This window comes from Tinamus guttatus, unplaced genomic scaffold, assembly GCF_059628265.1.
Source record: "Tinamus guttatus ecotype Peru unplaced genomic scaffold, ASM5962826v1 Tinamus_guttatus_pri_ptg000602l, whole genome shotgun sequence".
In the NCBI taxonomy this organism is placed as follows: Eukaryota; Metazoa; Chordata; class Aves; order Tinamiformes; family Tinamidae; genus Tinamus; species Tinamus guttatus.
The window spans coordinates 4,262,342-4,334,430 of NW_028289136.1; positions in this window are offsets into that span (position 1 = coordinate 4,262,342).

The window sequence follows — 72,089 nt, forward strand, 5'->3', positions numbered from 1 at the left end:
AGGTGGTGAAATGATGTGAAAGTATTTAACTCTTCCTAGAGAAACTATGCAGAAACTATAAATCTATGAATAATACAATATGTAAGTCACTGTAGAAATACAGCATTTGTCAACATTAAAGTCAGTTCCATAAATATTGGATTCAGGGAAGGTGTCAAACAAGCTACAGACAAAGTATGTCAGTATTTTAATTAATATGTTCATTAATGATCAGTTTGGAAGAATAGGCAGAAACCAGTAAAAAATGGGATTTGCATTTTAGGAGGTAAAATAGATGATGTGTGCAGGGGAATCTGCCCAACAAAAGAAAACAGCAAGGGGAAGGGTTAAGGCACACTGATGTTACCTGAATTTGCAGCCTCATGGTGTTTTATGTTACAGCAATAGCAATAATTTTGAGATTATATTTAATGTAGGTTTTTGTTTTGTTTTGTTTTTGTTTCCCCAAAATATTGTGCTCTTCTGTATTTCCCTTTCCCACAGAGACTAAGAGCGTATCAAGGGGAGCAAAGAGGGACAAGGAGATGTGAAGTCCAGGGAGAAGAGTTTACTGGGAAAGACTAAAGGAGTTAAATTTCATTTATAGATGAGGCTTAAGATATTCCTAAACATTGGCTTCAGTTTACTTACCTTTAGTTATCCAAGCTAGCCACTTGGTTAGTTTTTCTATGTGTTCATTCTATATATTCTCTTAGGTCCTTTCTATAACAGCACAAGTCATTGTTTTCATGCTAGCCCAAGAGAGGCAGGGAGTTGCTGTGGAGGTGCCTCCCTTTCCACTATCTAGTGAAGGAGCCTCGCTGGCCTACTAGGAATAAAACCCTGACTTCTGGACAGGCAAATCGAGGTGAGATGAATACCCACCTTAAAGGTCTGCACTGATTTTGCAACACCGGAATCTCTACTGCACATTATTTTAAGGTAAATTTAGTCTGACAGTGGCAAAACAACTGTGGATGGACTGACGGACTGCATGTATTGATGGGGTTTGCTGGCCCAGGGCTGAGCCCCATGCTCAGGGGGATTTCAGGCACCAGGCAAGAGCCAAGCATGTGGTGAGTAGAGAGGCCAACAGTAGCAACTAGCATATGTCTCTCTCTTTCCCACCTCTGGATGCCTTTCAGACATGAATCTCTCACTGCTATCCTGCTTAGGCAGCAATACTGAGAACATAAGATAGTTATTGATGAACAAGGAAGGAAGCAAATTAGTTTCCAGAGAAAACAAACAATTGTGAGAGAATGTGGGATGCTGCTTTAGCGGCCCTCAGTGTTCTGCAAAACGTATAGAGAGAGTTGTAAGGCTATATATGCAGAATAGGGATCGTTCAATAATAAAAAGAGGTAAAAGAGAATAGCTGCAAGATACTGTGATCTAAATGCCATAGGTTCTACATATCATCCTGAGTGTTTGGTATCTCTTTCTAATTCTGCATCCTATCAGGAAGGTTAGGAGAAGGAGCACTACTTATGTGAGTTTTCTTCACATTGAACAAAAGGGTTATTGTCTAACTTGCGTAGAATGAGATGGATTAGAGGTCAGTCTTAGAAATGCAATGCAATTGAGGGATAATAGTCCCTTTTATTTTGTGCTTTGTTTTTTCTAATGTAAAAAAGTGCATGGAAAACGTACTTGCAGAGAGAATCCATCTGTACTTTGAAAGTTCTTTAAGATTTTCAGATTAGTGGTCCCAACAGCTGTGTATGCTGCTTTGCTATTGCTCCATCACAATCAATTACTGAGTTTTGAACTGTTTCCATTTTTCCTTCTTTCTTTTTGTAAATCTTAAAAAACAGAAAGAGGAGAGAAAGAAAAAAAAATAAAAAGAAAATTCTCTCGAGCATGTTTTTGGGTTTCAGATTAACTGAAACATACAGGCAGATGTTATGTGAGCTTTCAGACACCATCCTGGCACACTGCCTGTGCCGTATAAGTTACAATACACCTCCATTCTGTTCAGCATGTTTGGCAACAGCCATCCACGTTCAGCTCCTGGCTCTCTCCCGAGCAGAGGTTGCCAGCAGAGCAGAAATGTGCCAGCTTGTATGGGCCTGCACTGCAAAGAAGAAAGCTGTACATTTGTACCCATTCCTTTCTCTCTGATGACAATGAATTTAACTGTGGTCATTTCCTACTCTATCAGTCTTTTCTAGGACACTGATGTAACAAAATTGTAATAACTCATCTCTGGGAAAGATAACACTATGAGTTTATCACAGAATCGCAGAATCACAGAATGGTTGAGGTTGGATGGGACCACAAGAGCTCATCTAGTCCAACCCCCCTGCTCAAGCAGGGACACCTAGAGCACGTGGCAGGAGGGTTTGGAAGATCTCCAGAGAAGGAGACTTCACAGCCTCTCTGGGCAGCCTGTTCCAGGGCTCTATCACCCTCACAGGAAAGAAGTTCTTCCTCACATGGAGCTGGAACTTCCTGTATCACTGGCCACCACAGAGAGGAGTTTGGGTCCATCCTCTTTACATTCTCCCTGCAGGTATTTAGACATATTACTAAGATTTCCTCTCAATCTTCTCTTCTCCATACTAAACAGGCCCAGCTCGCTTAGTCTTTCCTCATACGATAGATGCTCCAGTCCCTTAATCATCTTTGTTGCTCTACGCTGGACGCTCCTTCTCTCTAGAAGCTCCATGTCCCTCTTGTCCTGGGGAGCCCAGAACTGCACCCAATACTCCAGATGTGGCCTCACCAGAGCTAAGCAGAGGGGGAGGATTCCCTCCCTCAACCTGCTGGCAACGCTCCTCCTGATGCAGGCGAGGATCCTGTTGGCCTTCTTGGCCTCAAGGGCACACTGCTGGCTCATGGTTAACTTCTTGTCAACCAGGACTCCCAGATCCCAGCATGTCAACCCCTAATCTGTCATAGTGCCTGGGGTTTTTCCTCCTCAGGTGCAGGACCCTAAGGTCCTGTAGCAACCTTCACATTTCCCACTAGACCATCTCTGTTAGTATCAGGTCTAACAGCATCCCTCTACTTGTTGGCTCATCTATCACCTGCATCAAGAAGTTATCTGCCGTGTTCTGCAGGAATCTCTTGAACTGTCTGTTCCTAGCTGGGTGGTCATCCCAGCAGACATCAGGGCGGTTGAAGTCTCCCATAATGACCAGGGCCTGCAGTTGTGAGGCTGCTTGCAGCTGCCTGTAGAAAGCCTCATCCACTTCTTCCTGGACGGGAGGCCTGTACTAAATACCACCGTGTCACTCCTATTGGCTGCCCTTTAATCTTCACTCACAAGCTCTTGACCCCACTGTTGAATCCAGTTTAAAGTCTTATCAAAGAGCCCTGCTAGCTCATCAGCAAGGACCCTTGTCTGCCTTTGGGAAAGATTCATCCCATCACATGCCAACATGCTTGGTACCATGCAAGGCTTCCTATTGCCAAAAACCCCGAAGTTGTGACGACGACACCAGCCACAGAGCCACATGTCAATGGACTGTAGCCTCCTGTTTCTTTCCGTATTTCTGCCAGCACCAAGGAGAATAGAAGAAAAGATGACCTGCACACCCAAGTTCCTGATCATCCAATCAGGAACTAATCATTTAGATTAATGTTCTATATTATAGTCCCCCATGATGAATAAAGACCCCGCTTGGGTCTGTATAAACATTTAGAGAAAGGTTGTATCTGTCTGTTGATAGAGAAGACACACACACACACAAAAGAAAACAAACACACAAATAAACGAACAAACAAAAAGCATATTTCCATTTTTTTTTATTGGGACTGAGACACAGAGAAATATTGATATACAATGAAGCTGCCACCAGGCAAGAGCTTGCTAGGATCATGACTTCTCTCCTTAGATATTTTACTCTTGAATCCTTATGTAATCAGAGAAGAAAAGGGTTCATTTCTAGAATGCATCACATTTTATGGTGCAGTTCATACGTAAAGTTGATCAAGTGAGCTGTCTTGTTTCCCTGCAGTGACTGTGAGTGAATTCTAAATAACTCACTCTAGATATAAACCTCAACACTAAGAGTATCTAAAGCTAGATGAGATAACTCCTGCAGGTATCAGTAGCTTGCTTGTAGCTGTCCAATAATATGCATTTAAATGCACTGTAGCAAATGTGATATAATTTAAGATAATGCAGAAAATGTGATGTAATTTAATATCACTTATAAAGTCAATGCATGCATGACATTGTATTCAGAAGTGGAGATGGGTATGTGCTTGAACAGGAAGCCCACAGCACTGATAATCTTTACACAGTGTTTGCTTATGAAAGAGGAAAAATTGTTTAAAATGACGGCAGAAATAATGTACAGTGAAAAAAAAAAAAGAACTGATTTGTATCACCTCTCTTAAAGAGATAAAATTGATATTGTCATCATTAATAGAAGTAAGACTCAAGGAATAGGACTGGAAACCACTGAAGTAGGGCAACCTTTTTACAGTGGAATCAATTAAGTACATGCTGCACTCTTAAAATGCACCACTTCATTTTAAGGAGCTTAAGGTATGAATAACAAGGCCATAAAATGTTAATAACTATAATAACTGTAGCTTCTACAATATTTTTAACTGTGTGGAACTATAATGTGACAAGTAACAGTAAAAAGAACTTGCTAAAATGGGTTCAGAAGGGCTGAGAGACTTTATGGAGGGAGCTTTGCTCTTTCACTTCTTTGATCTTGAAGTGAAAAAAGGTCAAAACAAATGAAATGACCAGGTAGTGGGTTTTTTTAAAGCCACACCCTATGAATATCCATCATATTTATTTTCCTACTAGTGTTTATATTACCATAGAGCCTAGAGGCCTCGTCATGAACTATTGTGCTAAGTCCTGAAAAATCTGGATTAAAGTGACAGTCTCTGCCTCCGAGAGCTTATATGCAAAGTGTAAGGCAGGAGAAAATAAGTTCATGAAAACAGACAAGACAACATGAGGAAACAAAGAAAATGTCGGTCAGTCTGATAAGCAATGGGCAATCTGACAATCTTTTTTCTCAGCAGATTCAGTGGTAAAGAGCTTTGTAAATGACTTGCAAGAAAATAAATTTTGGTAGGTGATTCTAGAGAGCTCCCATCAGGCAGAGATATAGGGATCCCAGAGAGGTCTTTTAAACATCTACAGGAGGGATGATAGAGACCGGACACTGAGCGCTAAGAGATCTGAGCTGATCCACAGTAAGGAAGTGCCTTCACAGGACATGCAGGAATTACAGAACAAAGAGAATTGGGAAACATGAACACCAAGAAACAGTAAAAGTTTTCAAATGTCCTGAAAATCAATAGCAGACCAGGAACTGAGTATTTTGCCCAAACCAATTTCTGAAAACATGGAAAATGTTTAGTATTATCTTTCTGCCCTGCTAAGAGGACACAGCTGTAAGCCAGGAGAGGCATCTGATCAAACATATCCACTGTTTCATTCAAGGTCTCAGAAAATAGAAGTCTCTGCATTTGAGAACTGCCTGTCCACCACAAAGGAGAAGCACCTGAAAAGTACATTTAAGATGGTATATTTGACCCAACTTGAGCTGCTTAACTGTTAGGGCTGCGAAACTGGTAGTCCCATTTGAAGGAAGATACAACTAGCATTGAGGCTGAGTGTGGGTTCCCAGCAAGCATCCTCATGAACACATGCATACAACATACATATGCATAATGCCATACACATCAATATATCCCATCACACAATGATCAGATGTTCTTCCTCGTGTCCGATAATGAGTCCCACAATGCAGGCAGTGACCTCTCAGGGTGCAGGGTGCCTCTCCCATTACCTGAAGGTGATGGGTATCCCCTGGCCCTGGGGCAAGTGGCTTTGAGTTCTCACCTGTCCTTGTTTCTTTGCGCTTCTTTGTATGTGTAGAGATGGGTCTGTTTTCGTGTAACCAAATATTTACTATTTTTTTTCTCTTCCTTTTTTTTTTCCACCTTTCTCTTCTAAAGCAGATCTATGACATATTTGGGTACAATAGCACCCTGGAAGCACCTGTTTCTCAGCATGTCTATAACAGGTTCTTATCTGACTAGCTTAGATACCTAAATTTGTGTGAAATTAATCCTCTAGTTGAGCAAATCAGGAGCTTTTATAGTGTCCACCAGTAACCACGCTGACTTCAGAAATTACTTATTTCAAACAATGATTCAAGCTTCCTTTCAGTTTGTTGTGTTTGGAGCCTATATTGAGGTTCAGCATATTTGTGCACATAATAATGAGTGGAAGAAGTTCTGGTCATGATTCAGAGGTGTGCGGTGCAAGGACTCCTCAAATCCTCGCCACCCAAATCAAGAGGTATTTCTGATAATCTCCATTCTGGGGTGCTCCATATCAAAGGTCTCCCGTGCCTTTGCAGAAGCAATCTTAGAAAAGCAACCCAGTGGTGATTTCGTTATTGTTAAAGTGGAAAGTGTATAGTATAAAATTGTATTGTGCATTTTTTACTGAGAACTAATGTCACAAGGGAAGGAAACACTGATTCTTGGTCCTTGTTCTCCAAAAGTCTAAGGTTTCCTCTGTCTTCAGCAAGAACAATTGGTGCCACAGAAGGCAATTTAGAGCCAAAATCATTCTCCATTTGCAGAGTACTAGAGGAGTAGTTAAAGTATTTCTTGCTTCAGTCTTCTAGAAATGTTGGGTTTTGCTGCCAGCCTGCAAGACACAGCTTTCTAAAGGAACAGGGCACATACATAGTGCCTTGTTGTCCACAGATAGACATCTTATCTGTGAAATGAAAGGAAACACGTGCCATTATTATACTTTCCCCATTATAGGAGTAAACAATGTCATCTCCAGTATTTAGTTATTGTTGGACAGAACAGTGGTCATGTGCAGAAAGGTACATCAGCAGAGCCAGAAGTTTTTTTCATCACTTATGTTTAATCCTGTGATTTTAAGAGCGGTGTGAAATTTTCACATCGGACAAACTATACGTATCTCATTGCACTTCAGGAACAGAGTAAACTCACACCTGTGTGGAACTGACATCAAGTATTAGGTTTAAACCAACCAATCTCTAGCATTCATCACCTTTCTTAATAAAAATTGCCAGTCCCCTGGTGAAATCCTGCTTGCATTCTGATTCCTGTCTCTTATCATGTTTGAAACTCTTCCTAATAAGTGGAAGGAGAGAAGAGAGGAGGAGAGAGAATAAGTGTGGAGAAATAAGAAGGGAGTGAAAAGAAGAAGGATATAAGGATAGAAGAATAGAAGGAAGGATGGAAGGAAGGGTTGGTTTCATTTGAAAACTGAATTTCCTTTAACATTGACCTTTCCACCAAATGTGGAATTCTAAAGCATTGCTCAGTTCTATGCTTCCTTCCTTAAAAATCCAGTGTAGTTTTATAGGTTTTGATCATCCCTTCATTCAGTTTTCACAGTTCTTACTTCACCGGTCTTCCACCTTCTCTTTTATCATTTTCTATAGTATACTTAGGGCTGGTTCATTTTCCTTGTCCTGCTTTCTGAGATCCACTTAATGGCCTTGCCTGGGTCCCACTGACCATTTCATATTAGCATTTCCTGTAGTTCTCCCTGATTAAATCCCTCTCCATGTGCATTTCTCCGGCATAATGAGGGCAGAAACAAGCACATGTGCCAAGCAGACCACAAGTTGCCAGACAGATATGACTCCAGATTACAATCAATATTGTGAATTGGCTGGTAGGTTCAGATAGGTAAAAACAAACCATCTTTTTGACCTTATTCTGTCTAGTAAGTCCACCATAATGGAATAGTGCAGGGTCACTGCTGGGACAATTCCTCTAAACATCTCCAAGAAGGAGAGGTTGATGTTCTACAGCTTAGAACATGGTCAGATTCAGCCCATGACTAGTCTACCTCTCCATGGTGGTATGTGTCGTACTGGGGCAAGCACTGGAACATGTTTTTGATTCAGAGCACAGGGAGATAAAATTCATGCATTCACAGTTTTGTCGGCATGCCTTTTTAAAGTTTTTAATCTGTCGCAAATGGGTGTCTGCTAATTATCTAGGCAGATAGATTAGATACGTGCTGCCTAAAGATGAGTAGTCACCTCTTTCTGTAAGGGTTTGTTTGCCTAAGGGATCTCAGGAAATTAATTCCAAATTAATTTTTAATGGTTTAACTAACCAATGTAAATACATATTATTAGGAAATTAAAGTGGATATAATTTAGCTTACCTTAAATCACTTTACATGCACATAGTTGTGTAATTTGGATTAGTTTTCCTGATTTTCTCTATAGAGATGAGCTCTGAGCCTTCCAGAACTGAGTTCACTCAGTATCATCATGAGCTATGCCCCAAAATCTTAAGAATCATTCAGGTAAGAATTGTTTCCATAGAAAATCTCACTGCACATGTAAGAAATAACACTCTATAAAGCTATTTTGGGATGAAAGCTCTAAACACACACACAAAAAAGTCCAATTTTCAACTACAAATTTTCAATTTGAGAAAGTGTAAGAATATGTCAACTGCTTGGGCCATTTGGGGGATATTTAAGCATGTCTTCCAACATCTGTGCCTAAACAAATGGCAGAATTTGAGTGCTGTTCTCTCCAGGACTGTGCATTTTTTTTTTTTTTTCCGCAAGCACTTGTTCCAAAACTGAGTGAAATAGGCCAATCTTCCACTGTGAACTGCCAAATACAGTGGGAAATAAGAAACCCAAGGGATGTGAGTGTGCACCCAGACCTACAGCTCCAGAGTTTTATCCTTTGGAAAGTGTAATTCTAAAGAATCCCCAGACCCAATTACTATTATTTCATTGCATTATTTTACATCTGAAAAGCAGTAGGCTTGCATATGTTTTCACAATTTAATATATAAGAGGGAATTGGAGAGTGGTTCCAGAGTTTAAAAAGTATTCTTCAGCTCAAATTTTCTTTCAGGTGAGAGCAATGGGAGTTATACTCCTGCCTTTGAGAAGATCAAAGTTTATAAAACAAGGGTGAAAAATGGAGACAAAAAATCTGTCACTAAATGATCAGGAAGAGAAACTGAAAGAAGCTCTCAGGTTATCTGGGACATTAAAGCCCCCATAGTGGATTTTAGGAATGGACTTGCAAAAAAATTAAGTTTTTGCAAAGGGAGAAATTCATATGACTAATGCAGGTTTTCATGGTGCAGGTGTCTACACCTCAGCTGGTCACACTAGGCTCATTCCACAGAATTATGGACACTTCAGGTACTGGGTTCACCTCATAGCAGACTCATCTCATCCAGAAAATGTCAGATGAATCACAGCATAGAAATGTTTTTATTTACATAGGTGCAAAGAAGAAAGCTGGGGTGATCTGCTCAGGTGCAAACACCTACACACTAGATGGATAGAGACAGAGGAGAGGAGTTTCCTCTACAGTGTTGGCCTTCCATTTTCCATAGTGTGAACTGACCTTTTCAGTATGATTGATTTTTTTTTTAATGTAAATATATGTCTCATGTAAATGAACAGACTGCAACTATGGTCTGCAAAACATTTCATTAAGCTCTGAGGATAGTGATTTCTTACCCAGAATAATTAAGTGCATTTATACTGTGGAGAAGTCACAGCTGGCCATTTAGCATTGCTGTGACAGGAACAGAAATATGAAGAAGGAAGTGTTCCCTGGTTCTGATTAGGATAGACTTTAGGACAAAAAGAAGAACCTTCTAATGCTGCAGGTTTATCTGCTCAAACTTTGTTCAGCACAGGTGAAATGCTACCCAATAATGCCAAAGTTAAATATGATATTATTATTATTCAGTTTGTAATGGGCATGTGCTTGCATCAAAACTACCACCATGCTCCTGAAGGCGTTACTTGTACCTTCCCTATTAACAGAGTGGCAACTCTGTTATTCTCCATCTATAGACTAGCAGAACATGTGATGGGTTGTGCTTGCACCTTGCACCTTACCATGTCAGCTACAAAAAAGAAATCTCTGAAAAAACAGTGCATGTGAAATCTGTATCTTACTTCTGTAGATCACCTCCAGCAAAAGGTCCATATTGGGAAAGTCCCCGGGAGAAATCCAGCGTGTCTGACACATCCTCATGGACATAGACTTACTGTGTGTATGTGGATCAATACTTATGCAGTGAGTCTGCTGTGTCGCTGATGCTCTGGTTCTTCGGTGCATCCAAAGTGGAACTGGTAAACACATGCTTAATACTCTTTTGGTGGGGTAGCCAGGCTGGATAGAGCTTTTATTCAAGACTGTCCAGAAAACCTGAACATATACGAGCTTGCTTCCTGCTCTACAGTCTAACCAAAAAGGAGTAAGAATTAAATTGTTTGGCCTTCCTCAAGTGCAAAGTAACATATACAAAAAAGAAAAAAAAAAAAAAAAAAAGGCATCAGAGACAGATGTGGAAGTAACTGCCAGTCACTCCGAGCTTCCAGATCTGGGAAGCTTTTGTATACTCTACCCAATACCAAAGTATTGTCAGGTATTTACTTTTAAGAGCTTATCTTCATTGGATTTATCACTGGGAAAAAGAATTCAAAAGGGAAACAGAAATAAAACTAAATCTTTTTTTTTCTTTTTTTTTTCCTGGGCTGCTAGTCAAAATGGAGAAGAGAGGAAAAATGTGAAAAGATGCTTGCCTAGTGGTATCGTTCCTTTTACCAAACTGGAATGAATCAGGCTGCAAACTGAAAATGAAATTTATTTCTGAACCATTTAATTTTCCTTGTATTTATTTAATCACTGAGAGTAATTTTATAAAGACTATTTAACAAAGAAATTCATTAAATACAACCACCAGCAACCTATCAATTAATGGCTCATTGTTGTTGTGCTTGAGTGGGAGCACGCACATGCTTCTTACCATTTACTATGCAAACTGTGTAGTTACCACCAATTACAGCAAAAATATAATTTTCCATTTAATAAATCTTTGCAGATTTGTTCTTTGATAAGAATGAATCACTCCTGACCTTCTATTTTATCCTGCATTGTATTTCAGGAAAAAATATGCACTTGAGAGACCTGGAAATTAATGATGGATTCCCAAGGCATGTTTAAAGAATGGAAGGAGGAGAGAGTGACCAAAACGAATTATTTTATTTGAAAGACAGCAACCTTGTCTGAAATGTGCAAAAGTAAAAAAATGAATAAATTGTTCTGGTCCCGCACAGATATTATCCTTCTCTCAAAGTGTCTTCAGGATCCTGTTAAAAAAATGATAAAATTCCTAGTCTACTAAATCCAAACTTATTTCTTAGTGAACTTCTTTGGCAAAACATTAAGTCCAGAATTCACGCAAACTCACTATTGGCTTTGCCTGCAGCATTTCATTTAGCAATATTATCACCTTTGACTCCCCTCGGAGGGCAAGTCAAATCTTAAAGATACCACCTCCTCTTCTGCAGGAATTTTTTTCCCTTTAGCTGCAACCAATGTTTTCCAGATATTATTTTTTTTTTGAATAAAAGGGGAAAAAAAATCTTACTTATTTCCAGTGTCAAATATCCTCCCCCCAAAAATGTGTGTTAGGCTACTACTCCCAGCAAAGATAGTTTTACAGCTAGCCAAAGCTGATTTAGCATTTGAGGCAAGTCTGATAAAGCATCTTGCATGTTTCTCATCCTTGCTGTATGCCGTAAAATAGGATTCAGTAGCTTAAACACAGCAGTCTGGTGTTATTTGAGATTTCCTGGGCTATCTCCCTTGTTCTCCTGTTGCTTCTTCCGGAGGTTCCCAGTTCTATCAACCAGCTCCATGGGGTGTTTTGGATAAACATGTCTAAAGAGCAAGTCTAAAACAGCAAGTTTTAGGCAATTGAATCTTTTCCCCCTTTTTCTAGCCCAGTATTGTAATAACATCTTTATGGACAAGATAATTTATTAACTGAATGTCAAGAAGCACATATTTACAGAGGGTAGGGAGAAGACGCTCCAAGGCTTGAGGATCTCAATATTTATTTATAAGCCCTGACCCTTGAGCAGCTACAGCCCTGCTGTCTACCTCAGAGCTGTTTCAGGGCTCAGAGCAAGCCCGCTGAATATATAAATATGAACTGATGTCTCTTTAATTGATTTCACACAGTTCATTCACATGATTTGAACCTGGATGTTGTTGCTGGCCTCCAGATCTACTGGGGGGAGACTTGAGCTGCATTAAAAAAAAAAAAATCCATTTTCCGATGAGGATTTTGTGCCCCACATTTTTCTGTAGAATCTAAGCAACTTCCAGCTATATTTTGACTGTCATGTGAGGTTCATTCTGACTTCCACCCTTTTTTCATTGCCAAATGCTTAAACACAAGGCTTCTGATGAGGGTATTTGAGTTTTTTTGTGTATATATTTCTATGCAACTGTGTGCATAAAGGTATCGTTGGGTGTTTGTGACCATTACCTTCCTCCAGGAGTTGTGCATAAAACAGAAAATTCTGTCCTTGGAAGTTGTATAACATCTGCAGTGTTACAATTAGGGTAAGATAAGATCACAGGCTTTGGGTCTTCAGATGGGGATCAAACAGAGAAAAAAATTTCCCTTCCTCACCATGTGCAATGGGTCATAGTTGTCCTCCCAGAATAATATACTAATTACTTGATGACCAAACATGCATCCCTCAAACCCTTGAGATAAATTTACTGTGTTTCATCATCTGTGATAGGGAGGAAACACAGCCTTTTAATAACAAATCTAGCAGTTTGTTCTGATAGGACATATTCAAAACTATGAACATGTATTTGAAAGAATGAAAAACTTTTCTTGAGATCTTAGCTCTTGTCCAGTTCTTGTCACTTGTTCTTCTTTGCTGATTGGCTTCACTCCTCTAGTAGGAGACTTCTTGGGGCTCGAAAAATCAGTGCTGGCAAACGCCTCATGGCAGAAAGTGAAGATTTCAAGCCCTTGTGTGCAAGACCTTGAACATTCAGATGATCATATAGAACGTGATAAAGAAGATTTCAAGTCCATACTTAATTTTATGTATGCGAGCTCTTAAAAATTGTTTGAATCTTATATTTCTGTAGTACTTCACCTTCTTAACAGATATCTTCTAAAACAAAGTATCTTCTTTTGAATGGGGATTAACAAATAGGGGTATGTCCAGCAACGGAGGGAGATAATGTTATTTATATAGAATAAATAGATTTGAATATACGTGTGTGTGTGTGTGTGTACATTTTTTTTCAGAGGCAGAGTACACAGCTGATCAAATCTTTCCTGCCTTGAAATCTGTTAAATTCAAATCCATATGAATCTTTTCACAGACATGATCACACCTCTGGAAAAGTTCTGCAACAGCAGTTTCTCAAAATGCATTAACACTGTAGAACAGTTCCTACTAAGGGCTGGAGAAAAAAAAAATAAAACAATCTGTAAGTTGGAAGCAATTTTATCCAATTGCAACTAACCAGGCAGAGCATATGGAGGGGTGGGACAAAGAATAAAAAAGGGATGGTACTCACATTACCCGATCTTGTAGGCAGGTAACTAGATGCTTTCAAACATGGGGTAATGAGAGTTCCCTCCTTTTTTTTTTTTTTTTTAATCTTCTTCCCAGCCATGTCTGGTGATACTGGGGCCCATCTGAGATGCACTGAAGACCCATGTAACAAATTGCCCCTTATGAATAACCCTGTCTTGCCATTCCACTGCTCGCACCTCCTTCCTCTGCCCATCATGATACCTGCCTGACTCTCCTGCATCCCAGGGAGTCACGTCCAACTGGAAACAAAGATACCAGCAAAGCAAAGGCAGTGGCAAAATTTCCATCATATGTATTCATCATCCCACCTCCCAGCATGACTGCTTCCCTCATGCCAAGGTACAGTGAAAGACTGCACAGAAAGTGAGGTTTTTTTCGAGTGAGCTTCTTGGGAGCCACCAACATTCCCAAACTCACTGCTGTAGAGAATCATGAACCCATCACTGGAGAATAAATAATGCAGGAGTCAGGGGAAGGTCATACCAAGCCTCTCTCACTTTTTGAAAACTATCTTTAAAGTGTCTGGTCAGCATCATGGCTCACCCACTCACTGAAAAAAAGCTGCTTGCTTTTCTCCTGTAAATGTATCTGCTTACGATGCAGTGCCATAAATCTGCCTGGCAGCACTCCCCCGTCCACTGCTCCATCTAGGAAAACTCTTCTATTCTAAACTAGTTTACGTTTAGAGGAGAATGGTGTTATCTTCACTATTTAAAATTTTCTCCAGCTTTTTAACGTAAGCTAGTGGGCACTGGCCATGAGCTAAGGCAATTTCGGAAATGTCTTTAGCCAAAAGAAACACACATTTACAATAAAGAAATATTTTTCTTCCATTCGTGATCATTGTGATTTCCCTTGAGAATGTCCAATCTATTATTTTGCTTATTTTCCAGTGCTTTATAACTAAGATTACTGTAGATATTACGAAGTGCTTTCCCTGAAATTTGTCTCTGCTGAGAGATGAAACAAGGTGTTCTTCAAAAGAAGTAAATAATTATAAGCTGCTCTTTCCCCCTTTTTTATGGAGAGGGGTTAGACTTTAGCCTTTTCTGGTAAAAATTTTGCTTTTATTAGCTATATTTCTATGAAGCCAAAGCAGCCCCTTAGGAAAGAGAAAAGAGAAAGCAGTTCCTGACTGTCTAAACTGGGTCATTGATCAGAAATACCAGCCCAAAGAAACTGAGGTAGTTTAGAAACCTGACCCGATTTAGGTACGAAAAGTTGGATCCCATTGCAACAAGACCAAGTTTAACAACTGAACTGGAGAGTAAAATTTCACTGCTATTTATTAAAAAAAAAAAAAAAAAAAAAAAAAAAAAAAAAAACATGCAGTGTGGTGCACAGTGTGTCATGTAGCCACTTGGTGCCTAGTGAGCCACGCTCACCAGTGCTTGTGACAATCCCATTTTTGTCTCTTTTTAAAATAATCCGATCGGTGAGGGGATGCTTTTTTGAGGCTGGAGGGAGATTTGGAGACAGGGAGAAATACCGCATGAGAGACTGAGACTGTTCACAAAAGAGAGCATAATTGACTGTAGTCACAGACTGCAAGAGGAAAACCTTTGAAAATTCCCGAGATTGATGCTCATGACAATGCTTTTAATTCTTTGCTTTGCAATTAGAGTGCTGTTTCAGAAACTAACAATTTGGAAACAGTGGCAGTATTTGAAATGGATGAACAACATTAAAGCAAACTGTATAATTTGCAGTTAAGTGAAATGTGTTGTGTTGGCCTGAATGCTCTAAGAGGAACTTACATTAATAGGAAAGAAAGTGTCTATTTTGGTTCAACCCCAAAATAATATATATATATTTACATATAATATGCACATATTACATATTATATATATTGAATATATATTGGATATATATATATATATATTTGAATCTGACTATCAGTGCACACCATCTGTCATTTGCCAAGCTGTGTGTTAATGTAAATACCATGAGTGCTTGTCAGGGGGCAGGGATCTGGGAAGCCAGTTTGCATGTGCCAGCTTTGGGAATCGATAAGTTGCATGCTAAGCACTCCTAACCTCTGGATGCAGAGAAATCTGCAGAGCCAACTTGTTGAATCAATTGCAACAATACTTCTATTTATCCCTCTGATGGGCAATTGTCATTGAAATAGATGATTTGACTAAATAGTTACATACAGCTGGTAGCTAATGCATGGTTTTCTGTAGAAGAGTGAGCAAGGTTTAATAGAGCCTTGTTGCCTTTCAGAGAGCTGTGATGTTTCTAACTCTATCATCCTCTATTATCTACTAAGATTATTTAAACCACTTTTGATACTTTTGTTAAATGAGACATCTGGTGAACCGGAAGACCCAGGGATTCCTCCTCTCTGTCTGCTGAATGGGAGGCTGCTGTTTTTCCTGGTTCAGGGTCTGTCTAGGAACATGGCTGAGCTTGCAGTCTCAATACCAAGGCATGGAGAATGAACACAGTTGGTCTTTCAGGTCTACACGGAAAGGGATCCTTGATACAGCTCTACCCAAATTTTGTATTTTTGATATGGTTACCTAAGTAATCCTGGTCCTATCTGCCATTACTGATAAGTCACTTGAACACTGTTGGACCTCTGCTGCTCAAAAGGTTCCCTCTACTCTTTGACTGCCTCTCATGTAACCACCTGTAAAATCTGGTCATTTCTCAAAGCATTGCCTGTCGCATTTCTCCATTTCTTACACTGTAATTTTGTTCCACTCAGTGCTTTCTCTCATGTTAGGCCCAGTATTTTTTCCTGTTTTGCTCTGCTACTTCAACCTTAGGAGAGAGCCTGGTCACCTAGCTCTTGTATGTTAACAACTTCTTGTACTTAACTGTTTATCACTCACCTTTAAGGCTCGATTCAAAGCCTGTCAATTTTATTAGCCATCTTTTCATTGACTTCTATGGGCCTTGCATCAAAACTTTAATGCTACTGCCTAACTCCAAAAGATCAGAGATCCTTAGTCACTAAAAGAGCAGAGACCACAATTTTTGCCACCACCTGGGAACAAATCATTTTTCTAATCAGTAGATGTAACCTTCCACCTAACCTAATGCAAACATAGTAATTGGGAATCAGATACCAAGTACATCTGCTTAGCATCTCGATTCTTTGTTTTGACCATCTGGCACTCAGGTAGAGGTGGATTAAAAGCATGATCTTTACAATAGTTGCAATTCCCCCTTGGGTTAAAGTCCCCAGGCTACTACGGAATCATTATTTTTACAGTTCCTCTGTTTGCATTTCAGGCTGGAAGAGCCTGATTTAAACCAATGATGTCAGCTATATTTTACTCTTATTTGTAATGCCTAAAGAAAATACAGCAGAAAATTCTTATTTCTGACCTTCGGCAGCTCTTAAAACCACCACAAGAATTCTGCTGGTCTCAGTGAGAACAAGGATGGGGATAAGATACTTGGAGATCTACAGAAGACAGAAATAACAAAATTAACATTTTGCACTGATTGGGCTGATTCCTTTCTGGTTAACATTAATGCATCTGTAAGTGTTCTAACTAAATTAATCATTCGTCCATATTTAAGAATAATACCTAATTAAGTACCTCAAGTGGCCCCAGAAAGTTTTTAGAAAAATAAGTCTGGCTTAAGAATTCCTATTTTACAAACCACTATTCATTTAAAATCGGCTAGATTATTTTCTCTTATAGGTAAGGATAGAGTGTCCAGCAACAGGACTCAGCTGAGATCAAGAGTCTATTTCTGGAGTCTACAAGAAAAATTGGAAAGGACACTGCATTGGGTGAACACTGACATATTGATTTTGCTTCTTAATCTCTTGGCGTTGAAGACATTGCACAGCCCTATGCTTTGTAAATGCAGTCCCCTTTCCCCTTTTGCCCTCCAAAATTGGTAATGTAGTCTTTCATATATTAACAAGGAAGAAAAGCACTACATCATTAAAAGCAAAGTTATTCTTTTTCTTTCATGAAATGTTAGGCTGTGGCATTTCTGACAATTCTCTCTTTAAACAAAGTTTGCAAATGCATTTCTTTGCTTATCTAAGTATCAAGTTCCACAGCTTTGTAATCATTGGATCTTTGCCATAAAAAATAAAAGCCCATAAAATAATTAGGAAGTACACAAACTAATAATAAGCATTACATTTTTAAATGGGCTTTAATTAAATTACCATAATCTGATTATACATGTTCAAGCTAACTTTTTTGAAGTCACTGCTTTTCCTTGTTGCAGCTGTCTGTGGCAAGGAAAAGCACTGTGCTTGGTTTACTAACAAGAATTAAGCCCTGCAGAGGAAGATTTTTTATTATTGTTATTCCTGTTTATATATATATATATATGTATGTATTCACAAAATGACCAAGGTAAAAAAGTCTCTGGAGAAAAAAGTTGTTCACAGACTGTTGTTGAAACATAACTTTCATCAAATGCATTAAAAAGTGTGATAAATTTTGAAGTCTTGCTCTTCAGAACTGAAACATTAAGAGTCTCGATTACAGGAGGGGGTGTTATGAGCTTCTCTAAATAGTATAAAGTCCAAGAAAATACAGACAGGAAGAGATCACATTTGAGATTGAGAGCTGTACAGCTTGTCCAGACTGGGATCAATCAATCTCAGTTAGCTTGTGTTTCTACGTCTAGACACAGCCTCAGTGGAAGGCAGCAGGGGGTGAAAGAAATGCCCAGTTAGATGACCTCAAGCAAGGATGTCAGCTTTTGTAAGAATTATAGCAACAGTGACTAGTTCCCTTATAAGTAAGGTGGTCTGAGAAGGAAAAATAAAGAAGAGCTAATAATAAATGCACAGGAAGTGGCACGCAGAATATCCGAGTGTTACTGATTTTTGGAACAAATATTCTGTAAATATTGGAGGCTAACAGTGGCCTAAATTAGCCAGATGGAGCCAGGAGATAAAGACAAAGACTTAAACCTCCGCTACATTACTTTATAAACAGGAGTACCAACTTTCATGATTAAGGGACTCATCTCTTATGAGGAAAGACTAAGTGAGCTAGGCCTGTTTAGTATGGAGAAGAGAAGATTGAGAGGAAATCTTAGTAATATGTCTAAATACCTGCAGGGAGAATATAAAGAGGATGGAGCCAAACTCCTCTCTGTGGTGGCCAGTGACAGGAAAAAGGGTAATGGGTATGAAATAAAAAACAGGAAGTTTCATCTCCATAGGAGGAAGAATGTCATGTTTACTGTGAGGGTGACAGAGCCCTGGCACAGGCTGCCCAGAGAGGCTGAGGAGTCTCCTCCTCTGGAGATCTTCCAAACCCGTCTGGATGCCACCCACTGCCATGTGCTCTAGGTGTCCCTGCTTGAGCAATGGGGTTGGACTAGATGATCTCTAGAGGTCCCTTCCAACCTCAACCATTCTGTGATTCTTTAGAAATGATGCAGCGACAGCAGTGGATAGTGTAAATCATGGTTAATCTGTACCTAGTTGAAGTCTGCAGAAAATCTGGTGGATGAATTTATAATGAAGAATGAGTAACAAATAACTTCAGCCTTTTTTTTTTTTTTTTTTTTTTTACCAATTCAGGCACAGCCTTGTCAGATGCTCAGCAGCTTTTCTGGCATGTTTGAACATCAGAGCACTTGGGTGCTCCTTAGGCTCATCCTGCAGGGTTATGATGACACCATGCTGTGAAAACTCCCTGGTGCTTTCCTCCTCACCTCGTTGTCTTGGATTTTGTGATTCCTCTTCTTTTGTTCCACCTCTGGTAAGATTCAGGTGCTCAAACTTGGCGTTGGATTCCTCTGATCTCACTCTGATCTCCTGGCAGCCTTTTCCAGGGCTCTGTCACCCTCACAGGAAAGAAGTTCTTCCTCACATGTAGCTGGAACTTCCTGTGTTTCAACTTGCACCCATTACTCCTTGTCCTGTCACTGACCACCAAAGAGAAGAGTTCGGCCCCATCCTCCCTACATTCTCCCCTCAGGTACTTGAACATGTTGATCAGATTGCTTCTCAGTCTTCTCTTCTCTAGGCTAAACAGGCCCAGCTCACTTAGTCTTTCCTCATACGATAGATGCTCCAGTCCCTTAATCATCTTTGCTGCTCTATGCTGGATGCTTCTTCTCTCTAGAGGCTCCACGTCCCTCTTGCACTGGGGAGCCCAGGACTGCACACAGTATTCCAGATGTGGCCTTACCAGAGCTGAGCAGAGGGGCAGGATCCCCTCCCTCGACCTGTTGGCAACGCTCCCCCTGGTGCAGGCCAGGATCCTATTGACCTTCTTGGCCGCAAGGGCACATTGCTGCCTCATGGTTAATCTGTTGTCACCCAGGGCTCCGAAATCCCTCTCCGCGGAGCTGCTTTCCAGAAGGTCAACCCCTAATCTGTGCTGGTGCCTGGGGTTGTTCCTGCCCAGGTGCAGGACCCTGCACTTGTCCTTGTTGAACCTCATGAGGTTCCTCTCTGCCCAACTGTCTAGGTCTCTCTGAGTGACAGCGCAGCCCTCTGGAGTGTCCACCCAGTTTTGTATCACCTCCAAACTTGCTCAAGGTGCCCTCTGTCCCCTCATCCAAGTCATTGATGAACAAGTTGAAGAGCACTGGGCCCACTACTGACCTCTGCGGGACGCCACTGGCCACAGGCCTCCAACTAGACTAGGCCTCATTTATCACCACCCTCTGAGCTCGGCCATCCAGCCAGCACCTGAGCTGTCTAAAACATGCGGTTAACACATGAGTGTACCTTTTTAAATACAGGAAAAAAGGAGAAAAAAAAAAATGGGAACGCAATTCAGTCCCTTGAGGGGTCTCTTCCAGATCAGCATTTCTAGGCAGACTTCATTATTTGCAAAATATTTTACAGTTTTACCCAGAAGAACTGTTTTGGCTCACAATTGAAGATTAATGAATATGAAAGTTGTTTAAACTTTTAACAGCACATGTGAGCACTATAGAACTGCACACTTTCTCGTTGCAATAATGAAACCTAAGGAAAGATCTAAGCATACAAGTGGAGATTTAAAAAAAAAAATCACCTCTCCTGCCTCCTTAGTAAATTAGTACTGAATTAAAAAAGAAGATTGTCATTTAAATGTAACTCTCAAAGTAAACCAGCTTAAAAAAAAAAAAAAAAAAAAAAAAACCTCTTCTTAATACTCCTAATAATCCTATTCATGTTCTCAGATGAAATAATAAAGGCTTCTAATTTTTTTCACAATGTTCATTCCATAATCAAAATTCAGCACTGAGGAATTATCACAGAGATGCTGCCATGTTTGTGAAATGTAGTCCTCATTGTATTAAGATAAAGAAGGTTCCTATTCATGCCACAGATTGCTTGTCTTTTGAGATATATTTTGTAGTCCATTTAGTCCATTTCCATAGCTTGAAAAGAACAGAGAATTGTAAATAAGTGCAGTAGAGTATACAACACTATAATCATAATTGCTCGAATTATATTCACAATTTTCCTCACATGTTTTGCAGATGCTTTCTCTTTTATCCACATGCCATGCAGTTCGTGTTTCCATTTTGTACAAGTTGCCATCAATTTGTTGCCACATGTTTAAAGTGTCACCCTTTTTTTTTTTTTTTTCTTTTTCTTACTTTTATTTTTCCCCCCTCTCTCTCCTCCTTTGTGGAGGAGAACGAGGGTGTGAATCACTAAAAACATCCCGCAGATTTAATTGTTTCTTCCCTTCTCTAAGCCCCTAGGGGCACCTTTCATTCGGCATCTGGGTTGTCATTTGCTCAGCCGTGCGCTGGATTATCCACTTGAAAAGGAAATGCACCGAATTGTGTGCTCAACCCATCAGCCTGGAAGTTCAAAAAGTGTGAAGTACTTCTCCCCAGGAACAACTGTGAAATGTATTTGAAATCAGAGGTTTTGTTTGTTAATTACGAGTGGCATTTGTAAGTCTCCCGCTGAAGGCTGCTATGGTGCTATAAGTGGCATAATTGGTGCCAATTTATAATGTAAAAAAAAAAAAAAATATCTGCTTTAGTGTTAGTTACATAGCCCTATGAGGAACTCTGTTATTCAAAATTTCTAATGCGTCAGGATCAGGATTTTTCTCATCCCTTGCTGGGATGAGAAGATATAAAGATATGGATGGAAGATACAGATAGAAGTCTAGAGAAAGATATAAATGATGCCATAGGCTGAATGTGGCCTTGGTGACCATGAAGAATTTTTCTGTTTCTAGAACAGGACAACCAGCAGTCTTCAACATCTGCATATTTCCCGAAAGGGAAATATGTTACAAGCAGAGTGAATCAACAGGTTACAAGAAGAACTTACTTCAGTCCTAGTCCTGGACTGTTGTGTGCTACCAGAGAAGGGGAATTTTTCTGCTAGATACCCTGCTTTGCTGTAAAGGCCATAGAGTGCTCCCAAGGAAAAACAAACAAACAAACAAAAAGTTAAATTCTACCCCATCACACCCAGCTTATTGCTGGGTGCCTAGCCCGCACTTAGTGTACATCATCCTGTTTTGTTGTTGTTGTTGTTGTTGTTGTTGTTTGTTTGTTTGTTTGTTTGTTTTCACTTACCCTCATTACTCCTGAGTTGCCAACATTTTTGTGAGGTCAGGAGGAATCCAAGATACCAAATTACAGAGACTTCTGCCATATTTCTCAGTTTCCTCCTACCCAGCCAGTATTTATTATTGTGGGTCTTATATGCAGCTTCTATTTTCTTACTGATTTTTATATTTGCAGAATCTTTCTGCCAAGAAATTTGATGCTGCTGGGATTTCCCCTCGGCACCCAGAAAAGTCTTCAAATATCAGTGGTTTCTATTTTGAGAGAGGTTTATTTTAATGCATCATGTTTGCTAGATTTAGAAACACAGCATCATGTACAAAGTATGAACACATCTCTTCCATTGACAAACTTATTTCTCAGAACCTTTATGGCTGATATGGCTGATTTAATCTCTCTCTTTTTTTTTTTTCTTTTAATTCCTTCTTCCCATCATCCTCAAAGTCCTCTACAAAAAGGAAATCAAAAGTTACATATGCAGCTTTTAATGGACACATACCCATTTCAATTCCACTTTGCCAAAGTATCTTTTGCTCTAAGAGAGCTGGAGCTTTAAAGATTTGCATGTTTTCTAGGACTCTTTTTCATTTAAACATTTGACTATTGGGTCTTTCCTTTGTTACCTTTAATTTTCTTAAGAAATAATTTGTCAAAAAACAAAGCAAAATTTGGGTTTTGTAGTGCTCTTTTATCCTGCAGGAATGCATTCATGTTTCCCTGTTTGTATTTTCTATTTATCATAGTTAAAGGCATAAAATAATAACTTTGAAATAGGATCCTTGAGGGACAGTTTGTTGAAAGAGTGGTTTGGGATAGAGTGTGGGGGGAAAGCATCCAAGAGCAGAGATTTGATTTACTTAGTTACTGTAACAGCTGAAGCCTGGTGTTTTTACTCTTGGGATCATCGGAGCTATTCACAGAGGATTGGTTGGTGTTCACCAAGGCCATGTTCTTCAAATGCCTGTCAGAAATGGAGTGTGTGGTTGTTTTTGCTGCTCCAGATTCACAGCTCCAAAGGGAGGCTGGAGGAGAGGGAGGCTGCTGGGATTTTGTGGTCTAAGGCTCCTGGTCAGTGGGAGTCAATGAATGAGGGATGCCCTTGAGCCTCAATGCTTTTTAAGGTTGGATCATGTGAAATATGTGTTGAAATATGTGTGTCGATATGATCAAAGTGCACAATTTAGCAGAATGAGACAACATACTTGGGATAGGACAGTGATATTTCATGTGTCCATATCTTCACCTAAACCTTTTAGTCTTTAGTCTTAACCCTCCCATCAGTCCCCTCAAGCAGATAAGCATGACCACGCTCATTCTACAGAAAATTAAGGCAGAAAATAAAATCTCTGTCCTGACTAAAGCCACAGAGAAACTCAGCACGAGAGCTTTCATTTCTATCTAGCAGTTCTTGCTGCCAGTTTTGCACACAGGTCACCTCCCAGCCCTCTGTACCCAGCTGGACGGCTCAACATATCCTCCCCACCAGTCCCATCTCGGAGCTCGACTCTGAGCACTTTCTACACTTCAAGCTATGATAAAATATCCATTAGAACAGCTTGGAAGTAGCCCCATTTAAAATGCATTTGTTCCTATGTCTGCTTCGGATATAGAGATCAAAGAGGAATTTGGGTGGCAATTTTCTGTGTTAAAATGATGCTCCTTTAGAAGCAAAAGGTTATTTTTTTTTTCTGAAATTACCCTTGCGTTTTGTGCTACCACTGCAAATTTATGTCTAATTTGTTCTCTACAATCACCCACCAACTGAAAATGGGTTTCAATTCTTTTTTTTTTTTCTAGCTAAATCACGTTTTTACGTCGTAATTTCTCAGAATTCCTGAATACTGTTTGTTTTCACCATGATGTGCAATGCCTTCCAATTTAGTACCACCTGTAACTCCCATTTACGTGCTGTTTCCAGTCTGTTCAGTACCACAGTAACATTTTAGCAGATCCCAGTGGATCCCCATTGTGATACCTCTGGTTTAGTAAAGCCACCCACCCCAGTTCAGAGTGCACATTTTGGCTAACAAACTTGGAAAGAGGGATAAGAAAGAATGAAAAACAAAGTTGAAAATAAAGAAGAAGAAGAGGAATGAGAAGAAGAAAGAAAGACAAAAAGAAAGAAGAAATTAGACAAAGAAATAAAAAATAAAAAGAAGAAAATAAAAGAAAATAAAAAGAAGGGAGGGAGGTCGTTAGGAAAATGGAGTATAAAAGGACTACTGTTTCAGTGCTTTTAAGTACTCAGATCAAAAATGTATTTCCAGATTAAAAAATAGTAGTGCATTTTTTAATATGATGGAGTGATAGAGTTTCTTTCCCTTGAAAACACGAGTTATGCACACAGAACAACTTGTCTGGCAGAAAGCCTATTTTCAAGGAAAATACATGATTCTCTGTAGTTTTTGCTGATCCCAGAGTCTGAGGTTAGTGAGTCATTAGACTATGTAAAAAAAAAAGTGTTTCTGTTTCATTTTGCACTTAGTCAAAACAAAGATGAGAGGAGGGTTTTGTTGTTGTTGTTGTTGTTTTTCCTGTGCAAGTCCACTAAGCTATTTTTATTCCTGTAATGCATGATTTTAAACAAGAGTATTTTAGGATCCATTTCATTTATGAATGCTGAGAGGTTTCAGAGATACAAACATTTACATTTTTTTTTGTATTGCTCCACTGAAATGACCTGTAATTTGACATCACAATAACAAAAAAAAGGAAAAAAAAAAAGAAAAAGAAAAAACACTTCAAAACACTTTTAGTAAAACACTCTAGTGGAGACAGGCTTGATCTGGTTTTCAGATGATCTATGTTCTTTTTCCTCCTCTCAGTTACAGGCTCCGTGTGATTTGGTCCAACAACTATACCAAAAGTTAGCACAAAAGCAAACAAAAAAAAATTCATAGAGTCAAAACAAAGTTTGCAAGTGATACTGAGATTGTGCCTCATAGACAGATATAGTCTATATTTAATTTAAAACAGGCTGACTTTCCAAGGGTGCTGAAGACTTGCTGCTACCCCTGGGCTTCAATGGGAAGCTTTTCATTTCACTCTCAAACTCTGTCTGGGATTAGAGAAAAAAAAAAAAAAAAAACGCAAAAACTCATACTACCTGAAGCTGGGGTTCACACACGTGTCAGGAATAGCATTATTTCCTTACTATTTTTCAAACTTAAGATGTTTGGATGTGTCCATAGGAGAGACTCAGTGCTTGATGTTGGAAATTTATTCATGATTTAGCTAAATGGTGAGCAAGAGACGTCTTCACTACATGCTCATTAATTCTTACCTCCACTACTGGCACCTTTTTATTTGTGGCATCCATATGTGCATAAACGACAAGATTTGGCCAGACAAAAGTGAAAAACCGCCCTTGTTCTTCCACGCTGAAAGCGAGGGGGAAAGCCATTCTATTAAATACAGATTAAAAAGCAGAATCAGGTTGCTGAGGAGTGAAAAGGGACCACAGGTTGGTAAGGCCAGGTGATAGGCATGAGGGAACAAGGTGGACAGGAAGAGTAAAATTGCTCGACTAGGATTAGGATTGATAAGAAATTGCATGTGAAAGCAACAGTGGAGTTACATGGAGTTACTGAAGGGAAGAAAAAAGATGCTAATTTGCTGATATTTGAGGGAAGTCAATAGGAGACAGAAAAGATGAAGATTCCTGCTAGGGTCCCTTGGAAGGGGGAATCAGATGGTGCTTGGTGTCATCAGCCAGTGGGAATCTTGTGCAAGCTGTGTCTGCAGTACAGAGCCCCCCAGGGCTCCTGAAATGTGTGCTAACCACCACTTCACAGGAACTGCTCTGCTATTCCCATCACTGCCTATTTTACTGGCATCAGTCTGCAAAAATGTAACTAAAGTTTCCAGTTCTAATGAGGAATCGTGTAGGTTTTAGTGCTACGCCGAAGAAGGCAATTTTTTCTTTGACCAACATTCTTCTTCAAAAACTAGGAAACTACATGCAAAAGCACTAGTGAAAAGCGCTGTTTTAATAAGGTTATGGAAATCAGGCATGCAACAGTTAAATACACAAGAAACTTCAATTCATTGTACGTCCCTCTCTGCCTTCCACCCTGCACTGCAATACAGCTGGAGTTCATTAATATTTGTGAAGCACTTTGACAGAAAATCCCATATGGAAATGAACAGCAAAGTTTGGCTAGACAGTGTGTAGTGAGAAAGAAAGAAACAAAAAAATCCAAAAGGCCACACACTACACAGGGAAGAGAAAGCTGCATACTGTGCTGTATTTCTGGGTTCCAAGTGAGTCCAGCTCATTCCAAAAAATACTATGTACTTACATAATGAAAGACTTTGATTGTATATTTATAAAAGGGGACACACACAAAACTCGTTCCCAGGAGCGTTTGACTTTCCACTCATTAATGCTGTTCTTTCAATGCAGCTTTGGATGATCAAGTAAATAGTTATCTACGTAGGTGTTTGTATGAGTGTATATGTATTAAAAGTAGGTTAAGCACTAGTAGATCGTGCTTAAGACCTTGTACCTTGTTTTCAGGGTAATAGAGGATCTGTGATTCTTGTCAACAAGGGCCGTGGCTTCTTGCAGCAGCCCCTGACACCGGCTTTCGAACAGGGAGCCAGATGCCACAGCCCAGTCTAAGCTTGTCGTGCACCAGAAAAGCGCCTCTATAGCCCCGTAAATATTAGAAATTGCACAAGGGAAGCTTTGGGAATTCTTTCCCTCTGGAATCTCTGTCAGAGGACATCATGACCCATCAAGGAATAGGAAAAGTGCTTTTCCTATGTGAGGGTAGTTTTCCTAATAAGAAGGAACTGGTTTTGTGGGTGTAGAGGAATAAGCAGTGAAGATCTTAGTTCTGTTTGTTAGGTACAACCTTCTAAAGGGACAGTATAAGGATGTTCATCTCCCAGTGAGGGACTGCCACAAAACATACTAAATACCACAAAACATACTAAAAATTAAACAACATAGTAAACTACCTAAATTTTTGGCATTGCTTTCTGTTTGTAGATCTATACCAGTGCATATTAAATAAAAATAAGAAGATTTGTGCATATGGAATACAAAAACCTCTACCAACACAATGCCTAGATTCTAATGTTTTCTTCCCATGAGGTCAGAATGCAAAAGTAGAATATTCATGACAGATGTTGCTTAAAATGCATAATTTTGCAGTAAGAAAGCACTCAGACTCCAGAGTGTAAGACCCTCTACAGAACAGTTCTGCCACCTCAACAAATTAATCATAGGGTTGGTCTTTTTTTTTCTTTCAGAAGGTATTTCTGATTAATGTTGACAGATCACTGTGGCACTGATCATCAATTAGTTAATGTTTGTACAGTACTTTGAAGATGTAAAACTCTATAAGTGCTGCACATTGCTATTATTACGAGTACACTTCAAGATCCTTAGGTAACTGTTGGGAGTACAGTAGACACTATCTTAATCTATTAATAGCCCTTTATAAGTGCAGTTGTTCACAGACTGCCAAAACATCGCTATTGTCATTTTTTTTCCTCCAGGTAGCATGGATGTCATGAATGTTAATAGCAAGGAAGCAAAATTGTTCCTGTCATCTTCTCCTCAGTTTTATGCATGCAGTGTATGAAAGTGTCTGTCTCCTGAAAACGACAGGAGAGAGCCACAGCCCCCTAAGACTCCAATCATCTGCATAAGGTCTTTAATTTGGGATTTGAGTGCTGGATAATTAGTAGTTGAGGTAGAATCACACTGCTTTGTGAGTCTCATGGCCCAATTAGTAAATCAGATTGTAAAAGGTTACGAGAATAGGCCTTTAATCTTACCAGCATTTTAGTGTTATAGCAAGCTGCATCCTGCCCTGGGGACCAGGGAAGGAGGGAGGATGTGGTGTCGGGTCAGGTGTGTCACTGCAGTGAGTTGTTACACCCCCATGGATATCAGGAACCCTCCGGATTCACATCTGCTGAGAACCCGGCTCCTGGAGTTACAGCTAGTATGCATGGCATCTGCAAATTGATCTGAATTAGCTGCTAAGAGCAAGGGAAAAACTACCTGGTAGAGAAATGCAGTGTCTTCCAATAAATGCAGGGGAAAAAAAAAAAAAAAAAAAAAAAAAAGTGGCAGCAACAAGCCTCCCCAGCAGAGGAAGACACTCAGTTAAGGTCAGGGAAAAAAGAGTTAGGGCAATAAAAATGCATTTTTAATCATTCCCTGCTCTCTTAGCTGGGAATTCACATGTCTGTATACCCCTCCAGTTTCTGGTAATTTCTGAGAGATGCTGTCTCCAAGGCTGCGTTCAACAGGTGACACTGAGCTGCACATATAGGTCACCCTCCAAGTGACTTGAAGTGTGCATGGTCTCTGTCCACCCTGCCCAAAGAGGCCACCCAAAACGGGGCCAGCAGGCACCAAGGGGACGTGCTGCCAATTGGGTCTGTGCAAGGTAACGAGCTGTCACCCTGGATGGCCAGGGAGAGGACAGCATGGGCAGGACGGCATTGGCAATATTAATTCTGTTTACGGCTCCTCTTTGTGGTACAGAAACCTACCATTATTCTCTGTCTTTTTTTTTTTGCTCAACTCTGTCCACACAATCACTATCACAATCACTATTCTCATTTTGAAAATAATTGCTACTTATACTGCCATACTGTTGTTTTATAAGATATTTCATGTTCAGGAGGACCTATTTAAATTATGTTCCACATAGTGCAAGCCTGGCATTTTCAGCCAACCATCCTTTTAGCATGGAGCTATTTAAAAGGCGAGCATGTGTTAAGGGGCCAGGGTGTCATACTGCCAGACAAGGCAAGGGGATCACCCTGAGCAATTTATAATTTAACTGGATATTACAGAAGTAGGGTGATAGGATAAGGAATGCTGCTCTCCTCAAGATTATACAGAGAATCTGTGGAAAGCCTGGGGAATAAATCTTCCAGCTCCTTGTTTTACCTACACATCCTTTTTACTAGGAATAAAATCAAAAGAAATATTTTGTCTCTTGAGAAATAGTCCTCAGGTCGTATTCCCAAGAGCTGAGGTTCTTAAGAGAACCGCATTGGTTGCAGTCTGTGTCAAGGTTGGCTCTTTTCTGATATTGCATACTAAGCACGGCTGTCATTAGACCGTTTGCAAACATTCCCAGAGCAGCAGCTTATGAAGACAGAAAGTTCTCCCAGGTTAATTTCCAGAGCTGTGCTCCCAACCTGCTCGGCAGGGCATTAGTTAGCCTCGTGCCTCCCCCCCACCGCGATGAGTCAAGAATCAAGTGCACAAAGGATGTCAGGTACCATACACTTGCACTAATCAGATTTGCTGGTCACTGAGCCCCAGCTGCACTTAAAAATGTGTGTTTAGAATAAAAATGTTGGGTAGGAGGAAAGCTGAAATACTTGACTGCATTTTTTTTTTCCTTAGGCCACATAAAATACACTTTAGATGCCAACATACAAGAATTGTCTCAGATTGATAATGTGTTGGAATTTAAGTAGGCTCTTACCAGAGCAGATGTTGATACTGTCACTGCAATTAAACTTTCCAGCAAAGCTTCCCTGCCTACGAGGAGTCATATCAGTGTCCCCAGGCCACTGGCTCCATCCAGCCTCCATCGGCCAAGTGCTGCAGGAGTGCAAATAAAGAGACAGTCCCTGCCCTGTTGAGCTTAGAGCCTACAAAATAAGGTCACTACCTCTCCACTCCATGTCGCACTGCAAGGAAAAACCTTGCGGTTGGAAGGAAAAAATGGATGGGAATGCCTCCGTTTCCCCTGTTTTGCAGAGGAACATAACACATGCTAACAGCTGGCTGCCCGCACTCCTTGCTCACCATGGTGGTATCTGACAGGAAAACCTTCCCTTCAGCCTCACCTTGTGGGTTCTTTCTTTTGCAGGCTCATACTATTAGCAACATAAATTACAGTCTGAGGTCAGGTCTATCGAACAAGTGGGATTATGGATTTCGAGTTTTGCAATAAAGATGCCAGTAATGCAGGCGCACATGGCGGGCATGGGGGAATGGTTTTGACAAGCGCTACAGGTGTTTGAAAATAGCAATTTGGAGAGAAGAAACATTTGCAAATTTGGTTCAAGTTTAATTTTAATAAAAAAAAAGATTTTTTTTTTCTTGATGTTTCTGCCTTTGTTTAGAAGGTTTACATTGAAAAAGAAAGATTATTGTTTAACAGTAAAATGTTAAATAATAAAAAAAAGACAGCAAAATAGAATATTTTACAGGAATTAAAAATTCAAAATAAGTATATATATGTGTGTATGTATATGTGTTTGTGCTTATATATGTATATATATTAATATATATATATATGTATATACACATATGCAGGGAGCTGGAGAAATAAAAAGTGAAAATAACATTCTTTAGCTTTACTTCCATTACCTTTTCCCTTTCTTCCAATGGCCATGTGGCCATGTCTCAAAAATTCAGGAGTCATACATTACTCTCTATTATGCTGATACTAGGGCCATCCTTACTTTAATGGACAGGAAAAAAAAAAAAAAAAAAGGCAGGAAAAGCTCTTCTGTATTTGGAACTGTCCAGACACAAACCCAAAATCAAATTACAGGAGTGAAGATCTGAGGTCTAGTTCAGGCTCCTCTCCAGATGGATTTCAAACCCCATGGGCTTATTCCTGTGGTGTATTTAGATTTGCAAATGCATCAGCAGAGAGTAGCTCTTTAAATTGTTTCAGGCTGGCAGTGGGACCGAAATGAGCATTTCTTGTCTAGGCTTGAATGTATTGCACATGTTATAATTAGAGCTATTAAAAAGCTTGGAGGTCTTCATCTCTTCCAACTGATATGGCAGCCTTGGCTTGTTAGTGGTTTATTAGCTGCGAAGTTGTCATTGAAAATTTGCATTGCCCAAGCCCATATGGAAACTTCAAAGTTCAAATGACAGCACAGACCTTTTGTTCAGCTCTGTACACTGTCTAGAGAGAGGAGACTTTATTTTATTTTTTCCAGTGCCTGAGCAAATCTTTTGTGCAATTATTTTGACACCTTGTAGATTTGGGGCTTAAACACATCTGTAGAGCACCATGGGTTACGTTAGGGAGCAGGAGGACGCTGAATCCTTTTTATGGAGATGGTCCTTACACCACTGGTGGTTGTAGATCACTCTGCTCCTGCTCTAGTTTACACATGCACAGACTTAAATAGATCATAAACAGTCAGCAGTCTCTTTCCTGGGCCTGTCTGATGGCTCCAGCAACTCTGCAGAGAACCACCTCTTGCACATTCTCAGTGATTCAGTTAGATTATTTCTGCAGAATTTCTGCAGCGTTCTGTGTATAACACAGAGCCCCACAATATTGTCTCAGCTTGCAGCTGAGATTCCAACCCTTGAAGCATTTTTTTTTTTCTCCAGACCTATTGTTTGATGCTGCTACAAACAGGAGAATAATAGAGGCGGGAGACAGGAATGACACAAATTTGCAGGCACCTCTTTGCTGAGGTTTGAATGTTCAGCAAACAGCTGTTCTGTTAATCTCCTGTTTTTTGGGTTTTTTTTTTTTTTTCAACGAATGTAGGGACTATAAATTGGAGCTGAACAAATTCTGTTCTTTCTGGATCAGGAATATATTGCACACCAATACTAAAGCAGAGCATCAGTTCACTTGATTACAACTAAGGTCCTTTAGCTTGCCACTGTGAGAAAGGCAGACTTGGTAGGACAGTGGGCCCCCAGGGCTGTGGAAAGCAGTCATAAACATTAGCCAGAGATGAGAACAGTAGAGAAATCCCAGACAAGCATTCTGGCTATGATCAGACCACACATGTATTTTCTGATAGTGCAAGAGACGATTTCTGAGAAGCTGTGATGGCAAGATTACAGCTGGATTTTGCTGACAGCATCTTGGACTTTTTTTTTTCTAACATCATTACTAAATAGGAATGAAGATTTTCTTTCTCTGTAATTTGAGGCATGTGAAATGAGTACGATACACTAAACGAAAAACAATGCCGTAGGGGTTGCAGTTATTGTCCCAGTAGTACTCTATTTATTTCCTACATACATAGAAAACCTCCTGCGCGATATTGTTCTCAATATTTTATACCAAAAAAAAAAAAATCCAACTGACCTATCAAGACACGAGGGACCTGCACCCTGGATAGCCTCTGGAAGCAGGACCCCTAAAGGCATGCCAACAAGAGCTAAGTAAGGACAACTGCATGACAGCTCCTTCTGCGGTCCAAGATAGCCCAGGAACTACTCAGACAAACTAATGAGTCCCAGTGTGGTCCCACTGTTGTTTTGAGTGCTTTCAGAGGACTTAGTAGCTCAAGCACAGCTCTGTAATTATGTACCGAAAGTGAACCCAGGCTCATGCTGGCTCATGTTCCCCCTCCTGTGAGTGTGGTTGGCTCCATGGGGGCAGGCAGATGTTTCCTTTACAGATGTGCAGCCTGGACCAGTCTTTCCTCCACAGTCCCTGATTAGAATTGAGCTACTGGAAGTCATGCAAAAAGAAAGAACTGGGCACTGGGTCATACCACAAGTCTGTATGACCATTTGATTGCACCATCTCGCTTGCCCAAAACTCCTGGTCAAATACACATCAGGGAAGGCAAACGAGTTCCTTTCATTGTTTTTCTGTTCTTTTTTTTTTTTTTTTTTTTTTTTGATACAGACTCACACGTATGCCTCATCACTTTTTATATAGGTTTCTGGGCAGTGCTAAAGCAAGGAAAAATTCACTAATATGCAATTATCTTAACAAAAAAAAAAAAGGAATGAAAATATTCAAATATTCAAGGGTTTAAATGTTCTCTTTTGTAAGATCTTCTTTAGAAATTTTACCTTTGTGGATATATATAAAATAGGTAGGCAATATCTTTGAGAAAGCTGAGTTGGCCTTTGGGGAAGAATTAGACAATCCAAAATTCTCTGAAATGTCTCTTTTGTTGAGCAATTGAAGTTGCCATAATTAAGCAGCATTTTGTTCTCATACAGATTTGTTTACATTTGAGAAAATGCAATGGAACAATTAAATTTTAATAATATGGCAAATAAGATCTGAATAATTTATTCAGAGCAAATATAATTAATGTTTATGATCACATTTTTGAGACTGAAAGAGAAACCTGACTTCAAAGACTATATAGAAGTTTTTTCTCATTTATTTGGAACAACAAAAAATATATATGTATTTGGATTTAGGCACATCCAAAGTCCTTAAGTATATGTAAAGCATGAACTCCTTTGAAATTAAATAAACTTGAATAACATAGAAATTATGAAATGGCAAATGCTGATCTTGACATATCACATGCCAGCTTTTCTCTAAAAGTCATTTTATACGTATTCATTCTATTGTGTAGTTATGCATTTCTTTATGCTTTTGGAATGGAAACAGTAGAGAGCTTTTTTCTTTTTGCCATTAACAGTAATGGGATCTGTACCATTAGCTTCAGTGGCGCATGACCAAGGCTATTATTATCATTATTTGTTACAAAGACGTCCAGAAGCAGTAAATAAAATAATAATAATAATAAAAACAGAATCACATTGTACCTACACATAAAGGCTTGCAAGTTAACAGCACACTTTGTTACAGACAGTCTCCTCCCTCTGATGTGAACTTTCTTCCAATAGTATTAAGTATATACTTTTTCTCTGAGCAAGTTTAAATAATTCAAATGATGCTTCTTCCATTCACTTTGTAAAATATTTTCAACAACTTTCATAATTACTTACTTACACAGTAAAGAAAACCTTGTTTATTTTCCCTGAAATGTGTTTGGTTTTTAATTCAGCAGAACAGTCTTGTGTGATCAGCTGGGCAGATTAGTACACCCAGAAATCTTGTTCATGGATGGCTGTTTATAACCCCTGGGATTTGGTGATTCATGGGCCAAAAAGCATGGAATACAGATTTTTTTAAAAAAACATTTTTGATATAAAAGAAGAAAAAGAGAAGCCTTTGGTGAAAAACGAGAGGAACTTGAGGACTTCAGAATTTTGCCTAATCCTGCTGTCCTTGCTCCATTGTTCAGTGCTCTAGGTTTAAAACAGAGCCACACACAGGTTTGAAGAGTGTCGAATCCAACAAAGTTGAATTGTTGCTGCAGCTCTAGGGAATGACTCAGTAACAACTACTGAACTCATAAAAGCAGAGTCAAAGACATATGTGGACCATCTGACATTTAACATTTCCTACAACCTATGGAGAATGAAAGCAGTATATAACCAGGTTCTGTGCTGTGGCTAGACTGAACTGAAAAGCAGCATTCAAGCAGCATAGTGGAACCCCAAATAACTTAAAGAATGGCTGAATGAATGCAGTGTTTTTAGTTGAAGGGTTCAGTCTGTCTTCCATGCAGATGGGAATGTTGCATTGCTTATTTTAGTAGATTCACGTAGAATGAGGAAGAAGTATTGAGGCCACTAATGTTATTTCAAGCTATCAATAAAAATGGTGAGAGTGTCTCAGACATCTGCTGAAATTTCAGGGTTATTTTCTGTCCTTGAAAAGGGATGCAATATGTACTATGAAATATCCACAGCAGCTGAGGGTTATTCATACAATGAAATAATGAAAAAGAAAATAAAAGAACCAGTCTGATGGTATAAAAGAATCAAAAACAATAATCAAGGTGAATCTCTGGGATGAAGAAACAAAAAGACAACAGGAGAAGGGAACGACGGAGAGGAAGACTGATCAGATAGCTTTGTGATATCAGCGACTACTGTTTTGATGGCATCCTCAGCATAGTGAGAAAGTGCCCACTCTGAAGCTGCTGCCTTTCTTGCAAGGTCAACACATTTTGCTGGATGGTCTAACTGTGATCTTGTCACTTAGTTAAGTCATGCCAGTAGTGTGCAGTCTTGCTCTCTCCATGTTCTCATTCCATCTCCCATGCTGTCCTGGCAAAAGCATATAGAACAGGAAAATTTCTCAAACCTGACACTGATCTGGAGAAAAAAGAAAAAAAGAAGAAGAAGAAGAAAAAGCTAGATTTAACTTGCTCCTTCGTTTACCTAACTACCTGGCTTTACAAAAGTTCATGTCACTGACTTGGATATTTTCCTCTCCTTTCCTCTCCTTTTTCCTCTTTCATTTTGATAAATGAGAGACTAGAGCATGAGACTAGAGTCTTCAAATCCCTGAGAGTCTGACTGGAGTGATAGCTAGGAAGGACATAAAGGGTAAAATTCTCAAGGTAGACCTGAGAGAACTTGAAGGAAATGGCAACCTGAGGTCTGCAAGTCTCCTCCGGCCAGTGTTGAACCAGATCTTTATCACCATTTCAGTAAGAGAAACTCTGGCCATTGTATTGGCTATTTATGATCAAACCAAGTTTCCACAAGCTTCAGATAAAAGCAAGAAAAATTCTCTCTTTTGTTATTGTTTTGAGAAGATGGGTTAAAGACTCAGTCTCCACCATTCAGTTTAGGTAGTTTGAAGCACAGACATGAAATGAAGCAAGAAAGGAGGATGGAAGACAGGGACTGCCTTTTATTAAGGACAGGATCTTGATTTTCTACTTTCTTGAGCTTTTCTTTCTTTTGCCTTTGTCACATAGGGGTATTTCTAGAGTAGGATACCCTCCACTCTTCTACGGAGGTGAAACATCAAAATTGTGGTATATGGGAGGGGGTTCAGACTGACTATCCAAGCACAGCTGTTGAGTTTAGGTGTGTGTTCCCCAGCTCGTGGGTGAGCTTGGCATTTCTCTGTGCCTTTTAATCTACAGTGCAGCTGGATCCAGCAGGATCTCTGTAAACTAGCTGGAAACTAGTGTGGAAGCTTACTTTTGCCAAGACAGAAGAAGTGGTTTTTGCTGTTGTTATTGTTATCTAAAACCCAAACCCTGAAAATCAAAAACATAAAATTTGTCTCTAGACTTCATAAACAGAGTGGCAAATAGCTCTTTTTAAAGTCTCTAAAACTGCAGAGCCACCATGACATTAGCTGTAAGCATCTCAGCATTTTAATCCAGGACACATTGGTTTCTCACAGAAAAACTCGAGGCTTAACCTGTGGTACCAATTTGATGACATTGCTCATTAGCTTACTAACAGTTGCTTTATTAATTACTGTAAAGTCCAAAAATAAAAGCTCTAATAATCTCTTAAGTATACAGCATAAACCATTTGCACAAGCAGAGAGTGTATTTTGTAAAGCAAGAAGTCATGTGTAGCAAAAATAAACAACAAAGCCACATTGAAATCACACTAAGAAACTAACACTCTGTAAGTTTTATTCCTCCTCATCCCTCACCACTGTCTCTTGTGCTTTATTCTACAAATCTCCTGTTTTTAGCTCTTTCCTATCTGTGAGCAAAATGCTGCCTATAGATGAGGAGATGTCTTTTCTCTCTGTCTGCTAAGGCATTTTCTTCATTGTACTCTGGAAATCTGCCAAGAGGGAAGGAGATAACACTTCTGAACACGAGGTGGATGGCAGACATAAATCCGACAGAGAGGTGGACTATGGCAACTGACTGATAATGCAGAGATTTCACAAAGACTGCTTTGTTTATTCTGAGCTTGAAATTTTCTTCTTCTCTTCGTACCCATTAGAACAAGGACAGTTCAAATTGCTCATCAAAGAAGCACAGACATGTTTTTTGCAACTGTGAGAACTTTGCCTTTTTTGTTTTAGCAAATTTTAATGAGGCCAGACCCTACCACCGCATATGTGGATTCACTGGGGAGATAAGGAAGGGTGACAGATGTAGTCAGCTTCTACTCTTGTTAACAATGGCCAGTTGTATCTTTACTAGCTGTATTTGACACTCGTATAGCTGAAGATCTTTGAAGGCTGCCCAGTGCCAACTCTTTGCAGTGGCATTTGCAACTAGCTCACATTTTCCTTTCTTAAGGGTAACCTGAAAGGTTGAAGGTCTGGGTCATTAATCATCTTGCTTATGTGATAGCGGAAGAGTGGAAGAGAGATTAATGATTTTAACCTGTGTAGCACTTTCTCATGGCACAGTCCTTCCAAATCAAGCAGGATGCACCTTACTAAACCCACACTTGCTGTTGTCTCTCTTACGTGCAATATCCATTCCAGCAGTGATGATGTTTTGATCCTAGAGAGGCTTTGATGCATCGCTCAGTGTTCAGTGAGGGATTTCTTGTTAATTGTGGTGCATTTGCTTTGAGGAATAAATACAGATGCTAATTTGACTAGATAGGACTCATTGTACAGTGGCTGCTATGGCTGGAAGTTTGCTCTTGGATTCTTTGAACTGGGGACCAAATCCACATCCCAGCATCTAGTGGGTGTCAATGGGAAGGCTTTGACCAATCCTTCATCAGGTTCTTCATGAAGAATAAGGATTAGATCCTTTAAAGAAAAAGAGACGAGAGAAGAGAACAAGCTCTAAAGCTAGTTCAAGATTTTTTTCTTTTTTCTTTTTTTTTTTTCTTTTTTTTTTTTCTGAGGGTCGCTTTAGGCATCTTGTTAAACAACTATATAAAAAGAGCCTCTTGTGAATTACAGTTGTTATATATTTCCTTTTAAATAAAGATTTGGCTCTCTGCCCTAAGTAGCATGGAGATTTTTTTTTTTTTTAATGATTATCCATTAAATTACAAGTAGAATGTTAGGCTTAAGCATTGGCTTTCTTCCCTAGGGAAAAAGACTGATGCATTCATGTCCAAGGTGGTGTGTCGTACTCTTATTCAGCTTTTTTTTTCCCCATTTATGCTATGTTTAATCAAGCTTCATGTTTTTTATAGTGCTTAGCTTGGACAAATAGCTATTTCTTACTCTTACTTAGCAATTTATGAAAAGAGGCTGTGTTTCAAGTGCTCAGTGAGGTTACATTTCATTCTTCGATTTTTGCCCTCTGCACTCATGTTATACATACCATTGAAAAGCCTTCCTAGTTTACATATGCTATTTTGGTTGAAATCACATAAGTAAATGGCAGAACGATAGAGTGGATGTACATTAGTCCAAGTAGGTCAGTTACAAGAATGGTCTACCTGCAGAGGCTACACACCAACATCCTCTGGTAGTGTATGCCCTAAGGGAGAAAGAAACTCATGGAGTTGCATTAATAGCCTCTTTACAATTTGGGGATGACAGCTATATAAATGTAGCTGTGCAAGCTGAAGAAGTCAGCCTTGACTTGCTGGCAGTTCCCATTTTATTGTGGCAGTGGTGGTGTCTACAGTTATTTGATCGACCCCAAAATAGAGCAGGGATAAGTAGCCAAATAATGACAACATCCACCTCTCCTTGACTTCTCCATACGTCTTGCTAGGAAGTTTCCATCCTGCACTACCCTTTGGCTTGCCAGCACTGTTCTTGATCACTTTCAGGTCTTGTCCCACTGGATAGCTGGATCCAGCTGAGCCCAAAAGTGCAGCTCCACAGGCAGAGAAATATATTTTTTTTTGATTTAGGTGCTGGTCACTCTTCGCTGATATAATTCCGTTATTATGCTTTATGTTGTCTGTATGAGGTTTGCAACTCTTTACCAATACTTCCTCCATTCCTCTAAACAGGTTTGTGGAAATGTTTTGGGCTGATCTGCCAAAGGAGGTGGAGATGAAATAGGAGCAATCATAGAAATGATAGAATTGGAATCCAAATCCTTGAATTCAGTTGCTTCCTGGAAAAGTGAGCAGCAAGAAAAACAAAATTTTTAAAACAGGATTTTTTTTTTTTTAAGAGTATAAGAGTATATACTATGGGAAATAACCAAAAAATGTCACAGTGCAGTGTAGGCTGAACAGCACAAGGAACAGGTAGGTTTGCAACAGAAAAATAATTCTGTGTTCATGTATCTTTTGCACAATGATTGCACCAGATTTGTGCTAAGTCTTGAAAGTCCATGTGCCCTGCAAAATATCTACAGCCTTCCTTGTAATTCAGGAACAGCTACCTGGTGTTCCATTTTGCCTGACTCCAGATGGAAGATAAATATTTTCTTTCAAAATATCAAAAATAACTTTACCAACAGGTGAGCATTTCTGCTGAGCTTTTATTTTATTATTTTGTATACAAGTTAAGCTCTTAATAGAATATTTCTGTCAAAAACAAATTATATTAATTAAAAAATTAAATACTAGATCTGTTAAACATTCATCATGCTGATTGTGTACTACTGCTTATAAAAAGAGAATTAAAAAATAGGATTTAGAAAAGCAATAAAAATATAAATAAATATGATTTAAAGAATTTGGAAACATGAACTAATGAATAGCAGCTACATGAATCACGGATCTATGTCCTGTGATCCCATTCTATTTCCCCTGTGGAATGAATCTGATATCCTTGGCACTGCAGTGAGTGACTCCTCACCTCTGTGGCCTTGTCTTTTAATAATTACACACCAATTTTATTAAAGCAGTGTCTAGGGACCCCATTAAATGAGGGATCTTCAGTTTGCTAAAAAAACTTAGAAATGGAAGAAATTGTTGCTGTTGCAAGGATATTATTGTAGAAAAGAGGAAACAAAAAGTCGCAGATGAAAATGATGGATCAGTGTCACAGATTTTTTTTTCTTTTAATTTGTATATCATTTTGAGTAAATGAGTTCCTAGAAATGTGGTAAACTGAGAAGCATCATTTTGGATGTTTAAGGAATCACCTATTTTTATTAAACTCAGCATTAAGCTCTCCTAAAATGGATGACCTTAGGTTATAATCCCTGAGCAAGATAAAATTGGGGTTCAAATGCATCTGGGAAGAAGTTGTTTTGAAGCCCTCTCATGTAAGCAGAAAGGTTACGTGGTACCACCTGGAGGACACAACCGATCCGTTTAAAAACTGTGTTATAATCCAGAGAACAAGCCGCAGAGTTGGGCTGTGCTCAGAATTTGTGTCAAACCTAAAATATGCATGAAAGCATATATTACTCTTAACGTAAACCCTTTAATTGCAGACACCTCCCACCTTAGATGACATATATATTTCACAAAAGATGACATATATATTCTTATTCATAATGGGTTCATTCACTGGAGAAAAATAAAACATACCTGTTAAAAATAACCATGGAACCTCTCCATAATTGTTTTTTTTTTTTTCACCTCAATCAACTGCTGATAATCATCATTGCACTCTCTATAGTTTCTAAAGTAAATCACTAAGCAGTATCACATAGCCTGATTCAGCTGCGAATTTGCCAGTTCTTTGAATTCACTGCTTTTTAAAGAACACTTTCTTGTTCCAATCAATATAAGATCTACTCCTGATTTTGTTGGGTATGTTGATACCGGAGAAACAGCAAATGCCTAATTGGGCAGAGAAGTTGTTTCTTTTATTTTCTTCTCTTTTTTTTTTTCCCCTCTTCTATTTAAATAGAATTCAAACTTTTAGGTGAAAGTGGGAGGTAGCACTTGGAGCAATATGGCAGTATCAAGTGGGTATTGCCATTTTGCTCAAAGGAGAGCAAAATAAAGACAGGAATAAAACAATATTTACTCTTACCTGGGTGACTGATCCCGCTACCTCTGGGGAGCGTTATGGCTTTACTTATTTTAAGCAAGCAGAGAGATTCACCTGTAAAGGTTTGAGGGAGTCTAGATGTATTGAGATCAGTTACACAGCAGTTATCATGCTGAAACATGGTGCTATGGCCACAGTTATGTCATATAATTGAGGTGAGACACTGGACTATGACATACAGTCACCCAGCCTAATTACTGAGTCATTAAAGATGTTTTGAGCAAGGGTTGAAGGGTACCTCTCCTTTCAAAGTGCTCTCTGCCCCCAGTTCTCCCGTGGTTACTCAGTTTTCCCATGATCAGCAGTTTCCTCCTTTAAGTCCCTTCCCCTCAAGCCAGACTTATCCCACCTTCTTCCCTATAAGCTGCAATCAGCACCAGGTCGAAGCAATTAATTTGCTTCAAAGCGCTGTAGCCGCACAGACCCATATGGCTGCTTCCCATGTGACTCTGTAAGCTAATTAGACTTGACTTTATTTTGCCCTCTTCTGTTTTCCCCCATCTGAGGACACGGTTCTCCAGTGCTTCAGACTTTACACCCATATGGACCCCCTCTGAAGTCAGCTTCTTGCCATGCAAAAGTTTTCTTGTGTATTCAGCCCAATTCTTTCTCTTTTTTAATTTAATTACATTATTTCAATTGTGTTGCTTTATGTCTCCTGAAACAGCAGGATTTGGCACAGGTACAAGAAGTTTATAGCTGAGTAGATTTAAAGGGACCACTGTGACCACCTCTTAGAAGAATGGTCTGTGTTTATTAGCACTGCATTGCAAAACTGGTTCTAGGGCAGACAAACAGGGCATTTCTCCTCCAGCACAACTCTTAAGTGTCTAGGTCATCAGGCTAAGGTAGATGGCAATGGAAATTATCCAATGTAGTAGGAACTTCTGCTAGGAGCAACTATGAGGCTGATGCATTTCTACCTTGCAAATCAGTTCTGTGCTGTGGCTTTTTATCAGCAAGGCAAGGATATACAGGGATTGAGTTCCTGATCAACATAACAGCCATGGTAGATGCTCCAACATTAGACACAAGTTTCACCTGCAAAAATATCCTTTCGCCAGTATAGTTTATTCCATCCATAGGAAACTAATTGTATTTTATAGGTAGACAATACAGCGTTGTTTGTTAAATGTAGCTGGAATGTGTCAGGGACCATTGTAGCAGCTTTCTTGACCTGGCAAAACGTTCCTGAGGTTGACACAGATGAAGTGGTATTTCATGGGGACTTCATCTGAGTAAAAGACATCAATACTGTTAACCAGAAAAAGGATGGAATCCACAGGACGTCTATGTTCTTCTGTATTTGACTGGAGGAATTGTCTCTCAAAGGTGCCAATTGCTTCTTGTAAAGTATAAAGGCTGTCTTTAAGGTCAGTAGCTCAGAGACAAGCATCTATTATGTAGCTGCCAGGAAGAGATGAACCCCAGCCTTTTTTATTTAATGTCATGCCAAAATTAAGATGTAAATCTCATTACTGCTGTATTCCTGGTCAGCGCTCAGTTTTTAAGGTGATAGGCACAAGCATATAGAGATATGGAAATGGATGCTGTGTTTGCTGTGTCTACTTTGTAGATAGTATTCAGCACTGTAGAAACCAAAGCTAGGAAAGACTTTCATTTCATCCTCATGACCTTCCACTGCAGGGCTGATCCCTATATTATATTTCCCAGTCTTCTGAGCATTTTACTTTTTAAATGCCCTGGTGAAAGGTCATAGTTTGAGAGATTTCTCAGAATACAAGATTTTCTGTTAGGTCACCTAAAAAGAAGAAAAAAAAGTCCTTCTCTGTGTTTCACCTTTTCCCCACACACTTTCTTCCACTCTGGCAGTATCCAATGGGGTCCTGAATGTTGCCAAATCCTACTGAAGTCAGTGCACCATTACATGGCTTCTGCAACTTGCCAAAATCAGCTCTTGATATTTACAGGCTGTGTGCTTTGTAGAGTGGATATGGGTATAAAAAGCCCCACAGTTTTGGTTTATTGGTAGTTCCAGAAACATAAATCAAATTGTTTCAGGCAGAAGAAAAAAATTTCTTTGACCTGTCACATCACTTTTCATTTCAAGCTCATTTAAACCTTTTCTAAAAACAGTTTTTAAAGAATTGAACTGAGTTTTGGCAGGAAACATCATTTGGAACTGGATAATCAAAGCATATTGTTTTAATGTTGAAAAATAGAGCATGTTTTTCTTTTGCCCTTTTCAGTTCTTTTTAGATTACATGAAGTTGGGTTTTAACAGAAAGGGCTAAATAAATGTGGAAATCTTCTGAACTGAATCTGCACACAAAAACATTGCCTGCCACTTGTGTAGGTAGCTTTTCTCCTCTAATCCCTTAATAGCGTTATAATCTTGGAAGAGTTGGTATTGAATTTTTGTATCTAAGCCAGTCCCCATAGCAGTATTCATCGTATATTCAGAAATACAAGCTGTAGGAGACATATTCTACAGGAGACTCCACAATGCTTTTGTTTTCACCTCTTCTCACCTTTGACATTCAAGTTCTCCCCAAACTGTTGTATATCTACTTAATATTTTCTGGAAAAAAAGGCAGTGCTGTAGCAGACTCAGTAGGAAAGTGATAAAGTCTTTGCGTTAGCTATGAAATAGTTAATGCTCTGAAGCCAAGATCGTCATTCGAATCCCAGTATACCTCCCATTTAATCCATCTGCTGAAGAGGGATGCAATATCGTCAGTCATCAGGCAGAAGGATTTTAGATATGCCCATAAAAATACTTGCGTGAGTTCCCTTAGCTAAATGTTAATTAAAACACAGGCTTTGCAAGAAGTGGCCTGGGAGCTCCAGTGGTTTCTTTAGCTTTGCTATGTTAGTAAAAAGACTCTCCATAAATGGCATACTTAGGAAACGGTGTTATGCCTTCAAGCTACAGGATGGGTGGTCACAAGATCTGACTACTCTCTCTCCTGTGCTATGGAGAGCCCTATTTACCTTCCTTTTCCGTCAGATTCCTCATGCAAGAGACTTGCCCAATGGTACCTCTCTCCCCTTCCAAGGGCATCATGAGGCTTAAAAAAGAAGGGTTTGTGAAGTGGTCTTAAATCCTTGGGTGGACAATAGATCCAAAATGCAGTTATTGAGCTTGCATACATAAAACATACCCCTTTGGATAACTTATTCTTGGGGATATTCCTGGGTAAAGATGGTTTCTAATTGTTTCCCTCAGCTGAGTCCACCATCACCATTAGGTACAAGACACCCTTGAGTATTTGGGGTGAGAAAGCATGCAACAATCAAAATAGCTTTTGTAGTTCTCATAAGCACTAGAATCAGACTTACCTGGAAAGAGATTTTTTTTCATGAAGATTTTAGCTCCTCTGCTTATTAGGGGAAGAAGCCAGAAACAAGTTAAAAATCTCCTTAAAACTTTCCACGATGGATTCAATTTGTTTTCATTTTGCGAGTTAACAAGGTGATTTCAAAGGGAATGCTTTCAGGGGGGGCGTGTAAGAGTTGGCTTGCATTTCCTCTTTTATGCTCTCATGTATATAGTTATTGTAATAGAAGCCATAATGTATACAATGCAGTAATAATACTGTGCAACAACCTACAAGACCCAGAACTCAACACACTTTCTTTAGGAACAAATGACTTTCTGCATCTTCCAGGGCCTCAAAGTCTGATTTAGAAAAGTGTCTCCCACCTTATTAAAAATGTACACAGATAATTATCCCATGCAGAATTTACATAACAGAATAGCGTCACTGTAGCAGATCAAGCCAAATTAGAGAATAGGAACAGTACCAAATCTCCTGTCTTAATGAGTGTTACTCTTGACATGAGGAAGTGCTAAGGCTATGTTTTCCCTCATGTTGACCCTCATTGGTCATATTCCCTCATTGACCGTAGCATCTTATGGCTAAGTTTTTGAACATTTAACCTTAACAATGCAGAAACATTACTCCTTTCTTTTGTGAACAGCATTTATAATCGATCCTGAAGGACTCAAATTATTGATTTTAGCCAAAATCGTTAAACTCTGATACAAACCAGGAAATTACTTGTGTCATCGACTCTCTGCACATGTGATTCCTTCCAACAGTTCTTAGCATGTTCTTAAACCTTATACACCTTTTTACATGGAAGAAAAAAAATACTTTTTCTGTTTTCAGCCAAGTTAACACTTGCAATTTCAGATCCCTATTGAGGTTAAGTGGAATGGGTATCTTGGGGGATAAACTGTCTGCCTTAGGTTTGGGAGGCTGCTAGTTGAAACCGTAAAGGGTTTTCTTTATTGAAAATTCTGTGTGTCTGTTTTCCTCTCACTGTAATATGGATGTCTACATTCACACTATGTAATTATCTTTATTGCCTATAAACAGGCTGCATCTGAAACATTTCAGCTTTTTTTTTTTTTTTTTTGTCTGGCAAAGAGGCAAAACCTATAGTAAATTAAGTCAGATTTTCTTGAAGTTCTGTGTACATTTAAAGCTCCGTAGGTGTTTTGTTTGAACTCTCTAATCCTTGAATAAAATACTGAATTAACCTCTTTGGGCAAGGTCCATGATATGTTTCCATTAAATTCATGAGGCTGTGTGTGCACCAACTGCTGGCTAATTTACAAGAAAATGTTTGTTTCTGCCTCCTAAAATGCCCCATGTAATCTAGTCGATAATCCTAGATTTGGATGATGCCATCTCTAGCCCTGTTTTTGGTGTTTACAGAAAAAAAGAAAGAAAGAAAAAAGCATGTATTCTCTTTATGTTTATTCAGCTCAGGGGGGGAAAAAAAAGGGGTCCCTTTAGTGTTTTTGTGTGTGTGTGATAAGGTGATTAGCAATTCAAAATGCTTCTACTGCTAGAAGACCGGTGGTTTCTTCTGCATTAAATCCCTCTATCTCATGGACTAACAGACAGTTCAGGACAAGCTTCCTTATGTATTTCATCCCTTGAGACATGCTCAGTCCTACCTCCCCAAATGCACTTCCCCTGTATCTTAGCTCCTGCACTCTTCCAAAGGAAAGGAATATGAAATGTCCTTGTCCAAGGGGACAAGAGGAAAATGCTCTTTCCTTTCCCACCCGTATACCTGAGGTATATTTGTGCCTGTTAAGAAACTGTTGGCTGGATGAGAGAGAAGATGGGTAGAATGGAAAAGAAAAGAAAATCGGTAGGCAGAGTTGTAAAAATCAGTTTGGAGGGAGATAGGAATGGGAATAGACCGAAACAGAGGAGATGATAGTGAAAACTCGGAATTAGATCCTGGCTCTACAAGTCCTTCCCCTTGTGCCTGAATCACTCTGTTCTGGGAAGTGCTTCCCTTATCCTTCAGATAAGATTTAAAGTTGAGAGCCAATTACACTTTTCTGCAAGGAAAGGTCTGTGTGTGACAGCTCCTTCCCAAAATACCTACCATTACCACTCTTTTATCAGCTCCAGGATGAATCTGCGGCTATCACTTGTGGGGGAACATGGGGACACCACTGTTGCGCATGTGTTGTGTCCTCTCCTTGAGGGAGACGACATGCTACAGAGGAATAAGGCTACCTGGAGCAGTGTGCAAGGGCACGATGTGGTGTGTAGTAAATTGGCAGTTATTCCCAGCTCAGTTTTCTTATCCTCTTATGCAAGGTAAGGTTTGAAATCGCAGCGTGTGGTGACAAGTCTTTGCAGCTCATGCCCCAGAGAAAGTCTGAACCAGGGAGGATCTGCTTTTTTGATGTAGACTAACTGCAGTTTCCCCTTTTCATCCATCCGCTCCTCACTAAATATCCCCACCTGTTGATGCAATATCGTTTGGGATCTATTTGATTCCTGCGGCCACAGGAAATCTTCTTGACTCTCCCTGCACTCAAGGAGCGCTGCAGCCAGGCACATCATTTTCTGAGCTCCCTTCCCTGTGCCGGCAGGCTGCCAGAAGAAATATCCTGATAATGTTCAGAAAAGGCTCACTCTGAGGCCAGCTGCAGATTGTCAGCTGCTGGTTCTGAGCACGAGGTGAAAGCAGGGGAGGATTATGCTGCCAAATGAGCAGCAGCGGTAAGAGAAATTCAGGATGAAAAATGCCACATTCCCAGAAAACCAGGCAACGTTTGCTCCAGATCTGAGGCTGCAGGCAGACCATGGGTATGAGAATCTCATTGAGTGCAGAGAAACAAGTGACAATAACTATATGGAAGTTGTCTGCTGCCCCAGATTGCTCATGTGCCCATCCATGGCAATTTGGCACAGAAAAATCTTTAGCTCTGCTGTTCTGCATGGATGTGTACTGATATGGAAAAGATATTAGCATGGATGTCTTCACCTGATCTCACTGTGAGAGACTTGGGAGACTTGGGAAATGACTGAGATGTGCCGTGCATTGAGGATGCTCCTCCGACCACTTGTAAAGCTCGAGCCAAGCACTGACTAAAGCAAGGAGGTGAGCATCTGTAGGAGGATGTTTGAGAGTGTATTTCAGAACCTAAGGCCTGTAGCATGTGTTTAATATCTGGATCGAGAAAGAGCCTGCAGGTACCAAACCTGTACTGCAGCTGACAGAAGCATCTATAGAACTTCCTGGGCATCTGAGGTTACAATGTTTTAAGTACCTAGGAACACAAACAGGAGCAGGTAGGGATAATTCACCTGGAATGTCTGACCAACCCCTTTACCAAAGTATGTAATTCCCAGAGCATTAAGAGAACTATCTGGATTCTGCCCACACTGGGAAATCCTTGAGAGCTGTCTTAGGTCCCTTTCCTTTTCTTGGGAGATTGGGCCAGAAATTCTGTTTGGACAAGGTGGCTCTGACACTCTGAACAGATAGCTGAATTTTTATTTCTTTTCCACTAACTGACTTATATGAAGCTATCTTATCGTTATCCATTCAAGGTTCTGTTATATTTCAAAGAATCAAGGTGATTTTTGATTCCCAGCTTGCAGTCAGTCTCAAAAAAAAAAAAAAAAGAGAGCTAGAGAAACTTCATTATAGGAGAAGATTTGACAGGAGGACATAAGAGACCCAGATCCTGAAGCTTGCATTGAGAATGTGCATATCATTCTCAATATATCAGATTTTTCAGTCAGGATGAGAGCCATTGTCTGCAGTGAGAGGGCTGAGAAAGGAGGCCATAGGATCCTCTCCCCAGGAGATATAAGCAAACACCTCAAGAACTACACACAGACTCCAAAATGTGACATCTGAAAGCAGGCCTAATTTAGCCTGAATAGCCTGAATTCATCCAAGAATTAACTTCTTATAGCCCATCAATGCAAGGCTTCAGAAGTGGATCTGCTTTTCTTGTCAACATATGAACCCTATGTTTGTCCAAGCTTTCAGTTACCAACTTGCTAGTGGGCAGATTAAACAGATCAAAACAGTGCATCCAGCCTTTGTCTTGTGCAGCTTCCTTGTATACTTATTATTACTTTTTAAAATTTTGTTTAGTGAGTTTTTTCTTGATAAAGAAGACCCTGCTGAATAAGTGCATATTCCTTTGGGTATTCTTCCTGCTTTTCTGCCTTTCAGCTCTCCCTCTAACATCTGCATTTATGTTTCTCTGCACTTCCTGAGAACCTGGGCAGCATCTTGCCCTCAGCACAGTGATCCTCAGGGTATTGCAACTTGGGCTACTAGTGGTCAACTAGTATTGCAAATTAGTATATTTTTAAGGTGATCTCTTTTTGTGTTTTTAATTTTCCCTGTTTGCTGGCTTCTCAATAGAAATGTCTTCAACTTTCTGTTGCTATCTTTTGTCATTGTCTCGTTCAAGTAGAAGTGACTTTCTGGAAAGATTTATTAGATGCAACTTATCATTATGGGCACCCTCAAAGGCACCCTCACCATTCAGCAGCAAGCCTACATTTCCTCTAGTCTTCTTCTTGCTGCTGATGTATTTGTAGAAGCCAAATCTATTGGAGCTATAGTGTCTTCAAAAGCCATAATCTATCAGAGATATAGTGTCAATGGCTTCTTTCTTGAAAACCAGTATGTATCTGCTATTACCAGTGAGAGAATTCCTGTTACAAGGAATCGCTGCTGTGACTCAGACCAGAAATCCCTTTGTACTGAAAGAAACGTATATTCTTGTAATTATTCCTGGTGCTTATTAGTGGATCCGACTTTCATTCTAGTTGTATTTGCTAAAGTTTGCATACAGACTGGCTTATCCTGACACCTCTAACAAAATAACAATGTAAGGAACTCCAAGATGGTACAGATAGCAAAAGGAAAGTAATACCTATGCTGATGTACAGCCACTTGAAGTCTCCTGTCTAACTAATCTCTATTTTCTCTGCATGTCTTTTGCCATCTAAGTTAAGCTTCTAGCTGTCATGGAAAGTAGATGGCAGCTGACAAGTCCTCTACTGCCAGTGTGAAGCTTTTCAGGACCACAGGCTCAAACCCCTGGGGGGAGGTCTTGTCAAGTCTCTGTAGACTTGTTCTGACTTAAGGTATTTTCTGTGCATCTTGTTCACTGCAAACAAAGGGCTGGAGATATTTGTCAATATTGCTTTTCTATATTTTATTTTGCAATTTGCTTTAAAGTATCATACTCACCACCTAGTCCTGACACTGTTTCATTTGAGGCTGTAAAATTATTTGCAATCTTTTTGTGCAGATTGTGGTATGGAAATGTGCAGGGATAACCCAATCCTGAATTAGGGAATAAGAAGAAAATGTCCATATATTTAATTAATATCCTTTAAATTTTTGTTTATTTACCTAGTTTATTTATCTTTTAGAGACTGCTGTTATGACAGAGCAGAGCATTAAGTGTATATGTCTACCCAAAGTGTATGGGGGGGCAAGTAGTTTACCCAAGGATTCAAAAGTAAACTGTGGTCTGACCTTAGAACCATTTCTTGTGGATGGAGGGATGAAATGAGGAAAGCAAACAAAATCTTGAAGGAAAAAGACTTAACTCTAATAATGGAATAGATATATAATAAAAACAAAGCAAATAAATAAACAGACAAAAAAAACCCCTGATAAATAGCTTTAAAAACAGTTTTAAAAAGTACTCCTAGTCAGAAGTATTCATAGGACAAGTTTAGGATTAGATGAAGTACCAACACAGACATAGTTGTGGTTTTATTAAAGAAAACTGCGAAACTACACAATTACCATGTGCAGCTGCCTAAAACACACTGGTAAAGATTAATCCATGAGTTCAAAGAGTGGCAGGTTGAATTTCAGAAAAAACAAGTCCATTTTTTGGCAAAAAAAAAAGAAAAAGAAGAAAATAAAGAGGAGAGGAGAGGAGGGGAGGGGAGAGGAGCGGAGAGGAGAGCAGAGGAGAGGAGAGGGAAATTAATGCCTTCGAAACATATTCTGCTGCTAAATTTCAGCCAAGACACCTTGTTGCCCTATGCCATCACCTGCACTCATGGGCACAGTGCACAGGGAGTGTAAAATGTTCACAAACAGCAACAACTACTTTTTACACTTATTTTGCACCTTTTTAAATATCTCTGAAAAGCCAAGATAGCAGGGAACCAGCTTCAAACCCTACAAGCGGAATTTGTCCACTGTAACTCATCACAGTAACTCATCTGTGCAAAAAAAGAAAAAATAGCCAGAGAACTTTTAAAAGATAATTACTGATGTTTCTGCACATGCATACATTCACATGCATACATTCACCTTCTATACTTGGGCGATAGAACTTGGTATTAATTATCTTACCTGAATAAAGCAGCTTATATGTACACAGGCACCAGCCATTTGTAGAGTTCAGTGTGTAATTTTATTTCACAGCATCTTAAAAAAACATATAGACCTATTCTGGTACAAAGGCAGTGTTTTACATTTGTGAAAGTTGAAATTCAAAGCTAGAATTCATATTCCTTCACAGGCTCCATAGAATTAAGTCTACTTCTGTATGCAGTCACATTTAGGAACTTGACAGAGTTATAGGTGTGCTGGGAAGCTTGATGATGTTAAAGTTTGCCATTGGCATTGGATCAGAGACACTATGGCCCATGTAGCCTGATGTGCCAGAGACCACTGGATACAGAAGATGCAGGAAATGGGGTGACTCGGGAGAGTCAGCTCACGGATTTTCAAGCTGCCTTTGGCATACATTAGAGGAGCCTGGGGACCGCTTTGAACAACTCCAGTTGGGAATAAGCCAAACACAGTTCTGGCCAAGTCCTGGATCTCTCCTTTCTCCAGGGCCAGATAGGATTGATGGTATATTAGGAGGTTTCATTGACTGTGTGCCAGAGGGGGATGTTTTAACACCAGAAGAAATCTCAGCTTGTGAAATCTGCAGAGTTTCCAGGCTCTAGGCACTGTTATAGCAGCGCGGAAACTGAAGTTTAGTTGAGAAGCAAGTCCTGAAAGTGTGAAGTTCTTTGCGTCATACTAAAAGCGAGAGAGAGACAACGGAAGCGAAACGGAGCAAAAGGGAAGAATTTAGAAAATTCAGTAATACTAAGGCAGTTCTATCAAAGAGGACCATAACCTGAAGGGACTAGGAGAGCTTATAAAGAGTGGTAGAGCCACTGTGGCTCGGAAAGACTGTAAAGCAGAAAGAGAAAAGAATAGATGGCATGTTCCTCAGCTGAGGATTTGCAGACATGGGAAGTAAAGTGGACAAGGAGCAGGCAACAAGGACAAGGCTTCTGGACCTGAGCCCAGGTTGTTAGGGACTGCATAGTGAGGCAGAACAAAGCAGAGAGTCAAGTTAAAGATATTTATTACCTTCATAGAGAACATAGGAAGATTGGAAGGAGGAAACTTGAGGAACATAGCCTCCTAGGTTGAGAAAGTATTAGGGTCATCAGTCTGTCTCCCCAGATATTTCAGGAACTCCACCATCTCCTGTGCATTTCCTGTGACACTTCACAAGGGACAGAACACAAAATACACCCACATTACCTATTTTTTGTCAGATTGTTTAGGAGGAAAAGATATGACTAACAAGAAGCCCAGAAACATAAGCATACAGCCCTCTAAAGAAGGAAAAAAGAGCACATTGAGATATGCTGAAGCTCAGGCCACTCACGTTCTGCAAGTCCTCTTTGTTCATGTTGTGCTCTCTGGAATTATAAGTCGAACTAGATCTTACTCCTGGATAAATTAAGTCTGGACCAGGAGCAGATCAATACAGAAATTCCTGGGGACATATCAGTCCCTGGTATATGGCCATAAGTTGGCAGAATGAGGGAATAGATAGAGCTCCTGGTTCTGTCATGGTCAAGCTTCATCCTAAAACTACCTGGCATCTTGCAGCATGCTCATGCATGTTAGTTCCCTTTCCATATTTTGCTTTTCTTATTTTTTTTTGTATTTGAGAGCTGTTAAATCACCTTGGTTGCGGACTGAGAAAAATCAGACAGATTTCCAGGCCCACTTTATATATGAATAGCTCATTTGTGTTAGGATTGTTCTTTATCTTAAATAATTGTAAAGAGCAAGAAAGGGAAAGGTTTTGTTTTGTTTTGTTTTGAATATGCAAAAATCACAGTCCATATCAGCTTTCATCTTGTCAAGTAAGTAAATGATTTTATTCCTTTCTCATAAAATGGGTTCTTCCTTCCTGATTAGCAATTGATTAGCCTCTTTCCGCTCATGCCTATCTTTAAGGACCTAAAAGATTTTAGCAAATGAATATGCTATCATATACCTTTGCAGGTACTTCTGGACTCGTACCTTATATGAGCCCCTTCAGGCTTACGCTACTGCCATTATGCAATAACAGCAATGTTTCTGTTTTTCATAAAACAAAAACAAACAAAAAAAAGCTATGCAGAAGTAAAGGATTCAAACCCACAAATATAGACAGCAAACACATAAGTATCGACAAAGTAGCACTCTTCTCCTCCTGCTCTGGACACAAATACAGCATCCAAAGGTACTTGCATGAAAATTGCCCACACAGTGCATAAGGTTTTTACTGAAGCCAGTGGTTTTCTGCACAAGCAAATGGTTCAAGCCTCAGAAGATGTTCTTAAGGTTTATCCTGGGCAAGGTAAATTGTTGACTAAAATTCTTCGCCATCTGAGTGGTCTGTGAGTCCTACATGTTTCCATTTCTTTCTTATTCCTCCAGCAGACTACACTACTTAAAGTCCTTCTGGAGTTAAATACACTTCTGATCATCACCATGGTTATTATTACTACTCTTGTTGTTATTATTACTGTTATTATTAGCTGCTTCTTATCTCTTAATAACCTTTTCTTAACTGCCACAGACAGATTGCACCTATATGAGCTGATACTTCAACTTTTCCTGGCAATGCCAGCGCTGAACAGAGGGTGGATGCTTTAAAAAATAAGGCAATAAAAAAAAATAAGGTCTTTGAATCACACTGGCATGTTGCATCATCTAAAGGGCTTCTTCAAGGAACAGATTTTTAAGAACTGTGCTAATTAACGCTGGCAATTGGCATTAGAGGTAAACCATTCTATTTAATTATGGATGAGAGCTGTCCTTTAAGTGCAGTTTCTGGTGAAGTGAGGGGCATTATTACAACTGCATTTCATATACTTTTCAGCCATTAATGAACTTTTTTTTATTTTTTTCCCCTAACATCAGGAAACTTTTAGAATAGATGCCCGTTGCTTTCCCACGTTCTCTTTTAATTATCACTTTCTCTATTCCCCTAGCCAATGAGAGTTAAGATGGGGCCTGGTGCAGCCCCAGAGGATTTGAAACCTCTGTGATATTTTTACTGAATTGTTTCTGGAAGCACGGTGCAAATTGAAACCCGTATCACTGGGGACGGAGTTCTCCGAGTGCTTCTTCGTAATGCAAGGGAGCACAGTCACAGATTGCTTTTTCTCAGTGGATTCTTCTCACATTTTTGAGGTTTCATTTTCAAGGTACCAAGTTTTACTTTTCACTTTCTCAGTATGCTGGTTGATTTTTTTTTTTTTTTTGACATTAAGGGGGACTGGCTTCTAGGCTGACAGTCAAGACTTAGAAGACACTAACACCTAATAGTCTTACATTAATATAAGTCTTGAGGCATCATATCATATAGATGCCCTCCTATTTACCCCTTCTGTCCGTTTTCAATCTATATGCAGCCCTTATAGTGCATTTCACTGTTACCGTCCACAAAAATAATCTGTTATCACAGAATCATAGAATGCTTAAGGTTGGAAGGGATCTCTAGAGATGATCTCGTCCAATCCCCCTGCTCAAGCAGGGACATCTAGAGCACATGGCACAGGGTGGTGTCCAAGCAGGTTTTGAATATCTCCAGAGAAGGAGACTCCACAACCTGTCTTGGCAAACTGTTACACTGTTCTGTCACCCTCGCTGTTAAAAACCTTTCCTTAAGTTCCTATGGAATTTTTGGTGTTTCAGTTTGTGGCCATTTCTTCTAGTCCTATTGCTCACCACCACTGAGAAGAGGCTCGCCCCATCCTCTTCACTGCCTCCCTTAAGGGAGAGGACACTGCTCAGGTCCCCTCTCAGCCTTCTCTTCTCCAGGCTGAACAGGCCCAGCTCCCTCAGCCTCTCCTCATAGGGCAGATGTTCCAGGCCCCTGATCATCCTTGTAGCCCTGCGCTGGACTCTCTCCAGCAGCTCCACATCCCTCTTGTACTGTGGAGCCCAGAACTGGACACAATACTCCAGATGTGGCCTCACCAGGGCTGAGTAGAGGGGCAGGATCACCTCCCTCGACCTTCTGGAGACACTCTTCTTAATGCACCCCAGGATCCCACCGGCCTTCTTGGCCACAAGGGCACACTGCTGCCTCATGGTCAACCTGTCGTCCACCATGACACCCAGGTCCTTCTCCGCAGAGCTGCTCTCCAGAAGGTCAGTCCCCAGCCTGTACTGGTGTCTGGGGTTATTCCTCTCCAGGTGCAGGACCTTGCACTTGGCCTTGTTGAATTTCATGAGTTTTCTCACCACCCAGTCGTCCAGTCTGTCCACGTCCCTCTGGATGGCAGTGCAGCCCTCTGGGGTATGAGCTACTCCTCCCAGTTTGGTATCATCAGCAAACTTGCTGAGGGAGCACTCTGTGCCTTCATCCAGGTCATTGATGAATAAATTGAACAGGACTGGACCAAGGATTGACTCCTGGGGTCACCGCTAACTACAGGCCTCCAACTAGACTCGGCACCACTGTTCACAGCCCTCTGAGCTCTGCCGTCCAGCCAATTCTGAATCCACCTCACTGTCCACTCATCTATCCCACACTTCCGGAGTTTGCCCAGGAGGATGCTGTGAGGGACGGTGTCAAAAGCCTTGCTGAAGTTGGGATAGATGACATCCACTGCTCTCCCCTCATCTATCCAGTCAATCATTCCATCTAAGAATGCTGTCAGGTTAGTTAAGCATGATTTCCCCTTGGTTGACTTCTACTGAGCACCTTGTTCTCGACATGCTTATAGACAACAGCCAGGACGAGCTGTTCCATCACTTTTCCAGGGATGGAGTTGAGGCTGACTGACCTGCAGTTGCCTCCTCCTTGCCATTTTTGAAGGCTGGTGTGACACTGGTTTTCTTCCAGTCTTCTGGCACCTCTCCCATTCTCCAGGACCTTTCGAAGATGATGGAGAGGGGCTTGGTAATAGCGTCTGCCAGCTCCTGCAGCACTCTCAGGTGCATCCCATCAGGGCCCATGGATTTGTGGATGCCAAGTTTACCTAAGTGTTCTCTAACCCAGTCTTCCTCTACCCAGGGCAAGTCTTCCTCTCTCCAGGCTTTGTCTCTTGTCTCTAGGGTCTGGAATTCCAGAGGGCTGCCCTTGGTAAACACTGAAGCAAAGAAGGCATTCAGTAACTGCTTTTTCTGTGTCTTTTGTATCCAGGGCACCCATACTGTTCACCAGCAGACCCACATTTTCCCTAATCTTCCTTTTGCCACCAATATATTTGAGGAAGCTCTTCTTGTTATCTTTAATATCCCTTGCCAGACTTAATTTCAAATGCTCCTTAGCCTTCCTTGCCGCATCCCTGCATTCTCAAGACAACATTCCTATATTCCTGCTGTTGTGGTTTGATGCGGAGGCAGGTGGGGGAGAAGGGGAGCAAATTTGGTAAGCGATTAATCTCCTCACATTCCAGGTGAACCTCAAAGTTAGAGGGGCTCGGAGTGACTGGACTCATTTCTTAATAGGGATACTAAATACTGTGGTAACTATAAGCCCGATTCTGGCAGTACTGGATTCACAAACAGTCTGTCAACTGTAGGTCCGATCACCTTCAAAACAGCTAATCGAGTTCACAAATAATATGATCAGCTATCGGCCCAGCTCTGGCAGTATCAGGTTCACGAACAGTCTGTCAACTCTTCCATCCAATTGCCTTCAAAACAAGTAGTCGAGTTCACGAATCACGTTTTTTTTCAAATGCAGCATTTAGAGAATAGGTTTTGGATGTCAGAACAGGAAACTTTCTACTACAATGTGGGGTTCTTACCTAGTGCCTTGTGTACAAATGCGCAATCATTACTCACCCAGAAGATGGGAGAGGGGACTCAACCTAGAGGAGTCTTCTCAGATGGTGTCCTGACTAGGGGAGAGGAAAGGGGTTCAGCCTGTCGACTAATCCAGAAATTACGATGGAGTCTTCCCTCTCCCTTCTTCCATCTTTTTCTGTTCTTTCCTTCTTCCTTCTTTCTCAGTTCCTTCTTCCTACTATATCCCTCCTTAGTTCACCTTTTATATATTTTCTTTTACATTTAGGTGGAGCTTGAGTGACTCTAGTCATACTTACTTTCATTATTGATTGGTTTAAAAGTCTCCCAAGTTCATCAAAAATCTAGAAAGCATGCTCAATGAGAAGTGGTTGTTCCTTGGAAGGGGGAAATTTCTAGGATGAGGTTGTGTATTGGTATCAGAATGAGATTAGAATGAGGAGAAGTTTGAGCAAAGTCCATTGTAAGGGACTGATCTGCCACCATTGTTGGCCCAGCACCAGACATCTTACCGTACTATATGTGGCTTATCAGCTGCGTGGTATGACCAGGTTGCCACCGCTGCAGGGAGTGCAACAGAGTTTGGCCGCGGTGTCTTCATTCCACTCCACCCTCCATTCGCTCGTTGTCTGCACGGCACCATTAGATTACCACCTCCACAGGGAAGCCAACAAAGTTTGTCCATGGTGTCTCCATTCTGCTCCACTCCTTGTTTATTCTTATTACTGTGTGCTAGGAGGGCAAATTGTGTTGCCAAAGGAATCGTGGAGAAGTAGATTCCATGCATACAAACCATCCTGGAAGTGGTAACTGTCCCATCTCAAGCAAGCCTCTGTAATGCCAGAACTTCTGTTAGGCCCTAGTTTTTGTCTAATTTCCCCTTTCTTGAGCAATTCTCTCACACCTCCCAAGAAGCCTGTCCTTTTTTCCACATTCTATATGCTGCCTTCTTCTATTTGAATTTTGCCAGGAGCAACTTGCGCATCCACACAGGCCTCCTGCCTGCCCACCCCTCCCCGCCACCTGATTTCTTACTCATAGGGATATAGGGTCATGTTTTACTACTCAAAGACATAATGCCTTGGATTATCTGTTTCTACAACTTCTTTTCATAGATCACTTTTCCTAACTACCTTGTTATCTCTCTAACCGCTCTTTGGCAGGACCTCCACTTATTTCTCCAAATGACCTTTGAATTGAGAAGGCCTAAAACTGAATCCAAGTTCTCAGGTAGGGCCTCATCGGGGCAAGCGGAGAATAATAACTTCTCTCAATTTACTCTCCATCCTCTTCCTGGAGGAGGCCACTATGTGGTTTTGCATGATGAAATCACACCAGCTTATGCACATTCTGGTGTATCCCTCACAACTCCCAGGTCTTTTTCATTGTCTTCCATTCACACTGGTGGAATTCTGCCTGGGCTTTGCCTATGCCTCAAACTAGTTATTTTGACAGCCATCTTTTTGTTCCTGTGAAGCACAACCTTATAACCTTTTCTTTCATTAAGGATGTTGCTTCTTTTACCACTCTCCTGAACTGCTTTTTTTCTGACAGTTTCAGTTCCCTTGTAGACATCTCTTCCTTGGTTTCTACTTCTGCATAGCATTAAACAAAGCTATTAGTTGTCAGATTCAAGGATATTCATGGCCTTATCACCTCTGTACCTACCATCTTTTGCTGACCTGCTAGAAATATCTATTCCCAGGATTTACACAGCATCCTTTCAAAAAAGCATATCTGCACTTTTTATCTAGTGTTTGTCACAAGTGCAAAAAGCTTCTTGTAAACCTCTGTGAAATTGTATAATTCCTATTTTTACACCCATATATACAATATTGCTATACAATATAGCAAAGTCCCCAGATCAACTGACTATATAGTTTCTAAAATATTTTTTCTATGATGCCTGCTGAAGGTTAGAAACATTGTGGAGTTCTCTTATTCCTCTGTAATTCCTCAGACTGTCCTTATCTCAGTTTGATTTCTTGTGTCATCCTAACACCATAAGCTCTATAGTCAGCGACTGTTTTTGTTTTCTCTTCACACATTGACTAGTAGGATTTAACCTGGTGTTTGAACAGGTGTTCAGTCATTGACATCATGATAACGCTAATGCTAATGATTAACCTAAACAAGACTAATTTTAACAGACACCTGAGATTGGCTTTTTGAAAATTAGTCATTCAAAATTTTAAATATCTAGTTTACAATCTGTCTTATTTTGATTTGTTTTGCAACACGCAGGATCAAATTTGTATTGAAAGGCAATAGCTAGGCATGACTGAATAAAAATGTTAAACTTTTGTTTATCAAATAGATTCAAAATATTTCATTTCACCTGCAATTGCATTTGAATTTGGGCTGCCTGTCAACTCTGTCTTCAGTGGAAGCATGAGGCACCAGCTAGTGAAAACCTCCCAGTATCCCCAGTATGCCTCGCTATGGGGTGCAGCATCCCTGGGCACAGGAGCATTTAGCATCATTGCAGGAAGGGAAACCCATCCAGTGCTGATGGGGAACCCAACTCAGGCTGCACTGGGGCAATAGCACAGCATACCATTTGCAGACACATAGAGTCAAAAATGATGTGTTTTGTTGGTCCACTTTAATCCAACCCAATAACTGCAGTGTTCACTGCTTCCATTAACTTGCGCTTATGCAAAGTCACTTGCTCTACCAGAAGCAAAATAAAAATCCCAGCTCTAAGTAAGTCTTTTGCTAGAACAGATCAATAAATTGAAGCTACTCAAGATAGGTGAGTTAACAGAGACTTTAATCAGATTCTGATATCATGTTCCCTGATACAAAGTGAAGGCAACTCTATTATAATAGAGTTACGACAGTGCAAAACACTTTTAAAAATGTTAGAATTGGGTCCAAAAAGTGCTTAGGTGCTGCTGACCTTGAAGCAGTGGGCAGATTAGGATCATAATCGAGGGATCCACTTCCATGAGCTATTATTTTAATTGCTGGCCCACAGCAAAACTCTCTTTTATCACTATTATAAAATATCCATCTAAGCACCTGCCCCCCATGCAAACAGATGATCCCTTTTCAATCACACTGCTAAAAGTCCTGTATTTTTGTAGAATCCTGTTCCCCAGATTTTCCCTAAACCAGGGAGCAGCGAGGGTATAGTCAGCCCAACAATGGTCAGTCAGGGCTCTTAACCCCCATTCTAAGCTGTTCATGCTCAAACTGCCTATCAGGAATGGTCCTTGGCTTCTGCTAGCCGCAGAGCAGTGTCTCAGTGCTACCCAGGAAGATTGTGTGGGGATTGTGCTGAGTGCAGTTTGTTGCATGGCAGCACGCAAGGCTGAACCCTGGGCTGGTTGGGACAGCAGAAAACAACTTGCAACCCCAGGTTGTCAGAGGTGGGCTAAGGATTGAGTTTGACCATGAGAGCTTCTTTGGGCCATGCCAATTAGCTTTGTTCACAGCAAACCTTCTCAAGGTCATGCTGGCCATGAGTCAATGCATCTGAGGCAGCTTTGTCGCCATCAACACAGCCTTGGTTATGGCTAGGCACATTTGGGGGAATGTTTTTCCACTAACCCTGTTGAAACTATGGAATTTTGCAAGATTTAGGAGTCAGTAGACCAGAGAAAGCAGGAATAAGTAGGAGTGTGTTGCAGCAGTTAAGCTACTCCCTGAAAGGCAAAATCTCCACTGTTTTCTCTGCTCCAAAAGCTGCATTGCCACCTATGGCTATTTTATGTAAAACACTTAGCATGAGAGCAGCTAACAACATTTGTGTTTCTAGTTGTGTTTGGCTTTAAAAAATGCAACTACTGCCAATTACAGTTGCAAAGCAATATTCACATACTCTATGCTGCTTTAATCAAAGAATATTTATCACACTAATAGGAATACCAAGAATTTTTCCTTAAAAGATGGTGCTAAAGTTGTGAAACAAAATGAAGAAAGACCTTCAAAGCTCATTCTTGTAAGCAAGTGATGAACTCCAGATGCACTAGGAATAAATCAGCAATTTCTGGCAGTCGTTGTCAGCCCAGGGTAGAGCATAACCTGTGTTAAACATGTTTCAGGCAAACAAGTAATTACATAAAGAAAGTACCTACAGCCATAAAACATGATTTTCCTCCATTATGAGCTGAATACTATACTCTTGCATACACTGCGCTCTTGTGTACTTGTGGTTAAACTAGATGTGCAGCATCTGTTGATATGTTCCTGTTTCCCAGGTGTAGGAAATTACATTAACTTCCCTAGGACTTCATGAGCGAGCATCAGAAGATCTTTAAGAACAGCATTTTCTTCTGTTAAGGAAAGAATCTAAAGACCCATGACTTAACCAGCACCGTGCACTAAACACGAGACCCTTAAACCAGCTCTAGATAACCAAGGAGATTCTCTCATGCAGTCTTAGGCATCTTTCCTAAAAATGCAGTATTCAAACACACACACAAGGAAGTTAGCGTTTTGCAGATCTTTAAAGTACTACATTCCACACTGAGTCTTTTATTGTTTCTTCTCAGCTGGCTTCAAGTTTCATATACAGTTAAGACAACCTTTTCAAGCAACCTATTTTTACGAGTAATTCACTCCGCCACTCTGACCTTATTTGCTGATGGCATAATTTGTCTTACAACCCTACATAAATATACTACATCAATAACATTTTCTCAAGGCTATTTTCCCCCTGAACCACACAAGAGCAAATTGGTTATTTTTCTTTTCAGCAGAGCAACAGACGATATTATAACCTTCCTTGTATATTTCTAATGCTAAACAGACTTGCAGACGAGGTTTGTTTTGTTTTCTATTGCTTTTTTTAAGATGAAGACAAGGTGGTAAACTAGAGTGAGAATTCCTTTTTATAAAAAATCTACAATTGAACATGACCTTTTCCGTTCTCATTCAGTTTGCACAGAGGAATAATTTCCAAAGGAGTGTGGGAAGGAACAATTAAAGTTAAATGTTAATTTTCAAAAAAAAAGACCCAGCTTGCTTTCTAGTTTCTGAGTTACCCCTGGAATACAATTCAGACTCAGTCTCCTGGGGAAAGTCATTGGAAATGAAGCACTGGCAAGGTAGACAGAATGTAGAATGATTTCTGGAGAAATCAGGCTGGTCTTTATAAGTAGCTTTCTAAATGGCAATGGCTTAAGGTAGCAGCGTGTTCCTGCGAGGCTGCATCTGTTATCAATATCTCTGCTATAGAGTAGGGATTTTTACAAAGGGGCCTCATTCTGCACCCCAGATGAGCCACAGTAGAAGACAGGAGACTCTATCCTAGCCAGAAGCATAGGTACTTAATATGTCTGCTTGACAAGAAGAACCAGGTTGCTATTCTCTGGGTTGTTTCTCCAGTGCCAATGTCCTCCTAGACCATTGAGTCATGTCAAAATGTGATGCAGGTGGCAGCTGGGTATGTATTGGGAGGGTCCCCAGAATAATATTCCTATATATAAAGTCATAAACCTAGGCAGAGTTCCCTCATTACATGAGTAATAGGATGCCAAGGCAAGAGCTGCTGAATCCATATTGACCTTACAGGATCTGTAAGATCAAGTGATGCCTGGGACCTCCTGCCTGGAGCTAAGACCTCGACCTCCAGGTTATCATGGCATCTTAAGTTAAACATATATTAGCTAGAAAGAACAGAGATCCTGAAGTCTTTCTTAAAAAGTTAAAAGGATAATTTTGTTCATAACAGGAAGCATTTTTCCCGTTAGTTGATTCCCAACTGGAAATGCCAACTAATTGGAAATACCAACTAATTTTCTCTGTAGCATATAACTATCAATAAACATAATTCATAGATTTTTGTGGGCTTAGAGGAATGTTCTGATGGCATGTACTGACCTCATAAATAAGTCAAACCATAAGGGTACTACGCATTAATTCCTGCTTCAAGTGCAATACCTAGAACTAAAGTAAAGCATATAGTGTGATGAAAAATACAGTCTGATGAAAAATTCACAGGAAGTTAGAAAGTGATTCCTCTGATAAATGCTCAGTTACTTTTAATGTTGCCTTATTTCCTGCTGAAATCAGATACTGGTTTTGTAATTCCTTTGTTTCCTAGATTGAAAAGAGTTCTGCTATGGAATTTCTGGGATGCACAGGGCACCATCTCTCCTTGGTGACTTAAGAGATGGAGCGCCTCAGGTCCTCCAGGACACCGGAGTATTTTCCAGTTCCTTAAACACTCCCACTGATCCTATATAGATCTTTTCCAGGTTTTTAGCCTCTCCCTTAAAGCACTGATATGAGAAATGGACAAATTATTCTAGGAATGGTTTCATTAATGTCAAAAGGAGAGGCATTATAATACAGCTGCTCACTGTTCCATATTTCTACCCAAGAACTGCATTATTCCTTTTGACTGCTGTGTCACCTGGGACCTCGTTAATAGTTGATTATCCACCATGGCCCTAAGTTTTTTTCAGAGTCACTATTTCCCAGATTCGCAAACGCATACCATTAGTATAGTTTGCATTCTCTATGCTTATATGCATGGCCTTTGGCCATACTGAGGTAGATATTGTTTTACTGAAACCAAGTTCTCTTTATCCTTCATCATTAGCCACTCTCCTGCCTCTCATGTCACCAACAGATATTCTGGGTGGTAATATAATTTTCCCAGTCATTTGTAAAAATTCCAAGCAAGAAAATTCTCTAGTGATTCCAAAGAAACAAGTCATTGGAGATGATCCCTTACTGTCAAGTGTGACAGTTTAACCAGTTTTTAATATGCTGTGCAACTTCCAAGTTGGTGTGATTTTAAATGTTTTGGGAGTTTTTACCTTTTGAATTTATGAAACAAGATGTCTTGGGATACCAGATCAAATGTCATATAGACATCAAAAATATTATATTAGAAATATTACTCTGTCAACCAGGCTAGGTTTACAAATCTACAACATATGCCAAAGAGTATTAATTGTGGTTGTTATCATGATTATCATTATTATTATTTCTCTGCTAGTTCAGTCCTATATCAGTCATAGTTTGCTTTTGTATATGTTCATTTCAATATAATATATTTTTCCAATTTAGAGTCTCATCTTTCGCTTTTATAAAGAAAAAAATATGTTATAAGACCTCTTGCCTTTTAAGTGATATTTTCTTTCCGCTTGACATCTAAACTTTAGTGTTGATTATATGAGATATAGTAAATCTTAGAAAAACTCTAATTATATCTAACATAGCTATACTACTAGTTCTGTGATAAAAAGTATTTTCTTCTGTCTTGAAAAAAAAAACAAAAAACAAAATGCTTTAACTAGTTGCAGAAATCAAATTTGGAATTAAGTCCTAAATGAATGCAAAATATTGAAATAACTAAAAAAAAGTAAATTCTTCAAAATATTTTGATAAGAGATGTTTGTCTTTAGAAAAAAAATGTACCTGTGAAAACAGATTTTCTTCAGGAAAACAGTGATTAAAGCTAAATTGCTTTCAGAATCCTAAATACCCTCATATTTCATCCATATTCATGCGTCATTAACTGGGTCTAATTATTGCTAATGTTAAAGGAATTCCAAACAGAAAAAAAAAAGCTCATTAGTGAGTTTAGCACATTTTAAATATTTTGATAATTCTATAGATTTCCCCCTATAAAATACATAATTTAAACCATCTAGTCATTTTATTGAGTTGATGCTTTATGTCTTCAGCACAAAGCTGAAATGTCCTAGTTCCTTCTCAAGGGTCTGTTGGAAAGCCAGGAGTTTCACTTCTCTCCAGGAGCAGCGACTGCAGTGGAAAAACTTCATTTTCAAAACAAGAAATGTGTTCAGATTTTTGGGTATTTCTTTTTTAAACCAATCTTTTCTCTTTGAAAACTTTACAGTACGGGTGGAATTAATTTCCCATAACTGTACACACTCACTGTGTAGATGTCTCCATCTGTGCTTATTGCTTTGGATTCCTTTATAGTCAGCGGAGGTGCATTTAGGGCACAGTTCATCCGATTGAGTTTGGATGTCTATTTTGGGAGAGATGAATTGCACTTTAGAAGAGTCTGTTTTTCTCCCTGATGGAAAAGGGAGTCCAGGGTTGCTGGCTCAAATGTAGGTTTATCCACTGCACATGTCTAAAGCGGGGTGAGGTGAATTCCCACGCTGGAAGACTCTGGGCAGAATTTGTAGAATGACTTATAGTTTCCTTTAATACAGCTGAATGGAGTGTTACTTTCCTGGCTCTTCTCACCAGGGGATGTCCCTCCAGCATGTCGCAGAAGGAAGGACTACCTTATCTATTGAAATCCACCAAACTGAAAGAGAAAGCTAGTGTTTCTTTTTAAGCTTCTCAAAGTGCACCTAGATAGTAAACATAATCTTAGTGGTAGAGGCTGTGAAGATACTCATTCACTTTAAATTCTAATACAAAACTCATTCTTTTTGTATTTCCCAGATGTTGAAAGGAAAATTTAGTGGAAATCAGAAGCACACTTGAATGTGCGAAAGAAGTTGATTTTACTCCTATACAATAGGCTAAACCATTTTCCTCTAACTAATATATCCAGAGAAGATTAAGCAATAGCAACTGTCTTGTAAAACTATGGAAGGTTTCTAATGAGAGAAGAGTATTGCAGATGAATCAAGTGCATGGATATTGAAGATACACAAATTCAAAGTAAAAATGTGGATAGAATAAATTTAATGTATAATTTAATTTATTATTGGAAAAATTTATATCCAAAGTAGATTTAAAGATTATGCTCTGGTGTAACAAGTGACTCAATGAAGATTCTACAGAATTAATTTCTATTAAGGTATTTTACAGTGAGCGACCATATAAAAGGGTGCAATTTTTTATGCAAAGATGTATTCTTATAGAAATCACTGACATTATTCCTGTAACATTCATTAGGAGCAGAAATTCAGCATAAGATGATTATATTGAGTACTGAAAAGTTTTATAATATCTGAGGTTTTGAGCTTCTTCTAGGGAGTGCAGATCTTATAGAGGGAACAAGTTTATATTCTTGAGCGAATTTTGATTAATAGTGTTACCTGGGGAGAGAGATCGATTGCCACTACATAAAAATTGCTAATAATATAGAAACACAATTGAAAAGGAAAATAGACACCATAGGGACTGTTCCGCTGTATATACCACTTACTGCATTCAGTAAACGTACGATATTATATAAATTGGAACGGACTGCACATGTTCTAAGAAACTAAAATTCAGAGTTTAATTTCCTGTCCATTTACTGAATGCACCAGTCACAGAAGTACATATTGCTGGAATACTCCAAGATCTATGTTCCACATTTTTTTTCAAGTATAAATTTGTGTGACTTTTAGAATATCCATCATAGATGAACAGAGAATTAGGACACATTAGCATACAGCATATGTTTATTTCTGTCTGTCATGTTGATTGGTATTTGTCTTCAAGCCCACATGGAAATGGCTCCTCTTTCTGAGTAGAACACAAATGTCTTCTGTTATATTAAATATCATCAGGTGTCCAGAGCTGCAGTGTATAATCAGTTTTATGCTTGCCTGGAAGGAGCAGTTTGATGGAAAAAGAATGAGGGGAAATTCTACAATCTTTACATTTTTTAGAAAAAAACACATTTATATATACATTTTTGAAATTCCACCATAAGGAAAATGTCAGGAATATCTGAATCAAGATAGAATAACAATAAGTCCCATCCGCTTCTAGTGAAAGCAGCTGCTTTATTTCCGTGTGGGCTTGGAAAGTGGCTTTCTATTAGTGCAGTATTCATAATACCATTTGAACAGACTTTTTCCAAGAAGTTCTTCATTATACCATATATTGCAAACCTTCCTTACTGATGGTTTGCTTTGCTTCAGCACTGTATTCATAATGACATTTGAACAGACTTTCCCTAGGTCGTGCATTGCTTATATATTTTCTGAGCTTCCCTACTGATGAATAAAAATAGATTTTTTTAAATCTTGTTTTTCAAAGTAGTGGAGGAGTATCCCTGAAATGCAGACTCAAGTCCTCTTTTTCTTTGTTTATGGATTGTTGTTCCACCTGAAAGCAATTTAAACAAGTCCTGACTGGACTGCAATCCAGAAAGAATTAAACCATGACTCTTACTGTGGCTTGGGTAGCATTAGAAGAAAAGGTACTGAACTCAGAATAGTCAACCTGCTTTTCAATTGACATTTTTAACAGATTAATTGCTTTTAGTTCTAACATGGGAGAAGCCATGCAGAAAAACCACTGAGTTTGCATGCTGGGAAACCTGATGGAAGGCTCTCTTATAGGTGTAAACAGATCAGCAGTATCAATAAGGAGGCTGAAAGAACTTTATAAAATATACTGTACATTATATACGATAAAATAAATAAAGAAATAAGACAGTGCAAACCATTTGCATAAAAAAATGCAAGATTTAAAATGTGTGTAATTCCCTTTTCCATTGTAACATCAGAGAGTCATAGGAACGATGGTCATGAGAGACCTGTGTAAATCATCACTGAGCTCAAAGGGCTTCTGCTTTACTCTATCTGATCAGGTATAGTTTAGAAAAATAAATAAATAAAATAAAAAAGTGCCTGTGAGTAAGACTTTTTGCTAAGTATGAACAGACTTTTTTAAATGAAAAGGATTTCATTAAACTACTGAATTACCGGGTAATAGACAGGATTGCAGTGGCTGCTTCACCCAATATCTGATTAATCCGGTTTATTAATCTTCATTATCATTGAACTGGGAAGGATTTAGCTTGTATTCAGAGCTCTGCCTGTAATGCTTATGTTTTCTTTTTCTTATATGTATATATATATCTAAAGTTAGTTGTTATGTAGGTATTCTAAGATACAGTTCTTCTAAAATACATCCTTGGTTCAAATATACCATATTATAGGAGAATTCAGATGTAGTGGAAACTATAAGGGAGAGCTAAATAGCATCCTGCAAAACACAGAATGTTTCAGACATTTTTTCCAGAGTTGTTCCTCAGAGTGACTTACATCTGTCAAGAGATGGTAATATCCATTTGCCTTTTTCCTCCAACGATGAATCCATGGCAATGCTAATTTGGATACAGTTTTACTCTTTTAAAAATATCTGACGGAGAAACAGTAGAGCCAAAGATCAATGAATTTGTTGCAATGGAGTTGTGTTTTTTCTCTCTCTTTCTTTCTCTCTTTCTCTCTCTCTTTCTTTCTTTCTCTTTCTTTCTTTCTTTCTTTCTTTCTTTCTTTCTTTCTTTCTTTCTTTCTTTCTTTCTTTCTTTCTTTCTTTCTTTCTTTCTTTCTCTCTTTCTCTCTTTCTTTCTCTCTTTCTCTCTTTCTCTCTTTCTCTCTCTCTTTCTCTCTTTCTCTTTCTCTTTCTTTCTCTCTTTATTTCCTTCTTTTCTTTCTCTCTCTCTTTCTCTCTTTCTTTCCTTCTTTCCTTCCTTCTTTCCTTCCTTCTTTCCTTCTTTCTTTCTTTCTTTGCATGCATGTAAAAAATGTCATGTTATTGCTGATTAAAATGTAATTTTATTCATGATTGGTAGTTCATGCAAATCATTTATAGGTTTTATTTTGAAGCTGCTTGTATGCCTGCTGTGGAGTGGGGACCCATGCACGTGGCACTGGCAGCTCCCAGTTTCTTGGAACGTGACTCAGAGAAAAATAGTCACTGTGGGTTGCAAGCCGGCTGTGAGAAAAATAAAGTCCAAGAACTTTCTAAGAATCCCAGCTGCAGCAAAAGTGACTGTCTTGGGGCCTGTGAAAGGCATATAGCCAGGTTTATTGGCACGATTAACACCTTATTTCTAACACAATTCAGTGGATCAGAGATACAACTTGTGCAAAAACCCTGCTCCTCCAGTAATTTGCAAATCCCATAGGATGCTCATTCCGTCAGCCATGGCTGCATTGTTAAACAGCCTTCTAGCAATCAGCTGCAGGAAACCTGGAAAAAAAATGCATTATGATGCTTTGTATTAATTTATCAGGTTCTCTAATAAGCTTTACATGAAAAAAGGAATCAAGCTAAATAACATTAGGTGAAAGATGCTGGATTTTGAATTGGACACTGGTTAAAATTCTCCCTGGAAAAAAAAAAAAAGGAAATTAATTGAAATAATAAAGAATATATAAAATATATCTATATCTAATGCAGCAGATAAAATCCAGAAATCAAGGTACTAGTCTAGAACACAGGAAACCAATGTTTGGTGAAAAAAACAAGGACTGCTGTCACCACCTTTAAAAAAGAAAGGCCAAAAGAGCCAGATTTTTCAAAACAATTTGTGAGGTTAGAATTATGGAGAGAAACTTAATGGGTATTTTGAGGTACCTTTGCTGGCTAAAAATGATGCTCACTAGCAGTTCTAACCTGGTTAGATTGCTTTTGAAAATTCCTTCAAGCTCTGAAATGCACATTTAGCTGTCCGAACCCCCTGGAAACATCAGCCTCTTCTCTTGTCTGGATACATACAGGTGTTCGTGCAGGTACAGATACACAGAATTGCAAGTGAGATGTAGATAATCTGACCAAGATAAGTATTTCAAGGATTTTGAAGCCCTCTGGTATTACGTTTTTTGTGTAAATATCTAGACTACATAAAAAGCATGCCAGTGTAAGCAATAAACCTGCTTATGAAGAACCCTGTCTTCCCTAAATAATGTCAGAGACATACAAACTGTTTTATTACATCTATATTTATTTTTGTCACTTTGACCATGTCTGTGCTGTTGAATGTAGACTCATAGAAAGGAATAGGATCAGCTTCCCCACTAAAAAGTGAAAACTGGGCATGGGGATGAAGTGGTAATCATTTTAATATAGACACACACACACACACATATATATATATAAAGTAGATGCTACTTGTTTTATTGTTTCATGCATATCATCCATATAATAGCTGTACTTTTCAAGGTGGATCATAGCTATGGGTGGAAATCAGCACATATCTCATATGAGATATTTGCTCTCTCATTGTCTTCTGTGGGCAGGCAGCATTATCTTGAAATTCTTCCGGTCTTTGGGTCTCCTGGGATCTTCACATTCCTATGAAAACATCCTTGAAAGGCAAACAAAAAGCAAATCTATTGCCCCTAGAATTAATGTTTATAAAAAAGGGCTTGTATCCCTGCAGGAAAATGAGCTGAAAACTAAAAGAGGCTGAAGATCATTTCTGTGGGGAGGTCTTACTTTGCCTTGCCTTGCCTTGCCTTGCATTCCCTTCCTTTCCCTTTTCCTTCTTCATATGAAAATGACACAGTAATAAAGGAACCTCTTGTACTTAAATCCCTAGAAGATATACTTCAAGGTAAAGCCTTGCATTATCAGGGCTATGCAGTAGATTAAATATAATTGACATTCTAATAGGAAAAAAAAGAGAGAGAGAGAGAGAGAGAAAGAACTCTTGAAGTTCCTTTCTTTATATTTCACAAATGATTAAATCGATTCTTGTCCGTGCTCCTTCTCAAAAGAAAATAGACCCCCTTTCATGTGATCTTGCTTTCTAAATGAAGCCATACTCAGTAACTACTTTCCAGCATTGCTATTTCTTCCTGCCTTACCTACATGAGAACTCTTTGAAGATCTTTGCATGGTGGTCTGATATCGGCTGGATTCTGCTTCTCTCTCATTTCTGTGGGAAATCAGATCTGTCGGAACAACCACACACAGAATCACAGAATCATAGAATGGCTGAGGTTGGAAGGGACCTCTAGAGATCATCTAGTCCAACCCCCCTGCTCCAGCAGGGACACCCAGAGCACAGGGCACAGGGTGGCATCCAAGTGTGTTTGGAAGATCTCCAGACCAGGAGAATCCACAGCCTCTCTGGACAGCCTGTTCCTGGGCTCTGTCACCCTCACAGGAAAGAAGTTCTTCCTCACATGGAGGTGGAACTTCCTGTGTTTGAACTTGCACCGATTACCCCTTGTCCTGTCACCGGCCACCACTGAGAAGATTTTGGCCCCATCCTCCCTACATTCACCCGTCAGGTACTTGAACATGCTGTGATCTTCTCACAGTCTCTGACCACCTAGGTTATAACATCGTTTTCATGAGATAGCACAGGGCTGCTGTTCCTCAGCAGCTTTACCAAAGATGTCCAATTGACACCAACTGAGGAGCTGAGCCAATGCCAGGCTGCTGGTGCACCCATGGGTCCTGCACCTTGGCTAGCAACAGTGACACCCAGAGCAAAGAGAACAGCCTACAGCATTCCACTGACAAGACTCCCTCATCTACCAGCCTGAAAGTAGATGCAGGGGGAGAAGAGAACACATTGAAATGACTCATATATTTACCAAAAAAAAAAAAAAAAGGCAAGCATTAAACTTTCCCATGCATCAACGATTCCTCAAAATTGTGCATATATGCTTAGACTCTTCATTTCTCAGGAACTTTGTTGTGCTCCCTATTTAGCTCAACTGGTTAAGAAAAAACATGCCTGAAAAAAGTAGTGATCTCTACTCATTTAGAGTTTATGTAAACACCTACAGAGTGAAACTATGGTGGAGACTGCTGAGTATGAAATAACACACACAAGTTGTGCAGCAGCTAGAGGTGAGCTAAGAAGTAACATGTGGACCCCTTGGGTCTGCACTCCCACTCTCTTTATTATGCCAGGAATGTTTTTTGTTGTTGAAATTCTAGGTCAAGTCCTGCTGATAACAAGGATGAAGTCCATGGAGCTTTCACATGGGAAATCTTGTATTCAGGAATACAGTGAAGATAAAAGACCCAGTTCTGGCTTTAATGAGTCTGGTCATCAGTGAGGCCATGGCTACATTTGGGGGCGTTTTCTGTGGACGGTTGTTTCTTACTAGGTTGCCATCACCATCAAGCACCATTGCTTCTCTTGAGCTGTTTTCCATGTTTCCATAATCTTCTACTTTTGGGATTATAACACACCAAAAAGACTGTAACACAAACTTGAAGTTTATAGAGAGACTATTTTTAAAGCAATAATAACAGATCAATCTAGGACTCCATCCAGCATTTCAAAAACATTCACACTGGCAGTGTCTAAATGGCACAGCACAATGTAGAGCTGTTAATGGACCAGATGCTGCTATTTCTTACCCTTCAGCTATGCTTCTTTAAATTTTATTAGAACATAATAAGCTCAACTAAAAATATGCTTTAATATGTCTGCGTTAGTTAACAGCCTGGTAGGAATTCTAATTACTATTAAGTTTATCATAGACTACTACAAAATGCCCTTTCTTTAAATTTCTAGAGACCACTTAAGCTGCAGATTGTTAGTTGTATAAATATTTGTTGATATTAAAGATGCATAATTCATTTGTTTCCCTCAAAAAAAAAACCTCTGCAGCTAATTTTGAAACACTGTGCAAATACTGCTATTTTAGTGAAATCTATATTGCTTAGCTGGTTAGACTGACTGGGATTCCAGCAAGCAGGTGAGGAGTTAGGAGCTCTGAGTTTTGAAGGCTGCTGTGCTCTTCCTTTTAAAAAATATTCTGGAATATTCACTTAAGTATTGTGCCTTTATTTAAAAAAAAAAGTTCTTATATGACATTGGACATGGGATTCATAATTGATGAAATAATATAAAAGTATCATTTTCACTGACTATTTATCCAGATTGCTTTACCCATAAGTCACAGTGGTACTCCTGATATTTTCACTTTTCATGTGCAGATACTGTAGCAATTCAATGTGTTGTCATTAATCAGGACTATATCAGGGTAGAGAAATCATTACTATTGCACTAGGCTGGTAAGGTGAGTGTTCTTTTTACCATGTCATTCAACAGAGCCCAGGAAGTGTCATGGGGACATTGAATACTATTTCATTATAAATAATATTTTAATTGCAAATCAGAAACAAATGAACACTGCTGCAAATCACCCTTGCTGCTTTTTTCCCTTGATAAGCATGGAGCTCTCCGTGCTCTTCCAGCTGAGATTTATCTTTCTCTACTCGGTTTGTAATAAGTAATACAAAATAACGTAAGGATGTTGCTTTTCTCTTTAAGTCCTACCCTGCTTTGACTAGTGCTGCTAACTTATTTTTTATAATTTCCTAAACTTTATGTTAGCTGCTGAGTTTCAGGCTTTGATATGAGCAGTCTCTGTGCTCACACTAGCATCAGCTGGTTGTTGTGTGTGATCTTCGAGGTCTATCTTTCTGTCCTGTACATGGATATCTGTGAACTACAGCCTGTGTAGAGAAAAGCAAATAAACAAATTCTTAAAAAACAGGGTTTCATCATGTAAAGCAGTTTTTATTGCACTTCAAAATACTTTTGTGATGTAAAAGCTGCTTGCTAGACATCTGTGAGTCTTTAATATAGAAATAATAGTAGCCTAGCTCTGACTTTTTAGCTTATTTGCCATATTATTACATGTTCATTCTCTGATCACTGACCCAAGCAGCCCTTTCTGGCTCAGAAATTATGCTTTCACTTCTTTTACATTTTGTCTACCAGAAAAACATCCAACAATGACCTTTTTTAAATAATTATTTTAGCAGATATGTCTTCTGTGAATAGAAACCTTGGAAACACTCTTGCTTATTAGACCTCAAACATGCTGGGTTTCTAATTCTGGCTGTTTTCACCATTC